This window comes from Myotis daubentonii, chromosome 14 (genome assembly GCF_963259705.1).
Source record: "Myotis daubentonii chromosome 14, mMyoDau2.1, whole genome shotgun sequence".
Classification (NCBI taxonomy): Eukaryota; Metazoa; Chordata; class Mammalia; order Chiroptera; family Vespertilionidae; genus Myotis; species Myotis daubentonii.
This window is the reverse complement of record NC_081853.1, coordinates 402,317-474,405: the sequence shown is the minus strand read 5'-3', so window position 1 is coordinate 474,405 and position 72,089 is coordinate 402,317.

The following is a 72,089-nucleotide window of genomic DNA, read 5'->3' as shown; positions in this document are numbered from 1 at the left end:
TACGTCTCCGGGTACTTCCGGTGGCGTTTTCACGGGACAGTGCTTTGAAATATTAAGAGTTCATGCTTACAGAGCTCAGAATTGGTGTCTAAAGCCTTGGAATGACGAGAATAGTGTTTCTGTTTACAATTAAGGAGGATTGGCTTTGGCGTTTTCTTGTGTGAATCAGTTAAAATGGTGACGATTCTGGGACATTCTTCTAAGCAAACTGTCTAATTTTGGTAAAACTGTTAAAATACACAATGATAGTTCCCAGAAATGATTAAGAACGTGTAAGAAACACCTCAAGTACACGTAAATAGATTCTTACTACATTTACTGTAGTATTCAATCACGGACGTTTCCATTGGAAAGCTGTGAAATGCCGAAAATACTGGTAATATTTTCATCTCCAGGTACTTCCGGTGGCGTTTTCACGGGACTGTACTTGGAAATATTAAGAGTTCATGCTTACAGGGCTCAGAATTGGTGTCTAAAGCCTTGGAATGACGAGAATAGTGTTGATGTTTAAAATTAAGGAGGATTGGCTTTGGCGTTTTTTTGTGTGAATCAGTTAAAATGGTGACGATTACGGGACATTCTTCTAAGCAAACTGTCTAATTTTGGTAAAACTGTTAAAATACACAATGATAGTTCCCAGAAATGGTTAAGAACGTGTAATAAACACCTCAAGGACAAGTAAATACATTCTTACTACATTTACTGTCGTATTCTATCACGGAGGTTTCCAGGGGAAAGCTGTGAAATGACGCAAATACCTGTAATATTTACGTCTCCGGGTACTTCCGGTTGCGTTTTCACGGCACTGTGCTTTGAAATATTAAGAGTTCATGCTTACAGAGCTCAGAATTGGTGTCTAAAGCCTTGGAATGACGAGAATAGTGTTTCTGTTTACAATTAAGGAGGATTTTCTTTGGCGTTTTCTTGTGTGAATCAGGTAAAATGGTGACGATTCCGGTAAATACTTCTAAGCAAACTGTCTAATTTTGGTAAAACTGTTAAAATACACAATGATAGTTCCCAGAAATGATTAAGAACGTGTAAGAAACACCTCAAGTACACGTAAATAGATTCTTACTACATTTACTGTAGTATTCAATCACGGAGGTTTCCATTGGAAAGCTGTGAAATGCCGAAAATACTGGTAATATTTACATCTCCAGGTACTTCCGGTGGCGTTTTCACGGGACTGTACTTTGAAATATTAAGAGTTCATGCTTACAGGGCTCAGAATTGGTGTCTAAAGCCTTGGAATGACGAGAATAGTGTTTCTGTTTACAATTAAGGAGGATTGGCTTTGGCGTTTTTTTGTGTGAATCAGTTAAAATGGTGACGATTCCGGTAAATTCTTCTAAGCAAACTGTCTAATTTTGGTAAAACTGTTAAAATACACAATGATAGTTCCCAGAAATGATTAAGAACGTGTAAGAAACACCTCAAGTACAAGTAAATACATTCTTACTACATTTACTGTCGTATTCTATCACGGAGGTTTACAGGGGAAAGCTGTGAAATGACGCAAATACCTGTAATATTTAAGTCTCCGGGTACTTCCGGTGGCGTTTTCACGGGACTGTGCTTTGAAATATTAAGACTTCATGCTTACAGGGCTCAGAATTGGTGTCTAAAGCCTTGGAATGACGAGAATAGTGTTGAGGTTTACAATTAAGGAGGATTGGCTTTGGCGTTTTTTTGTGTGAATCAGTTAAAATGGTGACGATTCAGGTAAATTCTTCTAAGCAAACTGTCTAATTTTGGTAAAACTGTTAAAATACACAATGATAGTTCCCAGAAATGGTTAAGAACGTGTAAGAAACACCTCAAGTACAAGTAAATACATTCTTACTACATTTACTGTCGTATTCTATCACGGAGGTTTCCAGGGGAAAGCTGTGAAATGACGCAAATACCTGTAATATTTACGTCTCCGGGTACTTCCAGTGGCGTTTTCACGGCACTGTGCTTTGAAATATTAAGAGTTCATGCTTACAGAGCTCAGAATTGGTGTCTAAAGCCTTGGAATGACGAGAATAGTGTTTCTGTTTACAATTAAGGAGGATTTTCTTTGGCGTTTTCTTGTGTGAATCACGTAAAATGGTGACGATTCCGGTAAATACTTCTAAGCAAACTGTCTAATTTTGGTAAAACTGTTAAAATACACAATGATAGTTCCCAGAAATGATTAAGAACGTGTAAGAAACACCTCAAGTACACGTAAATAGATTCTTACTACATTTACTGTAGTATTCAATCACGGAAGTTTCCATTGGAAAGCTGTGAAATGCCGAAAATACTGGTAATATTTACATCTCCAGGTACTTCCGGTGGCGTTTTCACGGGACTGTACTTTGAAATATTAAGAGTTCATGCTTACAGGGCTCAGAATTGGTGTCTAAAGCCTTGGAATGACGAGAATCGTGTTTCTGTTTACAATTAAGGAGGATTGGCTTTGGCGTTTTTTTGTGTGAATCAGTTAAAATGGTGACGATTCCGGTAAATTCTTCTAAGCAAACTGTCTAATTTTGGTAAAACTGTTAAAATACACAATGATAGTTCCCAGAAATGATTAAGAACGTGTAAGAAACACCTCAAGTACAAGTAAATACATTCTTACTAAATTTACTGTCGTATTCTATCACGGAGGTTTACAGGGGAAAGCTGTGAAATGACGCAAATACCTGTAATATTTACGTCTCCGGGTACTTCCGGTGGCGTTTTCACGGGACTGTGCTTTGAAATATTAAGACTTCATGCTTACAGGGCTCAGAATTGGTGTCTAAAGCCTTGGAATGACGAGAATAGTGTTGAGGTTTACAATTAAGGAGGATTGGCTTTGGCGTTTTTTTGTGTGAATCAGTTAAAATGGTGACGATTCCGGTAAATTCTTCTAAGCAAACTGTCTAATTTTGGTAAAACTGTTAAAATACACAATGATAGTTCCCAGAAATGGTTAAGAACGTGTAAGAAACACCTCAAGTACAAGTAAATACATTCTTACTACATTTACTGTCGTATTCTATCACGGAGGTTTCCAGGGGAAAGCTGTGAAATGACGCAAATACCTGTAATATTTACGTCTCCGGGTACTTCCGGTGGCGTTTTCACGGGACTGTACTTGGAAATATTAAGAGTTCATGCTTACAGGGCTCAGAATTGGTGTCTAAAGCCTTGGAATGACGAGAATAGTGTTGATGTTTACAATTAAGGAGGATTGGCTTTGGCGTTTTTTTGTGTGAATCAGTTAAAATGGTGACGATTCCGGTAAATTCTTCTAAGCAAACAGTCTAATTTTGGTAAAACTGTTAAAATACAGAATGATAGTTCTAGGAATGATTAAGAACGTGTAAGAAACACCTCAAGTACAAGTAAATACATTCTTACTACATTTACTGTCGTATTCTATCACGGAGGTTTCCAGGGGAATGCTGTGAAATGACGCAAATACCTGTAATATTTACGTCTCCGGGTACTTCCAGTGGCGTTTTCACGGCACTGTGCTTTGAAATATTAAGAGTTCATGCTTACAGAGCTCAGAATTGGTGTCTAAAGCCTTGGAATGATGAGAATAGTGTTTCTGTTTACAATTAAGGAGGATTTTCTTTGGCGTTTTCTTGTGTGAATCAGGTAAAATGGTGACGATTCCGGTAAATACTTCTAAGCAAACTGTCTAATTTTGGTAAAACTGTTAAAATACACAATGATAGTTCCCAGAAATGATTAAGAACGTGTAAGAAACACCTCAAGTACACGTAAATAGATTCTTACTACATTTACTGTAGTATTCAATCACGGAGGTTTCCATTGGAAAGCTGTGAAATGCCGAAAATACTGGTAATATTTACATCTCCAGGTACTTCCGGTGGCGTTTTCACGGGACTGTACTTTGAAATATTAAGAGTTCATGCTTACAGGGCTCAGAATTGGTGTCTAAAGCCTTGGAATGACGAGAATAGTGTTTCTGTTTACAATTAAGGAGGATTGGCTTTGGCGTTTTTTTGTGTGAATCAGTTAAAATGGTGATGATTCCGGTAAATTCTTCTAAGCAAACTGTCTAATTTTGGTAAAACTGTTAAAATACACAATGATAGTTCCCAGAAATGATTAAGAACGTGTAAGAAACACCTCAAGTACAAGTAAATACATTCTTACTACATTTACTGTCGTATTCTATCACGGAGGTTTACAGGGGAAAGCTGTGAAATGACGCAAATACCTGTAATATTTAAGTCTCCGGGTACTTCCGGTGGCGTTTTCACGGGACTGTGCTTTGAAATATTAAGACTTCATGCTTACAGGGCTCAGAATTGGTGTCTAAAGCCTTGGAATGACGAGAATAGTGTTGAGGTTTACAATTAAGGAGGATTGGCTTTGGCGTTTTTTTGTGTGAATCAGTTAAAATGGTGACGATTCCGGTAAATTCTTCTAAGCAAACTGTCTAATTTTGGTAAAACTGTTAAAATACACAATGATAGTTCCCAGAAATGGTTAAGAACGTGTAAGAAACACCTCAAGGACAAGCAAATAGATTCTTACTACATTTACTGTCGTATTCTATCACGGAGGTTTACAGGGGAAAGCTGTGAAATGACGCAAATACCTGTAATATTTACGTCTCCGGGTACTTCCGGTGGCGTTTTCACGGGACTGTGCTTTGAAATATTAAGCGTTCATGCTTACAGAGCTCAGAATTGGTGTCTAAAGCCTTGGAATGACGAGAATAGTGTTTCTGTTTACAATTAAGGAGGATTGGCTTTGGCGTTTTTTTGTGTGAATCAGTTAAAATGGTGACGATTCCGGGACATTCTTCTAAGCAAACTGTCTAATTTTGGTAAAACTGTTAAAATACACAATGATAGTTCCCAGAAATGATTAAGAACGTGTAAGAAACACCTCAAGTACACGTAAATAGATTCTTACTACATTTACTGTAGTATTCAATCACGGAAGTTTCCATTGGAAAGCTGTGAAATGCTGAAAATACTGGTAATATTTTCATCTCCAGGTACTTCCGGTGGCGTTTTCACGGGACTGTACTTGGAAATATTAAGAGTTCATGCTTACAGGGCTCAGAATTGGTGTCTAAAGCCTTGGAATGACGAGAATAGTGTTTCTGTTTACAATTAAGGAGGATTGGCTTTGGCGTTTTTTTGTGTGAATCAGTTAAAATGGTGACGATTCCGGTAAATTCTTCTAAGCAAACTGTCTAATTTTGGTAAAACTGTTAAAATACAGAATGATAGTTCCCAGAAATGATTAAGAACGTGTAAGAAACACCTCAAGTACAAGTAAAAACATTCTTACTACATTTACTGTCGTATTCTATCACGGAGGTTTCCAGGGGAAAGCTGTGAAATGACGCAAATACCTGTAATATTTACGTCTCCGGGTACTTCCAGTGGCGTTTTCACGGCACTGTGCTTTGAAATATTAAGAGTTCATGCTTACAGAGCTCAGAATTGGTGTCTAAAGCCTTGGAATGACGAGAATAGTGTTTCTGTTTACAATTAAGGAGGATTTTCTTTGGCGTTTTCTTGTGTGAATCACGTAAAATGGTGACGATTCCGGTAAATACTTCTAAGCAAACTGTCTAATTTTGGTAAAACTGTTAAAATACACAATGATAGTTCCCAGAAATGATTAAGAACGTGTAAGAAACACCTCAAGTACACGTAAATAGATTCTTACTACATTTACTGTAGTATTCAATCACGGAGGTTTCCATTGGAAAGCTGTGAAATGCCGAAAATACTGGTAATATTTACATCTCCAGGTACTTCCGGTGGCGTTTTCACGGGACTGTACTTTAAATATTAAGAGTTCATGCATACAGGGCTCAGAATTGGTGTCTAAAGCCTTGGAATGACGAGAATAGTGTTTCTGTTTACAATTAAGGAGGATTGGCTTTGGCGTTTTTTTGTGTGAATCAGTTAAAATGGTGACGATTCCGGTAAATTCTTCTAAGCAAACTGTCTAATTTTGGTAAAACTGTTAAAATACACAATGATAGTTCCCAGAAATGATTAAGAACGTGTAAGAAACACCTCAAGTACAAGTAAATACATTCTTACTACATTTACTGTCGTATTCTATCACGGAGGTTTACAGGGGAAAGCTGTGAAATGACGCAAATACCTGTAATATTTACGTCTCCGGGTACTTCCGGTGGCGTTTTCACGGGACTGTGCTTTGAAATATTAAGACTTCATGCTTACAGGGCTCAGAATTGGTGTCTAAAGCCTTGGAATGACGAGAATAGTGTTGAGGTTTACAATTAAGGAGGATTGGCTTTGGCGTTTTTTTGTGTGAATCAGTTAAAATGGTGACGATTCCGGTAAATTCTTCTAAGCAAACTGTCTAATTTTGGTAAAACTGTTAAAATACACAATGATAGTTCCCAGAAATGGTTAAGAACGTGTAAGAAACACCTCAAGTACAAGTAAATACATTCTTACTACATTTACTGTCGTATTCTATCACGGAGGTTTCCAGGGGAAAGCTGTGAAATGACGCAAATACCTGTAATATTTACGTCTCCGGGTACTTCCGGTGGCGTTTTCACGGGACTGTACTTGGAAATATTAAGAGTTCATGCTTACAGGGCTCAGAATTGGTGTCTAAAGCCTTGGAATGACGAGAATAGTGTTGATGTTTACAATTAAGGAGGATTGGCTTTGGCGTTTTTTTGTGTGAATCAGTTAAAATGGTGACGATTCCGGTAAATTCTTCTAAGCAAACAGTCTAATTTTGGTAAAACTGTTAAAATACAGAATGATAGTTCTAGGAATGATTAAGAACGTGTAAGAAACACCTCAAGTACAAGTAAATACATTCTTACTACATTTACTGTCGTATTCTATCACGGAGGTTTCCAGGGGAATGCTGTGAAATGACGCAAATACCTGTAATATTTACGTCTCCGGGTACTTCCAGTGGCGTTTTCACGGCACTGTGCTTTGAAATATTAAGAGTTCATGCTTACAGAGCTCAGAATTGGTGTCTAAAGCCTTGGAATGATGAGAATAGTGTTTCTGTTTACAATTAAGGAGGATTTTCTTTGGCGTTTTCTTGTGTGAATCAGGTAAAATGGTGACGATTCCGGTAAATACTTCTAAGCAAACTGTCTAATTTTGGTAAAACTGTTAAAATACACAATGATAGTTCCCAGAAATGATTAAGAACGTGTAAGAAACACCTCAAGTACACGTAAATAGATTCTTACTACATTTACTGTAGTATTCAATCACGGAGGTTTCCATTGGAAAGCTGTGAAATGCCGAAAATACTGTTAATATTTACATCTCCAGGTACTTCCGGTGGCGTTTTCACGGGACTGTACTTTGAAATATTAAGAGTTCATGCTTACAGGGCTCAGAATTGGTGTCTAAAGCCTTGGAATGACGAGAATAGTGTTTCTGTTTACAATTAAGGAGGATTGGCTTTGGCGTTTTTTTGTGTGAATCAGTTAAAATGGTGATGATTCCGGTAAATTCTTCTAAGCAAACTGTCTAATTTTGGTAAAACTGTTAAAATACACAATGATAGTTCCCAGAAATGATTAAGAACGTGTAAGAAACACCTCAAGTACAAGTAAATACATTCTTACTACATTTACTGTCGTATTCTATCACGGAGGTTTACAGGGGAAAGCTGTGAAATGACGCAAATACCTGTAATATTTAAGTCTCCGGGTACTTCCGGTGGCGTTTTCACGGGACTGTGCTTTGAAATATTAAGACTTCATGCTTACAGGGCTCAGAATTGGTGTCTAAAGCCTTGGAATGACGAGAATAGTGTTGAGGTTTACAATTAAGGAGGATTGGCTTTGGCGTTTTTTTGTGTGAATCAGTTAAAATGGTGACGATTCCGGTAAATTCTTCTAAGCAAACTGTCTAATTTTGGTAAAACTGTTAAAATACACAATGATAGTTCCCAGAAATGGTTAAGAACGTGTAAGAAACACCTCAAGGACAAGCAAATAGATTCTTACTACATTTACTGTCGTATTCTATCACGGAGGTTTACAGGGGAAAGCTGTGAAATGACGCAAATACCTGTAATATTTACGTCTCCGGGTACTTCCGGTGGCGTTTTCACGGGACTGTGCTTTGAAATATTAAGCGTTCATGCTTACAGAGCTCAGAATTGGTGTCTAAAGCCTTGGAATGACGAGAATAGTGTTTCTGTTTACAATTAAGGAGGATTGGCTTTGGCGTTTTTTTGTGTGAATCAGTTAAAATGGTGACGATTCCGGGACATTCTTCTAAGCAAACTGTCTAATTTTGGTAAAACTGTTAAAATACACAATGATAGTTCCCAGAAATGATTAAGAACGTGTAAGAAACACCTCAAGTACACGTAAATAGATTCTTACTACATTTACTGTAGTATTCAATCACGGAAGTTTCCATTGGAAAGCTGTGAAATGCTGAAAATACTGGTAATATTTTCATCTCCAGGTACTTCCGGTGGCGTTTTCACGGGACTGTACTTGGAAATATTAAGAGTTCATGCTTACAGGGCTCAGAATTGGTGTCTAAAGCCTTGGAATGACGAGAATAGTGTTTCTGTTTACAATTAAGGAGGATTGGCTTTGGCGTTTTTTTGTGTGAATCAGTTAAAATGGTGACGATTCCGGTAAATTCTTCTAAGCAAACTGTCTAATTTTGGTAAAACTGTTAAAATACAGAATGATAGTTCCCAGAAATGATTAAGAACGTGTAAGAAACACCTCAAGTACAAGTAAAAACATTCTTACTACATTTACTGTCGTATTCTATCACGGAGGTTTCCAGGGGAAAGCTGTGAAATGACGCAAATACCTGTAATATTTACGTCTCCGGGTACTTCCAGTGGCGTTTTCACGGCACTGTGCTTTGAAATATTAAGAGTTCATGCTTACAGAGCTCAGAATTGGTGTCTAAAGCCTTGGAATGACGAGAATAGTGTTTCTGTTTACAATTAAGGAGGATTTTCTTTGGCGTTTTCTTGTGTGAATCACGTAAAATGGTGACGATTCCGGTAAATACTTCTAAGCAAACTGTCTAATTTTGGTAAAACTGTTAAAATACACAATGATAGTTCCCAGAAATGATTAAGAACGTGTAAGAAACACCTCAAGTACACGTAAATAGATTCTTACTACATTTACTGTAGTATTCAATCACGGAGGTTTCCATTGGAAAGCTGTGAAATGCCGAAAATACTGGTAATATTTACATCTCCAGGTACTTCCGGTGGCGTTTTCACGGGACTGTACTTTAAATATTAAGAGTTCATGCATACAGGGCTCAGAATTGGTGTCTAAAGCCTTGGAATGACGAGAATAGTGTTTCTGTTTACAATTAAGGAGGATTGGCTTTGGCGTTTTTTTGTGTGAATCAGTTAAAATGGTGACGATTCCGGTAAATTCTTCTAAGCAAACTGTCTAATTTTGGTAAAACTGTTAAAATACACAATGATAGTTCCCAGAAATGATTAAGAACGTGTAAGAAACACCTCAAGTACAAGTAAATACATTCTTACTACATTTACTGTCGTATTCTATCACGGAGGTTTACAGGGGAAAGCTGTGAAATGACGCAAATACCTGTAATATTTAAGTCTCCGGGTACTTCCGGTGGCGTTTTCACGGGACTGTGCTTTGAAATATTAAGACTTCATGCTTACAGGGCTCAGAATTGGTGTCTAAAGCCTTGGAATGACGAGAATAGTGTTGAGGTTTACAATTAAGGAGGATTGGCTTTGGCGTTTTTTTGTGTGAATCAGTTAAAATGGTGACGATTCCGGTAAATTCTTCTAAGCAAACTGTCTAATTTTGGTAAAACTGTTAAAATACACAATGATAGTTCCCAGAAATGATTAAGAACGTGTAAGAAACACCTCAAGTACAAGTAAATACATTCTTACTACATTTACTGTCGTATTCTATCACGGAGGTTTACAGGGGAAAGCTGTGAAATGACGCAAATACCTGTAATATTTACGTCTCCGGGTACTTCCGGTGGCGTTTTCACGGGACAGTGCTTTGAAATATTAAGAGTTCATGCTTACAGAGCTCAGAATTGGTGTCTAAAGCCTTGGAATGACGAGAATAGTGTTTCTGTTTACAATTAAGGAGGATTGGCTTTGGCGTTTTCTTGTGTGAATCAGTTAAAATGGTGACGATTCTGGGACATTCTTCTAAGCAAACTGTCTAATTTTGGTAAAACTGTTAAAATACACAATGATAGTTCCCAGAAATGATTAAGAACGTGTAAGAAACACCTCAAGTACACGTAAATAGATTCTTACTACATTTACTGTAGTATTCAATCACGGACGTTTCCATTGGAAAGCTGTGAAATGCCGAAAATACTGGTAATATTTTCATCTCCAGGTACTTCCGGTGGCGTTTTCACGGGACTGTACTTGGAAATATTAAGAGTTCATGCTTACAGGGCTCAGAATTGGTGTCTAAAGCCTTGGAATGACGAGAATAGTGTTGATGTTTAAAATTAAGGAGGATTGGCTTTGGCGTTTTTTTGTGTGAATCAGTTAAAATGGTGACGATTACGGGACATTCTTCTAAGCAAACTGTCTAATTTTGGTAAAACTGTTAAAATACACAATGATAGTTCCCAGAAATGGTTAAGAACGTGTAATAAACACCTCAAGGACAAGTAAATACATTCTTACTACATTTACTGTCGTATTCTATCACGGAGGTTTCCAGGGGAAAGCTGTGAAATGACGCAAATACCTGTAATATTTACGTCTCCGGGTACTTCCGGTTGCGTTTTCACGGCACTGTGCTTTGAAATATTAAGAGTTCATGCTTACAGAGCTCAGAATTGGTGTCTAAAGCCTTGGAATGACGAGAATAGTGTTTCTGTTTACAATTAAGGAGGATTTTCTTTGGCGTTTTCTTGTGTGAATCAGGTAAAATGGTGACGATTCCGGTAAATACTTCTAAGCAAACTGTCTAATTTTGGTAAAACTGTTAAAATACACAATGATAGTTCCCAGAAATGATTAAGAACGTGTAAGAAACACCTCAAGTACACGTAAATAGATTCTTACTACATTTACTGTAGTATTCAATCACGGAGGTTTCCATTGGAAAGCTGTGAAATGCCGAAAATACTGGTAATATTTACATCTCCAGGTACTTCCGGTGGCGTTTTCACGGGACTGTACTTTGAAATATTAAGAGTTCATGCTTACAGGGCTCAGAATTGGTGTCTAAAGCCTTGGAATGACGAGAATAGTGTTTCTGTTTACAATTAAGGAGGATTGGCTTTGGCGTTTTTTTGTGTGAATCAGTTAAAATGGTGACGATTCCGGTAAATTCTTCTAAGCAAACTGTCTAATTTTGGTAAAACTGTTAAAATACACAATGATAGTTCCCAGAAATGATTAAGAACGTGTAAGAAACACCTCAAGTACAAGTAAATACATTCTTACTACATTTACTGTCGTATTCTATCACGGAGGTTTACAGGGGAAAGCTGTGAAATGACGCAAATACCTGTAATATTTAAGTCTCCGGGTACTTCCGGTGGCGTTTTCACGGGACTGTGCTTTGAAATATTAAGACTTCATGCTTACAGGGCTCAGAATTGGTGTCTAAAGCCTTGGAATGACGAGAATAGTGTTGAGGTTTACAATTAAGGAGGATTGGCTTTGGCGTTTTTTTGTGTGAATCAGTTAAAATGGTGACGATTCCGGTAAATTCTTCTAAGCAAACTGTCTAATTTTGGTAAAACTGTTAAAATACACAATGATAGTTCCCAGAAATGATTAAGAACGTGTAAGAAACACCTCAAGTACAAGTAAATACATTCTTACTACATTTACTGTCGTATTCTATCACGGAGGTTTACAGGGGAAAGCTGTGAAATGACGCAAATACCTGTAATATTTACGTCTCCGGGTACTTCCGGTGGCGTTTTCACGGGACAGTGCTTTGAAATATTAAGAGTTCATGCTTACAGAGCTCAGAATTGGTGTCTAAAGCCTTGGAATGACGAGAATAGTGTTTCTGTTTACAATTAAGGAGGATTGGCTTTGGCGTTTTCTTGTGTGAATCAGTTAAAATGGTGACGATTCTGGGACATTCTTCTAAGCAAACTGTCTAATTTTGGTAAAACTGTTAAAATACACAATGATAGTTCCCAGAAATGATTAAGAACGTGTAAGAAACACCTCAAGTACACGTAAATAGATTCTTACTACATTTACTGTAGTATTCAATCACGGACGTTTCCATTGGAAAGCTGTGAAATGCCGAAAATACTGGTAATATTTTCATCTCCAGGTACTTCCGGTGGCGTTTTCACGGGACTGTACTTGGAAATATTAAGAGTTCATGCTTACAGGGCTCAGAATTGGTGTCTAAAGCCTTGGAATGACGAGAATAGTGTTGATGTTTAAAATTAAGGAGGATTGGCTTTGGCGTTTTTTTGTGTGAATCAGTTAAAATGGTGACGATTACGGGACATTCTTCTAAGCAAACTGTCTAATTTTGGTAAAACTGTTAAAATACACAATGATAGTTCCCAGAAATGGTTAAGAACGTGTAATAAACACCTCAAGGACAAGTAAATACATTCTTACTACATTTACTGTCGTATTCTATCACGGAGGTTTCCAGGGGAAAGCTGTGAAATGACGCAAATACCTGTAATATTTACGTCTCCGGGTACTTCCGGTTGCGTTTTCACGGCACTGTGCTTTGAAATATTAAGAGTTCATGCTTACAGAGCTCAGAATTGGTGTCTAAAGCCTTGGAATGACGAGAATAGTGTTTCTGTTTACAATTAAGGAGGATTTTCTTTGGCGTTTTCTTGTGTGAATCAGGTAAAATGGTGACGATTCCGGTAAATACTTCTAAGCAAACTGTCTAATTTTGGTAAAACTGTTAAAATACACAATGATAGTTCCCAGAAATGATTAAGAACGTGTAAGAAACACCTCAAGTACACGTAAATAGATTCTTACTACATTTACTGTAGTATTCAATCACGGAGGTTTCCATTGGAAAGCTGTGAAATGCCGAAAATACTGGTAATATTTACATCTCCAGGTACTTCCGGTGGCGTTTTCACGGGACTGTACTTTGAAATATTAAGAGTTCATGCTTACAGGGCTCAGAATTGGTGTCTAAAGCCTTGGAATGACGAGAATAGTGTTTCTGTTTACAATTAAGGAGGATTGGCTTTGGCGTTTTTTTGTGTGAATCAGTTAAAATGGTGACGATTCCGGTAAATTCTTCTAAGCAAACTGTCTAATTTTGGTAAAACTGTTAAAATACACAATGATAGTTCCCAGAAATGATTAAGAACGTGTAAGAAACACCTCAAGTACAAGTAAATACATTCTTACTACATTTACTGTCGTATTCTATCACGGAGGTTTACAGGGGAAAGCTGTGAAATGACGCAAATACCTGTAATATTTAAGTCTCCGGGTACTTCCGGTGGCGTTTTCACGGGACTGTGCTTTGAAATATTAAGACTTCATGCTTACAGGGCTCAGAATTGGTGTCTAAAGCCTTGGAATGACGAGAATAGTGTTGAGGTTTACAATTAAGGAGGATTGGCTTTGGCGTTTTTTTGTGTGAATCAGTTAAAATGGTGACGATTCCGGTAAATTCTTCTAAGCAAACTGTCTAATTTTGGTAAAACTGTTAAAATACACAATGATAGTTCCCAGAAATGGTTAAGAACGTGTAAGAAACACCTCAAGTACAAGTAAATACATTCTTACTACATTTACTGTCGTATTCTATCACGGAGGTTTCCAGGGGAAAGCTGTGAAATGACGCAAATACCTGTAATATTTACGTCTCCGGGTACTTCCAGTGGCGTTTTCACGGCACTGTGCTTTGAAATATTAAGAGTTCATGCTTACAGAGCTCAGAATTGGTGTCTAAAGCCTTGGAATGACGAGAATAGTGTTTCTGTTTACAATTAAGGAGGATTTTCTTTGGCGTTTTCTTGTGTGAATCACGTAAAATGGTGACGATTCCGGTAAATACTTCTAAGCAAACTGTCTAATTTTGGTAAAACTGTTAAAATACACAATGATAGTTCCCAGAAATGATTAAGAACGTGTAAGAAACACCTCAAGTACACGTAAATAGATTCTTACTACATTTACTGTAGTATTCAATCACGGAAGTTTCCATTGGAAAGCTGTGAAATGCCGAAAATACTGGTAATATTTACATCTCCAGGTACTTCCGGTGGCGTTTTCACGGGACTGTACTTTGAAATATTAAGAGTTCATGCTTACAGGGCTCAGAATTGGTGTCTAAAGCCTTGGAATGACGAGAATAGTGTTTCTGTTTACAATTAAGGAGGATTGGCTTTGGCGTTTTTTTGTGTGAATCAGTTAAAATGGTGACGATTCCGGTAAATTCTTCTAAGCAAACTGTCTAATTTTGGTAAAACTGTTAAAATACACAATGATAGTTCCCAGAAATGATTAAGAACGTGTAAGAAACACCTCAAGTACAAGTAAATACATTCTTACTAAATTTACTGTCGTATTCTATCACGGAGGTTTACAGGGGAAAGCTGTGAAATGACGCAAATACCTGTAATATTTACGTCTCCGGGTACTTCCGGTGGCGTTTTCACGGGACTGTGCTTTGAAATATTAAGACTTCATGCTTACAGGGCTCAGAATTGGTGTCTAAAGCCTTGGAATGACGAGAATAGTGTTGAGGTTTACAATTAAGGAGGATTGGCTTTGGCGTTTTTTTGTGTGAATCAGTTAAAATGGTGACGATTCCGGTAAATTCTTCTAAGCAAACTGTCTAATTTTGGTAAAACTGTTAAAATACACAATGATAGTTCCCAGAAATGGTTAAGAACGTGTAAGAAACACCTCAAGTACAAGTAAATACATTCTTACTACATTTACTGTCGTATTCTATCACGGAGGTTTCCAGGGGAAAGCTGTGAAATGACGCAAATACCTGTAATATTTACGTCTCCGGGTACTTCCGGTGGCGTTTTCACGGGACTGTACTTGGAAATATTAAGAGTTCATGCTTACAGGGCTCAGAATTGGTGTCTAAAGCCTTGGAATGACGAGAATAGTGTTGATGTTTACAATTAAGGAGGATTGGCTTTGGCGTTTTTTTGTGTGAATCAGTTAAAATGGTGACGATTCCGGTAAATTCTTCTAAGCAAACAGTCTAATTTTGGTAAAACTGTTAAAATACAGAATGATAGTTCTAGGAATGATTAAGAACGTGTAAGAAACACCTCAAGTACAAGTAAATACATTCTTACTACATTTACTGTCGTATTCTATCACGGAGGTTTCCAGGGGAATGCTGTGAAATGACGCAAATACCTGTAATATTTACGTCTCCGGGTACTTCCAGTGGCGTTTTCACGGCACTGTGCTTTGAAATATTAAGAGTTCATGCTTACAGAGCTCAGAATTGGTGTCTAAAGCCTTGGAATGATGAGAATAGTGTTTCTGTTTACAATTAAGGAGGATTTTCTTTGGCGTTTTCTTGTGTGAATCAGGTAAAATGGTGACGATTCCGGTAAATACTTCTAAGCAAACTGTCTAATTTTGGTAAAACTGTTAAAATACACAATGATAGTTCCCAGAAATGATTAAGAACGTGTAAGAAACACCTCAAGTACACGTAAATAGATTCTTACTACATTTACTGTAGTATTCAATCACGGAGGTTTCCATTGGAAAGCTGTGAAATGCCGAAAATACTGGTAATATTTACATCTCCAGGTACTTCCGGTGGCGTTTTCACGGGACTGTACTTTGAAATATTAAGAGTTCATGCTTACAGGGCTCAGAATTGGTGTCTAAAGCCTTGGAATGACGAGAATAGTGTTTCTGTTTACAATTAAGGAGGATTGGCTTTGGCGTTTTTTTGTGTGAATCAGTTAAAATGGTGATGATTCCGGTAAATTCTTCTAAGCAAACTGTCTAATTTTGGTAAAACTGTTAAAATACACAATGATAGTTCCCAGAAATGATTAAGAACGTGTAAGAAACACCTCAAGTACAAGTAAATACATTCTTACTACATTTACTGTCGTATTCTATCACGGAGGTTTACAGGGGAAAGCTGTGAAATGACGCAAATACCTGTAATATTTAAGTCTCCGGGTACTTCCGGTGGCGTTTTCACGGGACTGTGCTTTGAAATATTAAGACTTCATGCTTACAGGGCTCAGAATTGGTGTCTAAAGCCTTGGAATGACGAGAATAGTGTTGAGGTTTACAATTAAGGAGGATTGGCTTTGGCGTTTTTTTGTGTGAATCAGTTAAAATGGTGACGATTCCGGTAAATTCTTCTAAGCAAACTGTCTAATTTTGGTAAAACTGTTAAAATACACAATGATAGTTCCCAGAAATGGTTAAGAACGTGTAAGAAACACCTCAAGGACAAGTAAATAGATTCTTACTACATTTACTGTCGTATTCTATCACGGAGGTTTACAGGGGAAAGCTGTGAAATGACGCAAATACCTGTAATATTTACGTCTCCGGGTACTTCCGGTGGCGTTTTCACGGGACTGTGCTTTGAAATATTAAGCGTTCATGCTTACAGAGGTCAGAATTGGTGTCTAAAGCCTTGGAATGACGAGAATAGTGTTTCTGTTTACAATTAAGGAGGATTGGCTTTGGCGTTTTTTTGTGTGAATCAGTTAAAATGGTGACGATTCCGGGACATTCTTCTAAGCAAACTGTCTAATTTTGGTAAAACTGTTAAAATACACAATGATAGTTCCCAGAAATGATTAAGAACGTGTAAGAAACACCTCAAGTACACGTAAATAGATTCTTACTACATTTACTGTAGTATTCAATCACGGAAGTTTCCATTGGAAAGCTGTGAAATGCTGAAAATACTGGTAATATTTTCATCTCCAGGTACTTCCGGTGGCGTTTTCACGGGACTGTACTTGGAAATATTAAGAGTTCATGCTTACAGGGCTCAGAATTGGTGTCTAAAGCCTTGGAATGACGAGAATAGTGTTGATGTTTACAATTAAGGAGGATTGGCTTTGGCGTTTTTTTGTGTGAATCAGTTAAAATGGTGACGATTCCGGTAAATTCTTCTAAGCAAACTGTCTAATTTTGGTAAAACTGTTAAAATACAGAATGATAGTTCCCAGAAATGATTAAGAACGTGTAAGAAACACCTCAAGTACAAGTAAAAACATTCTTACTACATTTACTGTCGTATTCTATCACGGAGGTTTCCAGGGGAAAGCTGTGAAATGACGCAAATACCTGTAATATTTACGTCTCCGGGTACTTCCAGTGGCGTTTTCACGGCACTGTGCTTTGAAATATTAAGAGTTCATGCTTACAGAGCTCAGAATTGGTGTCTAAAGCCTTGGAATGACGAGAATAGTGTTTCTGTTTACAATTAAGGAGGATTTTCTTTGGCGTTTTCTTGTGTGAATCACGTAAAATGGTGACGATTCCGGTAAATACTTCTAAGCAAACTGTCTAATTTTGGTAAAACTGTTAAAATACACAATGATAGTTCCCAGAAATGATTAAGAACGTGTAAGAAACACCTCAAGTACAAGTAAATACATTCTTACTACATTTACTGTCGTATTCTATCACGGAGGTTTACAGGGGAAAGCTGTGAAATGACGCAAATACCTGTAATATTTAAGTCTCCGGGTACTTCCGGTGGCGTTTTCACGGGACTGTGCTTTGAAATATTAAGACTTCATGCTTACAGGGCTCAGAATTGGTGTCTAAAGCCTTGGAATGACGAGAATAGTGTTGAGGTTTACAATTAAGGAGGATTGGCTTTGGCGTTTTTTTGTGTGAATCAGTTAAAATGGTGACGATTCCGGTAAATTCTTCTAAGCAAACTGTCTAATTTTGGTAAAACTGTTAAAATACACAATGATAGTTCCCAGAAATGATTAAGAACGTGTAAGAAACACCTCAAGTACAAGTAAATACATTCTTACTACATTTACTGTCGTATTCTATCACGGAGGTTTACAGGGGAAAGCTGTGAAATGACGCAAATACCTGTAATATTTACGTCTCCGGGTACTTCCGGTGGCGTTTTCACGGGACAGTGCTTTGAAATATTAAGAGTTCATGCTTACAGAGCTCAGAATTGGTGTCTAAAGCCTTGGAATGACGAGAATAGTGTTTCTGTTTACAATTAAGGAGGATTGGCTTTGGCGTTTTCTTGTGTGAATCAGTTAAAATGGTGACGATTCTGGGACATTCTTCTAAGCAAACTGTCTAATTTTGGTAAAACTGTTAAAATACACAATGATAGTTCCCAGAAATGATTAAGAACGTGTAAGAAACACCTCAAGTACACGTAAATAGATTCTTACTACATTTACTGTAGTATTCAATCACGGACGTTTCCATTGGAAAGCTGTGAAATGCCGAAAATACTGGTAATATTTTCATCTCCAGGTACTTCCGGTGGCGTTTTCACGGGACTGTACTTGGAAATATTAAGAGTTCATGCTTACAGGGCTCAGAATTGGTGTCTAAAGCCTTGGAATGACGAGAATAGTGTTGATGTTTAAAATTAAGGAGGATTGGCTTTGGCGTTTTTTTGTGTGAATCAGTTAAAATGGTGACGATTACGGGACATTCTTCTAAGCAAACTGTCTAATTTTGGTAAAACTGTTAAAATACACAATGATAGTTCCCAGAAATGGTTAAGAACGTGTAAGAAACACCTCAAGGACAAGTAAATACATTCTTACTACATTTACTGTCGTATTCTATCACGGAGGTTTCCAGGGGAAAGCTGTGAAATGACGCAAATACCTGTAATATTTACGTCTCCGGGTACTTCCGGTTGCGTTTTCACGGCACTGTGCTTTGAAATATTAAGAGTTCATGCTTACAGAGCTCAGAATTGGTGTCTAAAGCCTTGGAATGACGAGAATAGTGTTTCTGTTTACAATTAAGGAGGATTTTCTTTGGCGTTTTCTTGTGTGAATCAGGTAAAATGGTGACGATTCCGGTAAATACTTCTAAGCAAACTGTCTAATTTTGGTAAAACTGTTAAAATACACAATGATAGTTCCCAGAAATGATTAAGAACGTGTAAGAAACACCTCAAGTACAAGTAAATACATTCTTACTACATTTACTGTCGTATTCTATCACGGAGGTTTACAGGGGAAAGCTGTGAAATGACGCAAATACCTGTAATATTTAAGTCTCCGGGTACTTCCGGTGGCGTTTTCACGGGACTGTGCTTTGAAATATTAAGACTTCATGCTTACAGGGCTCAGAATTGGTGTCTAAAGCCTTGGAATGACGAGAATAGTGTTGAGGTTTACAATTAAGGAGGATTGGCTTTGGCGTTTTTTTGTGTGAATCAGTTAAAATGGTGACGATTCCGGTAAATTCTTCTAAGCAAACTGTCTAATTTTGGTAAAACTGTTAAAATACACAATGATAGTTCCCAGAAATGATTAAGAACGTGTAAGAAACACCTCAAGTACAAGTAAATACATTCTTACTACATTTACTGTCGTATTCTATCACGGAGGTTTACAGGGGAAAGCTGTGAAATGACGCAAATACCTGTAATATTTACGTCTCCGGGTACTTCCGGTGGCGTTTTCACGGGACAGTGCTTTGAAATATTAAGAGTTCATGCTTACAGAGCTCAGAATTGGTGTCTAAAGCCTTGGAATGACGAGAATAGTGTTTCTGTTTACAATTAAGGAGGATTGGCTTTGGCGTTTTCTTGTGTGAATCAGTTAAAATGGTGACGATTCTGGGACATTCTTCTAAGCAAACTGTCTAATTTTGGTAAAACTGTTAAAATACACAATGATAGTTCCCAGAAATGATTAAGAACGTGTAAGAAACACCTCAAGTACACGTAAATAGATTCTTACTACATTTACTGTAGTATTCAATCACGGACGTTTCCATTGGAAAGCTGTGAAATGCCGAAAATACTGGTAATATTTTCATCTCCAGGTACTTCCGGTGGCGTTTTCACGGGACTGTACTTGGAAATATTAAGAGTTCATGCTTACAGGGCTCAGAATTGGTGTCTAAAGCCTTGGAATGACGAGAATAGTGTTGATGTTTAAAATTAAGGAGGATTGGCTTTGGCGTTTTTTTGTGTGAATCAGTTAAAATGGTGACGATTACGGGACATTCTTCTAAGCAAACTGTCTAATTTTGGTAAAACTGTTAAAATACACAATGATAGTTCCCAGAAATGGTTAAGAACGTGTAAGAAACACCTCAAGGACAAGTAAATACATTCTTACTACATTTACTGTCGTATTCTATCACGGAGGTTTCCAGGGGAAAGCTGTGAAATGACGCAAATACCTGTAATATTTACGTCTCCGGGTACTTCCGGTTGCGTTTTCACGGCACTGTGCTTTGAAATATTAAGAGTTCATGCTTACAGAGCTCAGAATTGGTGTCTAAAGCCTTGGAATGACGAGAATAGTGTTTCTGTTTACAATTAAGGAGGATTTTCTTTGGCGTTTTCTTGTGTGAATCAGGTAAAATGGTGACGATTCCGGTAAATACTTCTAAGCAAACTGTCTAATTTTGGTAAAACTGTTAAAATACACAATGATAGTTCCCAGAAATGATTAAGAACGTGTAAGAAACACCTCAAGTACACGTAAATAGATTCTTACTACATTTACTGTAGTATTCAATCACGGAGGTTTCCATTGGAAAGCTGTGAAATGCCGAAAATACTGGTAATATTTACATCTCCAGGTACTTCCGGTGGCGTTTTCACGGGACTGTACTTTGAAATATTAAGAGTTCATGCTTACAGGGCTCAGAATTGGTGTCTAAAGCCTTGGAATGACGAGAATAGTGTTTCTGTTTACAATTAAGGAGGATTGGCTTTGGCGTTTTTTTGTGTGAATCAGTTAAAATGGTGACGATTCCGGTAAATTCTTCTAAGCAAACTGTCTAATTTTGGTAAAACTGTTAAAATACACAATGATAGTTCCCAGAAATGATTAAGAACGTGTAAGAAACACCTCAAGTACAAGTAAATACATTCTTACTACATTTACTGTCGTATTCTATCACGGAGGTTTACAGGGGAAAGCTGTGAAATGACGCAAATACCTGTAATATTTAAGTCTCCGGGTACTTCCGGTGGCGTTTTCACGGGACTGTGCTTTGAAATATTAAGACTTCATGCTTACAGGGCTCAGAATTGGTGTCTAAAGCCTTGGAATGACGAGAATAGTGTTGAGGTTTACAATTAAGGAGGATTGGCTTTGGCGTTTTTTTGTGTGAATCAGTTAAAATGGTGACGATTCAGGTAAATTCTTCTAAGCAAACTGTCTAATTTTGGTAAAACTGTTAAAATACACAATGATAGTTCCCAGAAATGGTTAAGAACGTGTAAGAAACACCTCAAGTACAAGTAAATACATTCTTACTACATTTACTGTCGTATTCTATCACGGAGGTTTCCAGGGGAAAGCTGTGAAATGACGCAAATACCTGTAATATTTACGTCTCCGGGTACTTCCAGTGGCGTTTTCACGGCACTGTGCTTTGAAATATTAAGAGTTCATGCTTACAGAGCTCAGAATTGGTGTCTAAAGCCTTGGAATGACGAGAATAGTGTTTCTGTTTACAATTAAGGAGGATTTTCTTTGGCGTTTTCTTGTGTGAATCACGTAAAATGGTGACGATTCCGGTAAATACTTCTAAGCAAACTGTCTAATTTTGGTAAAACTGTTAAAATACACAATGATAGTTCCCAGAAATGATTAAGAACGTGTAAGAAACACCTCAAGTACACGTAAATAGATTCTTACTACATTTACTGTAGTATTCAATCACGGAGGTTTCCATTGGAAAGCTGTGAAATGCCGAAAATACTGGTAATATTTACATCTCCAGGTACTTCCGGTGGCGTTTTCACGGGACTGTACTTTAAATATTAAGAGTTCATGCATACAGGGCTCAGAATTGGTGTCTAAAGCCTTGGAATGACGAGAATAGTGTTTCTGTTTACAATTAAGGAGGATTGGCTTTGGCGTTTTTTTGTGTGAATCAGTTAAAATGGTGACGATTCCGGTAAATTCTTCTAAGCAAACTGTCTAATTTTGGTAAAACTGTTAAAATACACAATGATAGTTCCCAGAAATGATTAAGAACGTGTAAGAAACACCTCAAGTACAAGTAAATACATTCTTACTACATTTACTGTCGTATTCTATCACGGAGGTTTACAGGGGAAAGCTGTGAAATGACGCAAATACCTGTAATATTTACGTCTCCGGGTACTTCCGGTGGCGTTTTCACGGGACTGTGCTTTGAAATATTAAGACTTCATGCTTACAGGGCTCAGAATTGGTGTCTAAAGCCTTGGAATGACGAGAATAGTGTTGAGGTTTACAATTAAGGAGGATTGGCTTTGGCGTTTTTTTGTGTGAATCAGTTAAAATGGTGACGATTCCGGTAAATTCTTCTAAGCAAACTGTCTAATTTTGGTAAAACTGTTAAAATACACAATGATAGTTCCCAGAAATGGTTAAGAACGTGTAAGAAACACCTCAAGTACAAGTAAATACATTCTTACTACATTTACTGTCGTATTCTATCACGGAGGTTTCCAGGGGAAAGCTGTGAAATGACGCAAATACCTGTAATATTTACGTCTCCGGGTACTTCCGGTGGCGTTTTCACGGGACTGTACTTGGAAATATTAAGAGTTCATGCTTACAGGGCTCAGAATTGGTGTCTAAAGCCTTGGAATGACGAGAATAGTGTTGATGTTTACAATTAAGGAGGATTGGCTTTGGCGTTTTTTTGTGTGAATCAGTTAAAATGGTGACGATTCCGGTAAATTCTTCTAAGCAAACAGTCTAATTTTGGTAAAACTGTTAAAATACAGAATGATAGTTCTAGGAATGATTAAGAACGTGTAAGAAACACCTCAAGTACAAGTAAATACATTCTTACTACATTTACTGTCGTATTCTATCACGGAGGTTTCCAGGGGAATGCTGTGAAATGACGCAAATACCTGTAATATTTACGTCTCCGGGTACTTCCAGTGGCGTTTTCACGGCACTGTGCTTTGAAATATTAAGAGTTCATGCTTACAGAGCTCAGAATTGGTGTCTAAAGCCTTGGAATGATGAGAATAGTGTTTCTGTTTACAATTAAGGAGGATTTTCTTTGGCGTTTTCTTGTGTGAATCAGGTAAAATGGTGACGATTCCGGTAAATACTTCTAAGCAAACTGTCTAATTTTGGTAAAACTGTTAAAATACACAATGATAGTTCCCAGAAATGATTAAGAACGTGTAAGAAACACCTCAAGTACACGTAAATAGATTCTTACTACATTTACTGTAGTATTCAATCACGGAGGTTTCCATTGGAAAGCTGTGAAATGCCGAAAATACTGTTAATATTTACATCTCCAGGTACTTCCGGTGGCGTTTTCACGGGACTGTACTTTGAAATATTAAGAGTTCATGCTTACAGGGCTCAGAATTGGTGTCTAAAGCCTTGGAATGACGAGAATAGTGTTTCTGTTTACAATTAAGGAGGATTGGCTTTGGCGTTTTTTTGTGTGAATCAGTTAAAATGGTGATGATTCCGGTAAATTCTTCTAAGCAAACTGTCTAATTTTGGTAAAACTGTTAAAATACACAATGATAGTTCCCAGAAATGATTAAGAACGTGTAAGAAACACCTCAAGTACAAGTAAATACATTCTTACTACATTTACTGTCGTATTCTATCACGGAGGTTTACAGGGGAAAGCTGTGAAATGACGCAAATACCTGTAATATTTAAGTCTCCGGGTACTTCCGGTGGCGTTTTCACGGGACTGTGCTTTGAAATATTAAGACTTCATGCTTACAGGGCTCAGAATTGGTGTCTAAAGCCTTGGAATGACGAGAATAGTGTTGAGGTTTACAATTAAGGAGGATTGGCTTTGGCGTTTTTTTGTGTGAATCAGTTAAAATGGTGACGATTCCGGTAAATTCTTCTAAGCAAACTGTCTAATTTTGGTAAAACTGTTAAAATACACAATGATAGTTCCCAGAAATGGTTAAGAACGTGTAAGAAACACCTCAAGGACAAGCAAATAGATTCTTACTACATTTACTGTCGTATTCTATCACGGAGGTTTACAGGGGAAAGCTGTGAAATGACGCAAATACCTGTAATATTTACGTCTCCGGGTACTTCCGGTGGCGTTTTCACGGGACTGTGCTTTGAAATATTAAGCGTTCATGCTTACAGAGCTCAGAATTGGTGTCTAAAGCCTTGGAATGACGAGAATAGTGTTTCTGTTTACAATTAAGGAGGATTGGCTTTGGCGTTTTTTTGTGTGAATCAGTTAAAATGGTGACGATTCCGGGACATTCTTCTAAGCAAACTGTCTAATTTTGGTAAAACTGTTAAAATACACAATGATAGTTCCCAGAAATGATTAAGAACGTGTAAGAAACACCTCAAGTACACGTAAATAGATTCTTACTACATTTACTGTAGTATTCAATCACGGAAGTTTCCATTGGAAAGCTGTGAAATGCTGAAAATACTGGTAATATTTTCATCTCCAGGTACTTCCGGTGGCGTTTTCACGGGACTGTACTTGGAAATATTAAGAGTTCATGCTTACAGGGCTCAGAATTGGTGTCTAAAGCCTTGGAATGACGAGAATAGTGTTTCTGTTTACAATTAAGGAGGATTGGCTTTGGCGTTTTTTTGTGTGAATCAGTTAAAATGGTGACGATTCCGGTAAATTCTTCTAAGCAAACTGTCTAATTTTGGTAAAACTGTTAAAATACAGAATGATAGTTCCCAGAAATGATTAAGAACGTGTAAGAAACACCTCAAGTACAAGTAAAAACATTCTTACTACATTTACTGTCGTATTCTATCACGGAGGTTTCCAGGGGAAAGCTGTGAAATGACGCAAATACCTGTAATATTTACGTCTCCGGGTACTTCCAGTGGCGTTTTCACGGCACTGTGCTTTGAAATATTAAGAGTTCATGCTTACAGAGCTCAGAATTGGTGTCTAAAGCCTTGGAATGACGAGAATAGTGTTTCTGTTTACAATTAAGGAGGATTTTCTTTGGCGTTTTCTTGTGTGAATCACGTAAAATGGTGACGATTCCGGTAAATACTTCTAAGCAAACTGTCTAATTTTGGTAAAACTGTTAAAATACACAATGATAGTTCCCAGAAATGATTAAGAACGTGTAAGAAACACCTCAAGTACACGTAAATAGATTCTTACTACATTTACTGTAGTATTCAATCACGGAGGTTTCCATTGGAAAGCTGTGAAATGCCGAAAATACTGGTAATATTTACATCTCCAGGTACTTCCGGTGGCGTTTTCACGGGACTGTACTTTAAATATTAAGAGTTCATGCATACAGGGCTCAGAATTGGTGTCTAAAGCCTTGGAATGACGAGAATAGTGTTTCTGTTTACAATTAAGGAGGATTGGCTTTGGCGTTTTTTTGTGTGAATCAGTTAAAATGGTGACGATTCCGGTAAATTCTTCTAAGCAAACTGTCTAATTTTGGTAAAACTGTTAAAATACACAATGATAGTTCCCAGAAATGATTAAGAACGTGTAAGAAACACCTCAAGTACAAGTAAATACATTCTTACTACATTTACTGTCGTATTCTATCACGGAGGTTTACAGGGGAAAGCTGTGAAATGACGCAAATACCTGTAATATTTAAGTCTCCGGGTACTTCCGGTGGCGTTTTCACGGGACTGTGCTTTGAAATATTAAGACTTCATGCTTACAGGGCTCAGAATTGGTGTCTAAAGCCTTGGAATGACGAGAATAGTGTTGAGGTTTACAATTAAGGAGGATTGGCTTTGGCGTTTTTTTGTGTGAATCAGTTAAAATGGTGACGATTCCGGTAAATTCTTCTAAGCAAACTGTCTAATTTTGGTAAAACTGTTAAAATACACAATGATAGTTCCCAGAAATGATTAAGAACGTGTAAGAAACACCTCAAGTACAAGTAAATACATTCTTACTACATTTACTGTCGTATTCTATCACGGAGGTTTACAGGGGAAAGCTGTGAAATGACGCAAATACCTGTAATATTTACGTCTCCGGGTACTTCCGGTGGCGTTTTCACGGGACAGTGCTTTGAAATATTAAGAGTTCATGCTTACAGAGCTCAGAATTGGTGTCTAAAGCCTTGGAATGACGAGAATAGTGTTTCTGTTTACAATTAAGGAGGATTGGCTTTGGCGTTTTCTTGTGTGAATCAGTTAAAATGGTGACGATTCTGGGACATTCTTCTAAGCAAACTGTCTAATTTTGGTAAAACTGTTAAAATACACAATGATAGTTCCCAGAAATGATTAAGAACGTGTAAGAAACACCTCAAGTACACGTAAATAGATTCTTACTACATTTACTGTAGTATTCAATCACGGACGTTTCCATTGGAAAGCTGTGAAATGCCGAAAATACTGGTAATATTTTCATCTCCAGGTACTTCCGGTGGCGTTTTCACGGGACTGTACTTGGAAATATTAAGAGTTCATGCTTACAGGGCTCAGAATTGGTGTCTAAAGCCTTGGAATGACGAGAATAGTGTTGATGTTTAAAATTAAGGAGGATTGGCTTTGGCGTTTTTTTGTGTGAATCAGTTAAAATGGTGACGATTACGGGACATTCTTCTAAGCAAACTGTCTAATTTTGGTAAAACTGTTAAAATACACAATGATAGTTCCCAGAAATGGTTAAGAACGTGTAATAAACACCTCAAGGACAAGTAAATACATTCTTACTACATTTACTGTCGTATTCTATCACGGAGGTTTCCAGGGGAAAGCTGTGAAATGACGCAAATACCTGTAATATTTACGTCTCCGGGTACTTCCGGTTGCGTTTTCACGGCACTGTGCTTTGAAATATTAAGAGTTCATGCTTACAGAGCTCAGAATTGGTGTCTAAAGCCTTGGAATGACGAGAATAGTGTTTCTGTTTACAATTAAGGAGGATTTTCTTTGGCGTTTTCTTGTGTGAATCAGGTAAAATGGTGACGATTCCGGTAAATACTTCTAAGCAAACTGTCTAATTTTGGTAAAACTGTTAAAATACACAATGATAGTTCCCAGAAATGATTAAGAACGTGTAAGAAACACCTCAAGTACACGTAAATAGATTCTTACTACATTTACTGTAGTATTCAATCACGGAGGTTTCCATTGGAAAGCTGTGAAATGCCGAAAATACTGGTAATATTTACATCTCCAGGTACTTCCGGTGGCGTTTTCACGGGACTGTACTTTGAAATATTAAGAGTTCATGCTTACAGGGCTCAGAATTGGTGTCTAAAGCCTTGGAATGACGAGAATAGTGTTTCTGTTTACAATTAAGGAGGATTGGCTTTGGCGTTTTTTTGTGTGAATCAGTTAAAATGGTGACGATTCCGGTAAATTCTTCTAAGCAAACTGTCTAATTTTGGTAAAACTGTTAAAATACACAATGATAGTTCCCAGAAATGATTAAGAACGTGTAAGAAACACCTCAAGTACAAGTAAATACATTCTTACTACATTTACTGTCGTATTCTATCACGGAGGTTTACAGGGGAAAGCTGTGAAATGACGCAAATACCTGTAATATTTAAGTCTCCGGGTACTTCCGGTGGCGTTTTCACGGGACTGTGCTTTGAAATATTAAGACTTCATGCTTACAGGGCTCAGAATTGGTGTCTAAAGCCTTGGAATGACGAGAATAGTGTTGAGGTTTACAATTAAGGAGGATTGGCTTTGGCGTTTTTTTGTGTGAATCAGTTAAAATGGTGACGATTCCGGTAAATTCTTCTAAGCAAACTGTCTAATTTTGGTAAAACTGTTAAAATACACAATGATAGTTCCCAGAAATGATTAAGAACGTGTAAGAAACACCTCAAGTACAAGTAAATACATTCTTACTACATTTACTGTCGTATTCTATCACGGAGGTTTACAGGGGAAAGCTGTGAAATGACGCAAATACCTGTAATATTTACGTCTCCGGGTACTTCCGGTGGCGTTTTCACGGGACAGTGCTTTGAAATATTAAGAGTTCATGCTTACAGAGCTCAGAATTGGTGTCTAAAGCCTTGGAATGACGAGAATAGTGTTTCTGTTTACAATTAAGGAGGATTGGCTTTGGCGTTTTCTTGTGTGAATCAGTTAAAATGGTGACGATTCTGGGACATTCTTCTAAGCAAACTGTCTAATTTTGGTAAAACTGTTAAAATACACAATGATAGTTCCCAGAAATGATTAAGAACGTGTAAGAAACACCTCAAGTACACGTAAATAGATTCTTACTACATTTACTGTAGTATTCAATCACGGACGTTTCCATTGGAAAGCTGTGAAATGCCGAAAATACTGGTAATATTTTCATCTCCAGGTACTTCCGGTGGCGTTTTCACGGGACTGTACTTGGAAATATTAAGAGTTCATGCTTACAGGGCTCAGAATTGGTGTCTAAAGCCTTGGAATGACGAGAATAGTGTTGATGTTTAAAATTAAGGAGGATTGGCTTTGGCGTTTTTTTGTGTGAATCAGTTAAAATGGTGACGATTACGGGACATTCTTCTAAGCAAACTGTCTAATTTTGGTAAAACTGTTAAAATACACAATGATAGTTCCCAGAAATGGTTAAGAACGTGTAATAAACACCTCAAGGACAAGTAAATACATTCTTACTACATTTACTGTCGTATTCTATCACGGAGGTTTCCAGGGGAAAGCTGTGAAATGACGCAAATACCTGTAATATTTACGTCTCCGGGTACTTCCGGTTGCGTTTTCACGGCACTGTGCTTTGAAATATTAAGAGTTCATGCTTACAGAGCTCAGAATTGGTGTCTAAAGCCTTGGAATGACGAGAATAGTGTTTCTGTTTACAATTAAGGAGGATTTTCTTTGGCGTTTTCTTGTGTGAATCAGGTAAAATGGTGACGATTCCGGTAAATACTTCTAAGCAAACTGTCTAATTTTGGTAAAACTGTTAAAATACACAATGATAGTTCCCAGAAATGATTAAGAACGTGTAAGAAACACCTCAAGTACACGTAAATAGATTCTTACTACATTTACTGTAGTATTCAATCACGGAGGTTTCCATTGGAAAGCTGTGAAATGCCGAAAATACTGGTAATATTTACATCTCCAGGTACTTCCGGTGGCGTTTTCACGGGACTGTACTTTGAAATATTAAGAGTTCATGCTTACAGGGCTCAGAATTGGTGTCTAAAGCCTTGGAATGACGAGAATAGTGTTTCTGTTTACAATTAAGGAGGATTGGCTTTGGCGTTTTTTTGTGTGAATCAGTTAAAATGGTGACGATTCCGGTAAATTCTTCTAAGCAAACTGTCTAATTTTGGTAAAACTGTTAAAATACACAATGATAGTTCCCAGAAATGATTAAGAACGTGTAAGAAACACCTCAAGTACAAGTAAATACATTCTTACTACATTTACTGTCGTATTCTATCACGGAGGTTTACAGGGGAAAGCTGTGAAATGACGCAAATACCTGTAATATTTAAGTCTCCGGGTACTTCCGGTGGCGTTTTCACGGGACTGTGCTTTGAAATATTAAGACTTCATGCTTACAGGGCTCAGAATTGGTGTCTAAAGCCTTGGAATGACGAGAATAGTGTTGAGGTTTACAATTAAGGAGGATTGGCTTTGGCGTTTTTTTGTGTGAATCAGTTAAAATGGTGACGATTCAGGTAAATTCTTCTAAGCAAACTGTCTAATTTTGGTAAAACTGTTAAAATACACAATGATAGTTCCCAGAAATGGTTAAGAACGTGTAAGAAACACCTCAAGTACAAGTAAATACATTCTTACTACATTTACTGTCGTATTCTATCACGGAGGTTTCCAGGGGAAAGCTGTGAAATGACGCAAATACCTGTAATATTTACGTCTCCGGGTACTTCCAGTGGCGTTTTCACGGCACTGTGCTTTGAAATATTAAGAGTTCATGCTTACAGAGCTCAGAATTGGTGTCTAAAGCCTTGGAATGACGAGAATAGTGTTTCTGTTTACAATTAAGGAGGATTTTCTTTGGCGTTTTCTTGTGTGAATCACGTAAAATGGTGACGATTCCGGTAAATACTTCTAAGCAAACTGTCTAATTTTGGTAAAACTGTTAAAATACACAATGATAGTTCCCAGAAATGATTAAGAACGTGTAAGAAACACCTCAAGTACACGTAAATAGATTCTTACTACATTTACTGTAGTATTCAATCACGGAAGTTTCCATTGGAAAGCTGTGAAATGCCGAAAATACTGGTAATATTTACATCTCCAGGTACTTCCGGTGGCGTTTTCACGGGACTGTACTTTGAAATATTAAGAGTTCATGCTTACAGGGCTCAGAATTGGTGTCTAAAGCCTTGGAATGACGAGAATAGTGTTTCTGTTTACAATTAAGGAGGATTGGCTTTGGCGTTTTTTTGTGTGAATCAGTTAAAATGGTGACGATTCCGGTAAATTCTTCTAAGCAAACTGTCTAATTTTGGTAAAACTGTTAAAATACACAATGATAGTTCCCAGAAATGATTAAGAACGTGTAAGAAACACCTCAAGTACAAGTAAATACATTCTTACTAAATTTACTGTCGTATTCTATCACGGAGGTTTACAGGGGAAAGCTGTGAAATGACGCAAATACCTGTAATATTTACGTCTCCGGGTACTTCCGGTGGCGTTTTCACGGGACTGTGCTTTGAAATATTAAGACTTCATGCTTACAGGGCTCAGAATTGGTGTCTAAAGCCTTGGAATGACGAGAATAGTGTTGAGGTTTACAATTAAGGAGGATTGGCTTTGGCGTTTTTTTGTGTGAATCAGTTAAAATGGTGACGATTCCGGTAAATTCTTCTAAGCAAACTGTCTAATTTTGGTAAAACTGTTAAAATACACAATGATAGTTCCCAGAAATGGTTAAGAACGTGTAAGAAACACCTCAAGTACAAGTAAATACATTCTTACTACATTTACTGTCGTATTCTATCACGGAGGTTTCCAGGGGAAAGCTGTGAAATGACGCAAATACCTGTAATATTTACGTCTCCGGGTACTTCCGGTGGCGTTTTCACGGGACTGTACTTGGAAATATTAAGAGTTCATGCTTACAGGGCTCAGAATTGGTGTCTAAAGCCTTGGAATGACGAGAATAGTGTTGATGTTTACAATTAAGGAGGATTGGCTTTGGCGTTTTTTTGTGTGAATCAGTTAAAATGGTGACGATTCCGGTAAATTCTTCTAAGCAAACAGTCTAATTTTGGTAAAACTGTTAAAATACAGAATGATAGTTCTAGGAATGATTAAGAACGTGTAAGAAACACCTCAAGTACAAGTAAATACATTCTTACTACATTTACTGTCGTATTCTATCACGGAGGTTTCCAGGGGAATGCTGTGAAATGACGCAAATACCTGTAATATTTACGTCTCCGGGTACTTCCAGTGGCGTTTTCACGGCACTGTGCTTTGAAATATTAAGAGTTCATGCTTACAGAGCTCAGAATTGGTGTCTAAAGCCTTGGAATGATGAGAATAGTGTTTCTGTTTACAATTAAGGAGGATTTTCTTTGGCGTTTTCTTGTGTGAATCAGGTAAAATGGTGACGATTCCGGTAAATACTTCTAAGCAAACTGTCTAATTTTGGTAAAACTGTTAAAATACACAATGATAGTTCCCAGAAATGATTAAGAACGTGTAAGAAACACCTCAAGTACACGTAAATAGATTCTTACTACATTTACTGTAGTATTCAATCACGGAGGTTTCCATTGGAAAGCTGTGAAATGCCGAAAATACTGGTAATATTTACATCTCCAGGTACTTCCGGTGGCGTTTTCACGGGACTGTACTTTGAAATATTAAGAGTTCATGCTTACAGGGCTCAGAATTGGTGTCTAAAGCCTTGGAATGACGAGAATAGTGTTTCTGTTTACAATTAAGGAGGATTGGCTTTGGCGTTTTTTTGTGTGAATCAGTTAAAATGGTGATGATTCCGGTAAATTCTTCTAAGCAAACTGTCTAATTTTGGTAAAACTGTTAAAATACACAATGATAGTTCCCAGAAATGATTAAGAACGTGTAAGAAACACCTCAAGTACAAGTAAATACATTCTTACTACATTTACTGTCGTATTCTATCACGGAGGTTTACAGGGGAAAGCTGTGAAATGACGCAAATACCTGTAATATTTAAGTCTCCGGGTACTTCCGGTGGCGTTTTCACGGGACTGTGCTTTGAAATATTAAGACTTCATGCTTACAGGGCTCAGAATTGGTGTCTAAAGCCTTGGAATGACGAGAATAGTGTTGAGGTTTACAATTAAGGAGGATTGGCTTTGGCGTTTTTTTGTGTGAATCAGTTAAAATGGTGACGATTCCGGTAAATTCTTCTAAGCAAACTGTCTAATTTTGGTAAAACTGTTAAAATACACAATGATAGTTCCCAGAAATGGTTAAGAACGTGTAAGAAACACCTCAAGGACAAGTAAATAGATTCTTACTACATTTACTGTCGTATTCTATCACGGAGGTTTACAGGGGAAAGCTGTGAAATGACGCAAATACCTGTAATATTTACGTCTCCGGGTACTTCCGGTGGCGTTTTCACGGGACTGTGCTTTGAAATATTAAGCGTTCATGCTTACAGAGGTCAGAATTGGTGTCTAAAGCCTTGGAATGACGAGAATAGTGTTTCTGTTTACAATTAAGGAGGATTGGCTTTGGCGTTTTTTTGTGTGAATCAGTTAAAATGGTGACGATTCCGGGACATTCTTCTAAGCAAACTGTCTAATTTTGGTAAAACTGTTAAAATACACAATGATAGTTCCCAGAAATGATTAAGAACGTGTAAGAAACACCTCAAGTACACGTAAATAGATTCTTACTACATTTACTGTAGTATTCAATCACGGAAGTTTCCATTGGAAAGCTGTGAAATGCTGAAAATACTGGTAATATTTTCATCTCCAGGTACTTCCGGTGGCGTTTTCACGGGACTGTACTTGGAAATATTAAGAGTTCATGCTTACAGGGCTCAGAATTGGTGTCTAAAGCCTTGGAATGACGAGAATAGTGTTGATGTTTACAATTAAGGAGGATTGGCTTTGGCGTTTTTTTGTGTGAATCAGTTAAAATGGTGACGATTCCGGTAAATTCTTCTAAGCAAACTGTCTAATTTTGGTAAAACTGTTAAAATACAGAATGATAGTTCCCAGAAATGATTAAGAACGTGTAAGAAACACCTCAAGTACAAGTAAAAACATTCTTACTACATTTACTGTCGTATTCTATCACGGAGGTTTCCAGGGGAAAGCTGTGAAATGACGCAAATACCTGTAATATTTACGTCTCCGGGTACTTCCAGTGGCGTTTTCACGGCACTGTGCTTTGAAATATTAAGAGTTCATGCTTACAGAGCTCAGAATTGGTGTCTAAAGCCTTGGAATGACGAGAATAGTGTTTCTGTTTACAATTAAGGAGGATTTTCTTTGGCGTTTTCTTGTGTGAATCACGTAAAATGGTGACGATTCCGGTAAATACTTCTAAGCAAACTGTCTAATTTTGGTAAAACTGTTAAAATACACAATGATAGTTCCCAGAAATGATTAAGAACGTGTAAGAAACACCTCAAGTACAAGTAAATACATTCTTACTACATTTACTGTCGTATTCTATCACGGAGGTTTACAGGGGAAAGCTGTGAAATGACGCAAATACCTGTAATATTTAAGTCTCCGGGTACTTCCGGTGGCGTTTTCACGGGACTGTGCTTTGAAATATTAAGACTTCATGCTTACAGGGCTCAGAATTGGTGTCTAAAGCCTTGGAATGACGAGAATAGTGTTGAGGTTTACAATTAAGGAGGATTGGCTTTGGCGTTTTTTTGTGTGAATCAGTTAAAATGGTGACGATTCCGGTAAATTCTTCTAAGCAAACTGTCTAATTTTGGTAAAACTGTTAAAATACACAATGATAGTTCCCAGAAATGATTAAGAACGTGTAAGAAACACCTCAAGTACAAGTAAATACATTCTTACTACATTTACTGTCGTATTCTATCACGGAGGTTTACAGGGGAAAGCTGTGAAATGACGCAAATACCTGTAATATTTACGTCTCCGGGTACTTCCGGTGGCGTTTTCACGGGACAGTGCTTTGAAATATTAAGAGTTCATGCTTACAGAGCTCAGAATTGGTGTCTAAAGCCTTGGAATGACGAGAATAGTGTTTCTGTTTACAATTAAGGAGGATTGGCTTTGGCGTTTTCTTGTGTGAATCAGTTAAAATGGTGACGATTCTGGGACATTCTTCTAAGCAAACTGTCTAATTTTGGTAAAACTGTTAAAATACACAATGATAGTTCCCAGAAATGATTAAGAACGTGTAAGAAACACCTCAAGTACACGTAAATAGATTCTTACTACATTTACTGTAGTATTCAATCACGGACGTTTCCATTGGAAAGCTGTGAAATGCCGAAAATACTGGTAATATTTTCATCTCCAGGTACTTCCGGTGGCGTTTTCACGGGACTGTACTTGGAAATATTAAGAGTTCATGCTTACAGGGCTCAGAATTGGTGTCTAAAGCCTTGGAATGACGAGAATAGTGTTGATGTTTAAAATTAAGGAGGATTGGCTTTGGCGTTTTTTTGTGTGAATCAGTTAAAATGGTGACGATTACGGGACATTCTTCTAAGCAAACTGTCTAATTTTGGTAAAACTGTTAAAATACACAATGATAGTTCCCAGAAATGGTTAAGAACGTGTAAGAAACACCTCAAGGACAAGTAAATACATTCTTACTACATTTACTGTCGTATTCTATCACGGAGGTTTCCAGGGGAAAGCTGTGAAATGACGCAAATACCTGTAATATTTACGTCTCCGGGTACTTCCGGTTGCGTTTTCACGGCACTGTGCTTTGAAATATTAAGAGTTCATGCTTACAGAGCTCAGAATTGGTGTCTAAAGCCTTGGAATGACGAGAATAGTGTTTCTGTTTACAATTAAGGAGGATTTTCTTTGGCGTTTTCTTGTGTGAATCAGGTAAAATGGTGACGATTCCGGTAAATACTTCTAAGCAAACTGTCTAATTTTGGTAAAACTGTTAAAATACACAATGATAGTTCCCAGAAATGATTAAGAACGTGTAAGAAACACCTCAAGTACAAGTAAATACATTCTTACTACATTTACTGTCGTATTCTATCACGGAGGTTTACAGGGGAAAGCTGTGAAATGACGCAAATACCTGTAATATTTAAGTCTCCGGGTACTTCCGGTGGCGTTTTCACGGGACTGTGCTTTGAAATATTAAGACTTCATGCTTACAGGGCTCAGAATTGGTGTCTAAAGCCTTGGAATGACGAGAATAGTGTTGAGGTTTACAATTAAGGAGGATTGGCTTTGGCGTTTTTTTGTGTGAATCAGTTAAAATGGTGACGATTCCGGTAAATTCTTCTAAGCAAACTGTCTAATTTTGGTAAAACTGTTAAAATACACAATGATAGTTCCCAGAAATGATTAAGAACGTGTAAGAAACACCTCAAGTACAAGTAAATACATTCTTACTACATTTACTGTCGTATTCTATCACGGAGGTTTACAGGGGAAAGCTGTGAAATGACGCAAATACCTGTAATATTTACGTCTCCGGGTACTTCCGGTGGCGTTTTCACGGGACAGTGCTTTGAAATATTAAGAGTTCATGCTTACAGAGCTCAGAATTGGTGTCTAAAGCCTTGGAATGACGAGAATAGTGTTTCTGTTTACAATTAAGGAGGATTGGCTTTGGCGTTTTCTTGTGTGAATCAGTTAAAATGGTGACGATTCTGGGACATTCTTCTAAGCAAACTGTCTAATTTTGGTAAAACTGTTAAAATACACAATGATAGTTCCCAGAAATGATTAAGAACGTGTAAGAAACACCTCAAGTACACGTAAATAGATTCTTACTACATTTACTGTAGTATTCAATCACGGACGTTTCCATTGGAAAGCTGTGAAATGCCGAAAATACTGGTAATATTTTCATCTCCAGGTACTTCCGGTGGCGTTTTCACGGGACTGTACTTGGAAATATTAAGAGTTCATGCTTACAGGGCTCAGAATTGGTGTCTAAAGCCTTGGAATGACGAGAATAGTGTTGATGTTTAAAATTAAGGAGGATTGGCTTTGGCGTTTTTTTGTGTGAATCAGTTAAAATGGTGACGATTACGGGACATTCTTCTAAGCAAACTGTCTAATTTTGGTAAAACTGTTAAAATACACAATGATAGTTCCCAGAAATGGTTAAGAACGTGTAAGAAACACCTCAAGGACAAGTAAATACATTCTTACTACATTTACTGTCGTATTCTATCACGGAGGTTTCCAGGGGAAAGCTGTGAAATGACGCAAATACCTGTAATATTTACGTCTCCGGGTACTTCCGGTTGCGTTTTCACGGCACTGTGCTTTGAAATATTAAGAGTTCATGCTTACAGAGCTCAGAATTGGTGTCTAAAGCCTTGGAATGACGAGAATAGTGTTTCTGTTTACAATTAAGGAGGATTTTCTTTGGCGTTTTCTTGTGTGAATCAGGTAAAATGGTGACGATTCCGGTAAATACTTCTAAGCAAACTGTCTAATTTTGGTAAAACTGTTAAAATACACAATGATAGTTCCCAGAAATGATTAAGAACGTGTAAGAAACACCTCAAGTACACGTAAATAGATTCTTACTACATTTACTGTAGTATTCAATCACGGAGGTTTCCATTGGAAAGCTGTGAAATGCCGAAAATACTGGTAATATTTACATCTCCAGGTACTTCCGGTGGCGTTTTCACGGGACTGTACTTTGAAATATTAAGAGTTCATGCTTACAGGGCTCAGAATTGGTGTCTAAAGCCTTGGAATGACGAGAATAGTGTTTCTGTTTACAATTAAGGAGGATTGGCTTTGGCGTTTTTTTGTGTGAATCAGTTAAAATGGTGACGATTCCGGTAAATTCTTCTAAGCAAACTGTCTAATTTTGGTAAAACTGTTAAAATACACAATGATAGTTCCCAGAAATGATTAAGAACGTGTAAGAAACACCTCAAGTACAAGTAAATACATTCTTACTACATTTACTGTCGTATTCTATCACGGAGGTTTACAGGGGAAAGCTGTGAAATGACGCAAATACCTGTAATATTTAAGTCTCCGGGTACTTCCGGTGGCGTTTTCACGGGACTGTGCTTTGAAATATTAAGACTTCATGCTTACAGGGCTCAGAATTGGTGTCTAAAGCCTTGGAATGACGAGAATAGTGTTGAGGTTTACAATTAAGGAGGATTGGCTTTGGCGTTTTTTTGTGTGAATCAGTTAAAATGGTGACGATTCAGGTAAATTCTTCTAAGCAAACTGTCTAATTTTGGTAAAACTGTTAAAATACACAATGATAGTTCCCAGAAATGGTTAAGAACGTGTAAGAAACACCTCAAGTACAAGTAAATACATTCTTACTACATTTACTGTCGTATTCTATCACGGAGGTTTCCAGGGGAAAGCTGTGAAATGACGCAAATACCTGTAATATTTACGTCTCCGGGTACTTCCAGTGGCGTTTTCACGGCACTGTGCTTTGAAATATTAAGAGTTCATGCTTACAGAGCTCAGAATTGGTGTCTAAAGCCTTGGAATGACGAGAATAGTGTTTCTGTTTACAATTAAGGAGGATTTTCTTTGGCGTTTTCTTGTGTGAATCACGTAAAATGGTGACGATTCCGGTAAATACTTCTAAGCAAACTGTCTAATTTTGGTAAAACTGTTAAAATACACAATGATAGTTCCCAGAAATGATTAAGAACGTGTAAGAAACACCTCAAGTACACGTAAATAGATTCTTACTACATTTACTGTAGTATTCAATCACGGAGGTTTCCATTGGAAAGCTGTGAAATGCCGAAAATACTGGTAATATTTACATCTCCAGGTACTTCCGGTGGCGTTTTCACGGGACTGTACTTTGAAATATTAAGAGTTCATGCTTACAGGGCTCAGAATTGGTGTCTAAAGCCTTGGAATGACGAGAATAGTGTTTCTGTTTACAATTAAGGAGGATTGGCTTTGGCGTTTTTTTGTGTGAATCAGTTAAAATGGTGACGATTCCGGTAAATTCTTCTAAGCAAACTGTCTAATTTTGGTAAAACTGTTAAAATACACAATGATAGTTCCCAGAAATGATTAAGAACGTGTAAGAAACACCTCAAGTACAAGTAAATACATTCTTACTACATTTACTGTCGTATTCTATCACGGAGGTTTACAGGGGAAAGCTGTGAAATGACGCAAATACCTGTAATATTTACGTCTCCGGGTACTTCCGGTGGCGTTTTCACGGGACTGTGCTTTGAAATATTAAGACTTCATGCTTACAGGGCTCAGAATTGGTGTCTAAAGCCTTGGAATGACGAGAATAGTGTTGAGGTTTACAATTAAGGAGGATTGGCTTTGGCGTTTTTTTGTGTGAATCAGTTAAAATGGTGACGATTCCGGTAAATTCTTCTAAGCAAACTGTCTAATTTTGGTAAAACTGTTAAAATACACAATGATAGTTCCCAGAAATGGTTAAGAACGTGTTAGAAACACCTCAAGTACAAGTAAATACATTCTTACTACATTTACTGTCGTATTCTATCACGGAGGTTTCCAGGGGAAAGCTGTGAAATGACGCAAATACCTGTAATATTTACGTCTCCGGGTACTTCCGGTGGCGTTTTCACGGGACTGTGCTTTGAAATATTAAGAGTTCATGCTTACAGAGCTCAGAATTGGTGTCTAAAGCCTTGGAATGACGAGAATAGTGTTTCTGTTTACAATTAAGGAGGATTTTCTTTGGCGTTTTCTTGTGTGAATCAAGTAAAATGGTGACGATTCCGGTAAATACTTCTAAGCAAACTGTCTAATTTTGGTAAATCTGTTAAAATACACAATGATAGTTCCCAGAAATGATTAAGAACGGGTAAGAAACACCTCAAGTACAAGTAAATAGATTCTTACTACATTTACTGTCGTATTCTATCACGGAGGTTTACAGGGGAAAGCTGTGAAATGACGCAAATACCTGTAATATTTACGTTTCCGGGTACTTCCGGTGGCGTTTTCACGGGACTGTGCTTTGAAATATTAAGCGTTCAGGCTTACAGAGTTCAAAATTTGTGTCTAAAGCCTTGGAATGACGAGAATAGTGTTTCTGTTTACAATTAAGGAGGATTGGCTTTGGCGTTTTTTTGTGTGAATCAGTTAAAATGGTGACGATTCCGGGACATTCTTCTAAGCAAACTGTCTAATTTTGGTAAAACTGTTAAAATACACAATGATAGTTCCCAGAAATGATTAAGAACGTGTAAGAAACACCTCAAGTACAAGTAAATACATTCTTACTACATTTACTGTCGTATTCTATCACGGAGGTTTACAGGGGAAAGCTGTGAAATGACGCAAATACCTGTAATATTTACGTCTCCGGGTACTTCCTGTGGCGTTTTCACGGGACTGTGCTTTGAAATAATTAGAGTTCATGCTTACAGTGCTCAGAATTGGTGTCTAAAGCCTTTGGAATGACGAGAATAGTGTTTATGTTTACAATTAAGGAGGATTGGCTTTGGCGTTTTTTTGTGTGAATCAGTTAAAATGGTGACGATTCCGGTAAATTCGTCTAAGCAAACTGCATAATTTTGGTAAAACTGTTGAAATACACAATGATAGTTCCCAGAAATGATTAAGAACGTGTAAGAAACACCTCAAGTACAAGTAAATACATTCTTACTACATTTACTGTCGTATTCTATCACGGAGGTTTCCAGGGGAAAGCTGTGAAATGACGCAAATACCTGTAATATTTACGTCTCCGGGTACTTCCGGTTGCGTTTTCACGGCACTGTGCTTTGAAATATTAAGAGTTCATGCTTACAGAGCTCAGAATTGGTGTCTAAAGCCTTGGAATGACGAGAATAGTGTTTCTGTTTACAATTAAGGTGGATTTTCTTTGGCGTTTTCTTGTGTGAATCAGGTAAAATGGTGACGATTCCGGTAAATACTTCTAAGCAAACTGTCTAATTTTGGTAAAACTGTTAAAATACACAATGATAGTTCCCAGAAATGATTAAGAACGTGTAAGAAACACCTCAAGTACACGTAAATAGATTCTTACTACATTTACTGTAGTATTCAATCACGGAGGTTTCCATTGGAAAGCTGTGAAATGCCGAAAATACTGGTAATATTTACATCTCCAGGTACTTCCGGTGGCGTTTTCACGGGACTGTACTTTGAAATATTAAGAGTTCATGCTTACAGGGCTCAGAATTGGTGTCTAAAGCCTTGGAATGACGAGAATAGTGTTTCTGTTTACAATTAAGGAGGATTGGCTTTGGCGTTTTTTTGTGTGAATCAGTTAAAATGGTGACGATTCCGGTAAATTCTTCTAAGCAAACTGTCTAATTTTGGTAAAACTGTTAAAATACACAATGATAGTTCCCAGAAATGATTAAGAACGTGTAAGAAACACCTCAAGTACAAGTAAATACATTCTTACTACATTTACTGTCGTATTCTATCACGGAGGTTTACAGGGGAAAGCTGTGAAATGACGCAAATACCTGTAATATTTAAGTGTCCGGGTACTTCCGGTGGCGTTTTCACGGGACTGTGCTTTGAAATATTAAGACTTCATGCTTACAGGGCTCAGAATTGGTGTCTAAAGCCTTGGAATGACGAGAATAGTGTTGAGGTTTACAATTAAGGAGGATTGGCTTTGGCGTTTTTTTGTGTGAATCAGTTAAAATGGTGACGATTCCGGTAAATTCTTCTAAGCAAACTGTCTAATTTTGGTAAAACTGTTAAAATACACAATGATAGTTCCCAGAAATGGTTAAGAACGTGTAAGAAACACCTCAAGTACAAGTAAATACATTCTTACTACATTTACTGTCGTATTCTATCACGGAGGTTTCCAGGGGAAAGCTGTGAAATGACGCAAATACCTGTAATATTTACGTCTCCGGGTACTTCCGGTGGCGTTTTCACGGGACTGTACTTGGAAATATTAAGAGTTCATGCTTACAGGGCTCAGAATTGGTGTCTAAAGCCTTGGAATGACGAGAATAGTGTTTCTGTTTACAATTAAGGAGGATTGGCTTTGGCGTTTTTTTGTGTGAATCAGTTAAAATGGTGACGATTCCGGTAAATTCTTCTAAGCAAACTGTCTAATTTTGGTAAAACTGTTAAAATACACAATGATAGTTCCCAGAAATGATTAAGAACGTGTAAGAAACACCTCAAGTACAAGGAAATACATTCTTACTACATTTACTGTCGTATTCTATCACGGAGGTTTACAGGGGAAAGCTGTGAAATGACGCAAATACCTGTAATATTTAAGTCTCCGGGTACTTCCGGTGGCGTTTTCACGGGACTGTGCTTTGAAATATTAAGACTTCATGCTTACAGGGCTCAGAATTGGTGTCTAAAGCCTTGGAATGACGAGAATAGTGTTGAGGTTTACAATTAAGGAGGATTGGCTTTGGCGTTTTTTTGTGTGAATCAGTTAAAATGGTGACGATTCCGGTAAATTCTTCTAAGCAAACTGTCTAATTTTGGTAAAACTGTTAAAATACACAATGATAGTTCCCAGAAATGGTTAAGAACGTGTAAGAAACACCTCAAGTACAAGTAAATACATTCTTACTACATTTACTGTCGTATTCTATCACGGAGGTTTCCAGGGGAAAGCTGTGAAATGACGCAAATACCTGTAATATTTACGTCTCCGGGTACTTCCAGTGGCGTTTTCACGGCACTGTGCTTTGAAATATTAAGAGTTCATGCTTACAGAGCTCAGAATTGGTGTCTAAAGCCTTGGAATGACGAGAATAGTGTTTCTGTTTACAATTAAGGAGGATTTTCTTTGGCGTTTTCTTGTGTGAATCACGTAAAATGGTGACGATTCCGGTAAATACTTCTAAGCAAACTGTCTAATTTTGGTAAAACTGTTAAAATACACAATGATAGTTCCCAGAAATGATTAAGAACGTGTAAGAAACACCTCAAGTACACGTAAATAGATTCTTACTACATTTACTGTAGTATTCAATCACGGAGGTTTCCATTGGAAAGCTGTGAAATGCCGAAAATACTGGTAATATTTACATCTCCAGGTACTTCCGGTGGCGTTTTCACGGGACTGTACTTTGAAATATTAAGAGTTCATGCTTACAGGGCTCAGAATTGGTGTCTAAAGCCTTGGAATGACGAGAATAGTGTTTCTGTTTACAATTAAGGAGGATTGGCTTTGGCGTTTTTTTGTGTGAATCAGTTAAAATGGTGACGATTCCGGTAAATTCTTCTAAGCAAACTGTCTAATTTTGGTAAAACTGTTAAAATACACAATGATAGTTCCCAGAAATGATTAAGAACGTGTAAGAAACACCTCAAGTACAAGTAAATACATTCTTACTACATTTACTGTCGTATTCTATCACGGAGGTTTACAGGGGAAAGCTGTGAAATGACGCAAATACCTGTAATATTTAAGTGTCCGGGTACTTCCGGTGGCGTTTTCACGGGACTGTGCTTTGAAATATTAAGACTTCATGCTTACAGGGCTCAGAATTGGTGTCTAAAGCCTTGGAATGACGAGAATAGTGTTGAGGTTTACAATTAAGGAGGATTGGCTTTGGCGTTTTTTTGTGTGAATCAGTTAAAATGGTGACGATTCCGGTAAATTCTTCTAAGCAAACTGTCTAATTTTGGTAAAACTGTTAAAATACACAATGATAGTTCCCAGAAATGGTTAAGAACGTGTAAGAAACACCTCAAGTACAAGTAAATACATTCTTACTACATTTACTGTCGTATTCTATCACGGAGGTTTCCAGGGGAAAGCTGTGAAATGACGCAAATACCTGTAATATTTACGTCTCCGGGTACTTCCGGTGGCGTTTTCACGGGACTGTGCTTTGAAATATTAAGAGTTCATGCTTACAGAGCTCAGAATTGGTGTCTAAAGCCTTGGAATGACGAGAATAGTGTTTCTGTTTACAATTAAGGAGGATTTTCTTTGGCGTTTTCTTGTGTGAATCAAGTAAAATGGTGACGATTCCGGTAAATACTTCTAAGCAAACTGTCTAATTTTGGTAAACCTGTTAAAATACACAATGATAGTTCCCAGAAATGATTAAGAACGGGTAAGAAACACCTCAAGTACAAGTAAATAGATTCTTACTACATTTACTGTCGTATTCTATCACGGAGGTTTACAGGGGAAAGCTGTGAAATGACGCAAATACCTGTAATATTTACGTTTCCGGGTATTTCCGGTGGCGTTTTCACGGGACTGTGCTTTGAAATATTAAGCGTTCAGGCTTACAGAGTTCAGAATTTGTGTCTAAAGCCTTGGAATGACGAGAATAGTGTTTCTGTTTACAATTAAGGAGGATTGGCTTTGGCGTTTTTTTGTGTGAATCAGTTAAAATGGTGACGATTCCGGGACATTCTTCTAAGCAAACTGTCTAATTTTGGTAAAACTGTTAAAATACACAATGATAGTTCCCAGAAATGATTAAGAACGTGTAAGAAACACCTCAAGTACAAGTAAATACATTCTTACTACATTTACTGTCGTATTCTATCACGGAGGTTTCCAGGGGAAAGCTGTGAAATGACGCAAATACCTGTAATATTTACGTCTCCGGGTACTTCCTGTGGCGTTTTCACGGGACTGTGCTTTGAAATAATTAGAGTTCATGCTTACAGAGCTCAGAATTGGTGTCTAAAGCCTTTGGAATGACGAGAATAGTGTTTATGTTTACAATTAAGGAGGATTGGCTTTGGCGTTTTTTTGTGTGAATCAGTTAAAATGGTGACGATTCCGGTAAATTCGTCTAAGCAAACTGCATAATTTTGGTAAAACTGTTGAAATACACAATGATAGTTCCCAGAAATGATTAAGAACGTGTAAGAAACACCTCAAGTACAAGTAAATACATTCTTACTACATTTACTGTCGTATTCTATCACGGAGGTTTACAGGGGAAAGCTGTGAAATGAAGCAAATACCTGTAATATTTACGTCTCCGGGAACTTCCGGTGGCGTTTTCACGGGACTGTGCTTTGAAATATTAAGCGTTCATGCTTACAGAGCTCAGAATTGGTGTCTAAAGCCTTGGAATGACGAGAATAGTGTTTCTCATTACAATTAAGGAGGATTGGCTTTGGCGTTTTTTTGTGTGAATCAGTTAAAATGGTGACGATTCCGGGACATTCTTCTAAGCAAACTGTCTAATTTTGGTAAAACTGTTAAAATACACAATGATAGTTCCCAGAAATGGTTAAGAACGTGTAAGAAACACCTCAAGGACAAGTAAATACATTCTTACTACATTTACTGTCGTATTCTATCACGGAGGTTTCCAGGGGAAAGCTGTGAAATGACGCAAATACCTGTAATATTTACGTCTCCGGGTACTTCCAGTGGCGTTTTCACGGCACTGTGCTTTGAAATATTAAGAGTTCATGCTTACAGAGCTCAGAATTGGTGTCTAAAGCCTTGGAATGACGAGAATAGTGTTTCTGTTTACAATTAAGGTGGATTTTCTTTGGCGTTTTCTTGTGTGAATCAGGTAAAATGGTGACGATTCCGGTAAATACTTCTAAGCAAACTGTCTAATTTTGGTAAAACTGTTAAAATACACAATGATAGTTCCCAGAAATGATTAAGAACGTGTAAGAAACACCTCAAGTACACGTAAATAGATTCTTACTACATTTACTGTAGTATTCAATCACGGAGGTTTCCATTGGAAAGCTGTGAAATGCCGAAAATACTGGTAATATTTACATCTCCAGGTACTTCCGGTGGCGTTTTCACGGGACTGTACTTTGAAATATTAAGAGTTCATGCTTACAGGGCTCAGAATTGGTGTCTAAAGCCTTGGAATGACGAGAATAGTGTTTCTGTTTACAATTAAGGAGGATTGGCTTTGGCGTTTTTTTGTGTGAATCAGTTAAAATGGTGACGATTCCGGTAAATTCTTCTAAGCAAACTGTCTAATTTTGGTAAAACTGTTAAAATACACAATGATAGTTCCCAGAAATGATTAAGAACGTGTAAGAAACACCTCAAGTACAAGTAAATACATTCTTACTACATTTACTGTCGTATTCTATCACGGAGGTTTACAGGGGAAAGCTGTGAAATGACGCAAATACCTGTAATATTTAAGTGTCCGGGTACTTCCGGTGGCGTTTTCACGGGACTGTGCTTTGAAATATTAAGACTTCATGCTTACAGGGCTCAGAATTGGTGTCTAAAGCCTTGGAATGACGAGAATAGTGTTGAGGTTTACAATTAAGGAGGATTGGCTTTGGCGTTTTTTTGTGTGAATCAGTTAAAATGGTGACGATTCCGGTAAATTCTTCTAAGCAAACTGTCTAATTTTGGTAAAACTGTTAAAATACACAATGATAGTTCCCAGAAATGGTTAAGAACGTGTAAGAAACACCTCAAGTACAAGTAAATACATTCTTACTACATTTACTGTCGTATTCTATCACGGAGGTTTCCAGGGGAAAGCTGTGAAATGACGCAAATACCTGTAATATTTACGTCTCCGGGTACTTCCGGTGGCGTTTTCACGGGACTGTACTTGGAAATATTAAGAGTTCATGCTTACAGGGCTCAGAATTGGTGTCTAAAGCCTTGGAATGACGAGAATAGTGTTGATGTTTACAATTAAGGAGGATTGGCTTTGGCGTTTTTTTGTGTGAATCAGTTAAAATGGTGACGATTACGGGACATTCTTCTAAGCAAACTGTCTAATTTTGGTAAAACTGTTAAAATACACAATGATAGTTCCCAGAAATGGTTAAGAACGTGTAAGAAACACCTCAAGGACAAGTAAATACATTCTTACTACATTTACTGTCGTATTCTATCACGGAGGTTTCCAGGGGAAAGCTGTGAAATGACGCAAATACCTGTAATATTTACGTCTCCGGGTACTTCCGGTTGCGTTTTCACGGCACTGTGCTTTGAAATATTAAGAGTTCATGCTTACAGAGCTCAGAATTGGTGTCTAAAGCCTTGGAATGACGAGAATAGTGTTTCTGTTTACAATTAAGGAGGATTTTCTTTGGCGTTTTCTTGTGTGAATCAGGTAAAATGGTGACGATTCCGGTAAATACTTCTAAGCAAACTGTCTAATTTTGGTAAAACTGTTAAAATACACAATGATAGTTCCCAGAAATGATTAAGAACGTGTAAGAAACACCTCAAGTACACGTAAATAGATTCTTACTACATTTACTGTAGTATTCAATCACGGAGGTTTCCATTGGAAAGCTGTGAAATGCCGAAAATACTGGTAATATTTACATCTCCAGGTACTTCCGGTGGCGTTTTCACGGGACTGTACTTTGAAATATTAAGAGTTCATGCTTACAGGGCTCAGAATTGGTGTCTAAAGCCTTGGAATGACGAGAATAGTGTTTCTGTTTACAATTAAGGAGGATTGGCTTTGGCGTTTTTTTGTGTGAATCAGTTAAAATCGTGACGATTCCGGTAAATTCTTCTAAGCAAACTGTCTAATTTTGGTAAAACTGTTAAAATACACAATGATAGTTCCCAGAAATGATTAAGAACGTGTAAGAAACACCTCAAGTACAAGTAAATACATTCTTACTACATTTACTGTCGTATTCTATCACGGAGGTTTACAGGGGAAAGCTGTGAAATGACGCAAATACCTGTAATATTTACGTCTCCGGGTACTTCCGGTGGCGTTTTCACGGGACTGTGCTTTGAAATATTAAGACTTCATGCTTACAGGGCTCAGAATTGGTGTCTAAAGCCTTGGAATGACGAGAATAGTGTTGAGGTTTACAATTAAGGAGGATTGGCTTTGGCGTTTTTTTGTGTGAATCAGTTAAAATGGTGACGATTCTGGTAAATTCTTCTAAGCAAACTGTCTAATTTTGGTAAAACTGTTAAAATACACAATGATAGTTCCCAGAAATGGTTAAGAACGTGTAAGAAACACCTCAAGTACAAGTAAATACATTCTTACTACATTTACTGTCGTATTCTATCACGGAGGTTTCCAGGGGAAAGCTGTGAAATGACGCAAATACCTGTAATATTTACGTCTCCGGGTACTTCCGGTGGCGTTTTCACGGGACTGTGCTTTGAAATATTAAGAGTTCATGCTTACAGAGCTCAGAATTGGTGTCGAAAGCCTTGGAATGACGAGAATAGTGTTTCTGTTTACAATTAAGGAGGATTTTCTTTGGCGTTTTCTTGTGTGAATCAAGTAAAATGGTGACGATTCCGGTAAATACTTCTAAGCAAACTGTCTAATTTTGGTAAACCTGTTAAAATACACAATGATAGTTCCCAGAAATGATTAAGAACGGGTAAGAAACACCTCAAGTACAAGTAAATAGATTCTTACTACATTTACTGTCGTATTCTATCACGGAGGTTTACAGGGGAAAGCTGTGAAATGACGCAAATACCTGTAATATTTACGTTTCCGGGTACTTCCGGTGGCGTTTTCACGGGACTGTGCTTTGAAATATTAAGCGTTCAGGCTTACAGAGTTCAGAATTTGTGTCTAAAGCCTTGGAATGACGAGAATAGTGTTTCTGTTTACAATTAAGGAGGATTGGCTTTGGCGTTTTTTGTGTGAATCAGTTAAAATGGTGACGATTCCGGGACATTCTTCTAAGCAAACTGTCTAATTTTGGTAAAACTGTTAAAATACACAATGATAGTTCCCAGAAATGATTAAGAACGTGTAAGAAACACCTCAAGTACAAGTAAATACATTCTTACTACATTTACTGTCGTATTCTATCACGGAGGTTTCCAGGGGAAAGCTGTGAAATGACGCAAATACCTGTAATATTTACGTCTCCGGGTACTTCCTGTGGCGTTTTCACGGGACTGTGCTTTGAAATAATTAGAGTTCATGCTTACAGAGCTCAGAATTGGTGTCTAAAGCCTTTGGAATGACGAGAATAGTGTTTATGTTTACAATTAAGGAGGATTGGCTTTGGCGTTTTTTTGTGTGAATCAGTTAAAATGGTGACGATTCCGGTAAATTCGTCTAAGCAAACTGCATAATTTTGGTAAAACTGTTGAAATACACAATGATAGTTCCCAGAAATGATTAAGAACGTGTAAGAAACACCTCAAGTACAAGTAAATACATTCTTACTACATTTACTGTCGTATTCTATCACGGAGGTTTACAGGGGAAAGCTGTGAAATGAAGCAAATACCTGTAATATTTACGTCTCCGGGAACTTCCGGTGGCGTTTTCACGGGACTGTGCTTTGAAATATTAAGCGTTCATGCTTACAGAGCTCAGAATTGGTGTCTAAAGCCTTGGAATGACGAGAATAGTGTTTCTCATTACAATTAAGGAGGATTGGCTTTGGCGTTTTTTTGTGTGAATCAGTTAAAATGGTGACGATTCCGGGACATTCTTCTAAGCAAACTGTCTAATTTTGGTAAAACTGTTAAAATACACAATGATAGTTCCCAGAAATGGTTAAGAACGTGTAAGAAACACCTCAAGGACAAGTAAATACATTCTTACTACATTTACTGTCGTATTCTATCACGGAGGTTTCCAGGGGAAAGCTGTGAAATGACGCAAATACCTGTAATATTTACGTCTCCGGGTACTTCCGGTTGCGTTTTCACGGCACTGTGCTTTGAAATATTAAGAGTTCATGCTTACAGAGCTCAGAATTGGTGTCTAAAGCCTTGGAATGACGAGAATAGTGTTTCTGTTTACAATTAAGGTGGATTTTCTTTGGCGTTTTCTTGTGTGAATCAGGTAAAATGGTGACGATTCCGGTAAATACTTCTAAGCAAACTGTCTAATTTTGGTAAAACTGTTAAAATACACAATGATAGTTCCCAGAAATGATTAAGAACGTGTAAGAAACACCTCAAGTACACGTAAATAGATTCTTCCTACATTTACTGTAGTATTCAATCACGGAGGTTTCCATTGGAAAGCTGTGAAATGCCGAAAATACTGGTAATATTTACATCTCCAGGTACTTCCGGTGGCGTTTTCACGGGACTGTACTTTGAAATATTAAGAGTTCATGCTTACAGGGCTCAGAATTGGTGTCTAAAGCCTTGGAATGACGAGAATAGTGTTTCTGTTTACAATTAAGGAGGATTGGCTTTGGCGTTTTTTTGTGTGAATCAGTTAAAATGGTGACGATTCCGGTAAATTCTTCTAAGCAAACTGTCTAATTTTGGTAAAACTGTTAAAATACACAATGATAGTTCCCAGAAATGATTAAGAACGTGTAAGAAACACCTCAAGTACAAGTAAATACATTCTTACTACATTTACTGTCGTATTCTATCACGGAGGTTTACAGGGGAAAGCTGTGAAATGACGCAAATACCTGTAATATTTAAGTGTCCGGGTACTTCCGGTGGCGTTTTCACGGGACTGTGCTTTGAAATATTAAGACTTCATGCTTACAGGGCTCAGAATTGGTGTCTAAAGCCTTGGAATGACGAGAATAGTGTTGAGGTTTACAATTAAGGAGGATTGGCTTTGGCGTTTTTTTGTGTGAATCAGTTAAAATGGTGACGATTCCGGTAAATTCTTCTAAGCAAACTGTCTAATTTTGGTAAAACTGTTAAAATACACAATGATAGTTCCCAGAAATGGTTAAGAACGTGTAAGAAACACCTCAAGTACAAGTAAATACATTCTTACTACATTTACTGTCGTATTCTATCACGGAGGTTTCCAGGGGAAAGCTGTGAAATGACGCAAATACCTGTAATATTTACGTCTCCGGGTACTTCCGGTGGCGTTTTCACGGGACTGTACTTGGAAATATTAAGAGTTCATGCTTACAGGGCTCAGAATTGGTGTCTAAAGCCTTGGAATGACGAGAATAGTGTTGATGTTTACAATTAAGGAGGATTGGCTTTGGCGTTTTTTTGTGTGAATCAGTTAAAATGGTGACGATTACGGGACATTCTTCTAAGCAAACTGTCTAATTTTGGTAAAACTGTTAAAATACACAATGATAGTTCCCAGAAATGGTTAAGAACGTGTAAGAAACACCTCAAGGACAAGTAAATACATTCTTACTACATTTACTGTCGTATTCTATCACGGAGGTTTCCAGGGGAAAGCTGTGAAATGACGCAAATACCTGTAATATTTACGTCTCCGGGTACTTCCGGTTGCGTTTTCACGGCACTGTGCTTTGAAATATTAAGAGTTCATGCTTACAGAGCTCAGAATTGGTGTCTAAAGCCTTGGAATGACGAGAATAGTGTTTCTGTTTACAATTAAGGAGGATTTTCTTTGGCGTTTTCTTGTGTGAATCAGGTAAAATGGTGACGATTCCGGTAAATACTTCTAAGCAAACTGTCTAATTTTGGTAAAACTGTTAAAATACACAATGATAGTTCCCAGAAATGATTAAGAACGTGTAAGAAACACCTCAAGTACACGTAAATAGATTCTTACTACATTTACTGTAGTATTCAATCACGGAGGTTTCCATTGGAAAGCTGTGAAATGCCGAAAATACTGGTAATATTTACATCTCCAGGTACTTCCGGTGGCGTTTTCACGGGACTGTACTTTGAAATATTAAGAGTTCATGCTTACAGGGCTCAGAATTGGTGTCTAAAGCCTTGGAATGACGAGAATAGTGTTTCTGTTTACAATTAAGGAGGATTGGCTTTGGCGTTTTTTTGTGTGAATCAGTTAAAATCGTGACGATTCCGGTAAATTCTTCTAAGCAAACTGTCTAATTTTGGTAAAACTGTTAAAATACACAATGATAGTTCCCAGAAATGATTAAGAACGTGTAAGAAACACCTCAAGTACAAGTAAATACATTCTTACTACATTTACTGTCGTATTCTATCACGGAGGTTTACAGGGGAAAGCTGTGAAATTACGCAAATACCTGTAATATTTAAGTCTCCGGGTACTTCCGGTGGCGTTTTCACGGGACTGTGCTTTGAAATATTAAGACTTCATGCTTACAGGGCTCAGAATTGGTGTCTAAAGCCTTGGAATGACGAGAATAGTGTTGAGGTTTACAATTAAGGAGGATTGGCTTTGGCGTTTTTTTGTGTGAATCAGTTAAAATGGTGACGATTCCGGTAAATTCTTCTAAGCAAACTGTCTAATTTTGGTAAAACTGTTAAAATACACAATGATAGTTCCCAGAAATGGTTAAGAACGTGTAAGAAACACCTCAAGTACAAGTAAATACATTCTTACTACATTTACTGTCGTATTCTATCACGGAGGTTTCCAGGGGAAAGCTGTGAAATGACGCAAATACCTGTAATATTTACGTCTCCGGGTACTTCCATTGGCGTTTTCACGGCACTGTGCTTTGAAATATTAAGAGTTCATGCTTACAGAGCTCAGAATTGGTGTCTAAAGCCTTGGAATGACGAGAATAGTGTTTCTGTTTACAATTAAGGAGGATTTTCTTTGGCGTTTTCTTGTGTGAATCACGTAAAATGGTGACGATTCCGGTAAATACTTCTAAGCAAACTGTCTAATTTTGGTAAAACTGTTAAAATACACAATGATAGTTCCCAGAAATGATTAAGAACGTGTAAGAAACACCTCAAGTACACGTAAATAGATTCTTACTACATTTACTGTAGTATTCAATCACGGAGGTTTCCATTGGAAAGCTGTGAAATGCCGAAAATACTGGTAATATTTACATCTCCAGGTACTTCCGGTGGCGTTTTCACGGGACTGTACTTTGAAATATTAAGAGTTCATGCTTACAGGGCTCAGAATTGGTGTCTAAAGCCTTGGAATGACGAGAATAGTGTTTCTGTTTACAATTAAGGAGGATTGGCTTTGGCGTTTTTTTGTGTGAATCAGTTAAAATGGTGACGATTCCGGTAAATTCTTCTAAGCAAACTGTCTAATTTTGGTAAAACTGTTAAAATACACAATGATAGTTCCCAGAAATGATTAAGAACGTGTAAGAAACACCTCAAGTACAAGTAAATACATTCTTACTACATTTACTGTCGTATTCTATCACGGAGGTTTACAGGGGAAAGCTGTGAAATGACGCAAATACCTGTAATATTTACGTCTCCGGGTACTTCCGGTGGCGTTTTCACGGGACTGTGCTTTGAAATATTAAGACTTCATGCTTACAGGGCTCAGAATTGGTGTCTAAAGCCTTGGAATGACGAGAATAGTGTTGAGGTTTACAATTAAGGAGGATTGGCTTTGGCGTTTTTTTGTGTGAATCAGTTAAAATGGTGACGATTCCGGTAAATTCTTCTAAGCAAACTGTCTAATTTTGGTAAAACTGTTAAAATACACAATGATAGTTCCCAGAAATGGTTAAGAACGTGTAAGAAACACCTCAAGTACAAGTAAATACATTCTTACTACATTTACTGTCGTATTCTATCACGGAGGTTTCCAGGGGAAAGCTGTGAAATGACGCAAATACCTGTAATATTTACGTCTCCGGGTACTTCCGGTGGCGTTTTCACGGGACTGTGCTTTGAAATATTAAGAGTTCATGCTTACAGAGCTCAGAATTGGTGTCTAAAGCCTTGGAATGACGAGAATAGTGTTTCTGTTTACAATTAAGGAGGATTTTCTTTGGCGTTTTCTTGTGTGAATCAAGTAAAATGGTGACGATTCCGGTAAATACTTCTAAGCAAACTGTCTAATTTTGGTAAACCTGTTAAAATACACAATGATAGTTCCCAGAAATGATTAAGAACGGGTAAGAAACACCTCAAGTACAAGTAAATAGATTCTTACTACATTTACTGTCGTATTCTATCACGGAGGTTTACAGGGGAAAGCTGTGAAATGACGCAAATACCTGTAATATTTACGCTTCCGGGTACTTCCGGTGGCGTTTTCACGGGACTGTGCTTTGAAATATTAAGCGTTCAGGCTTACAGAGTTCAGAATTTGTGTCTAAAGCCTTGGAATGACGAGAATAGTGTTTCTGTTTACAATTAAGGAGGATTGGCTTTGGCGTTTTTTTGTGTGAATCAGTTAAAATGGTGACGATTCCGGGACATTCTTCTAAGCAAACTGTCTAATTTTGGTAAAACTGTTAAAATACACAATGATAGTTCCCAGAAATGATTAAGAACGTGTAAGAAACACCTCAAGTACAAGTAAATACATTCTTACTACATTTACTGTCGTATTCTATCACGGAGGTTTCCAGGGGAAAGCTGTGAAATGACGCAAATACCTGTAATATTTACGTCTCCGGGTACTTCCTGTGGCGTTTTCACGGGACTGTGCTTTGAAATAATTAGAGTTCATGCTTACAGAGCTCAGAATTGGTGTCTAAAGCCTTTGGAATGACGAGAATAGTGTTTATGTTTACAATTAAGGAGGATTGGCTTTGGCGTTTTTTTGTGTGAATCAGTTAAAATGGTGACGATTCCGGTAAATTCGTCTAAGCAAACTGCATAATTTTGGTAAAACTGTTGAAATACACAATGATAGTTCCCAGAAATGATTAAGAACGTGTAAGAAACACCTCAAGTACAAGTAAATACATTCTTACTACATTTACTGTCGTATTCTATCACGGAGGTTTACAGGGGAAAGCTGTGAAATGAAGCAAATACCTGTAATATTTACGTCTCCGGGAACTTCCGGTGGCGTTTTCACGGGACTGTGCTTTGAAATATTAAGCGTTCATGCTTACAGAGCTCAGAATTGGTGTCTAAAGCCTTGGAATGACGAGAATAGTGTTTCTCATTACAATTAAGGAGGATTGGCTTTGGCGTTTTTTTGTGTGAATCAGTTAAAATGGTGACGATTCCGGGACATTCTTCTAAGCAAACTGTCTAATTTTGGTAAAACTGTTAAAATACACAATGATAGTTCCCAGAAATGGTTAAGAACGTGTAAGAAACACCTCAAGGACAAGTAAATACATTCTTACTACATTTACTGTCGTATTCTATCACGGAGGTTTCCAGGGGAAAGCTGTGAAATGACGCAAATACCTGTAATATTTACGTCTCCGGGTACTTCCGGTTGCGTTTTCACGGCACTGTGCTTTGAAATATTAAGAGTTCATGCTTACAGAGCTCAGAATTGGTGTCTAAAGCCTTGGAATGACGAGAATAGTGTTTCTGTTTACAATTAAGGTGGATTTTCTTTGGCGTTTTCTTGTGTGAATCAGGTAAAATGGTGACGATTCCGGTAAATACTTCTAAGCAAACTGTCTAATTTTGGTAAAACTGTTAAAATACACAATGATAGTTCCCAGAAATGATTAAGAACGTGTAAGAAACACCTCAAGTACACGTAAATAGATTCTTACTAGATTTACTGTAGTATTCAATCACGGAGGTTTCCATTGGAAAGCTGTGAAATGCCGAAAATAATGGTAATATTTACATCTCCAGGTACTTCCGGTGGCGTTTTCACGGGACTGTACTGTGAAATATTAAGAGTTCATGCTTACAGGGCTCAGAATTGGTGTCTAAAGCCTTGGAATGACGAGAATAGTGTTTCTGTTTACAATTAAGGAGGATTGGCTTTGGCGTTTTTTTGTGTGAATCAGTTAAAATGGTGACGATTCCGGTAAATTCTTCTAAGCAAACTGTCTAATTTTGGTAAAACTGTTAAAATACACAATGATAGTTCCCAGAAATGATTAAGAACGTGTAAGAAACACCTCAAGTACAAGTAAATACATTCTTACTACATTTACTGTCGTATTCTATCACGGAGGTTTACAGGGGAAAGCTGTGAAATGACGCAAATACCTGTAATATTTACGTCTCCGGGTACTTCCGGTGGCGTTTTCACGGGACTGTGCTTTGAAATATTAAGCGTTCATGCTTACAGAGCTCAGAATTGGTGTCTAAAGCCTTGGAATGACGAGAATAGTGTTTCTGTTTACAATTAAGGAGGATTGGCTTTGGCGTTGTTTTGTGTGAATCAGTTAAAATGGTGACGATTCCGGGACATTCTTCTAAGCAAACTGTCTAATTTTGGTAAAACTGTTAAAATACACAATGATAGTTCCCAGAAATGATTAAGAACGTGTAAGAAACACCTCAAGTACACGTAAATAGATTCTTACTACATTTACTGTAGTATTCAATCACGGAAGTTTCCATTGGAAAGCTGTGAAATGCTGAAAATACTGGTAATATTTTCATCTCCAGGTACTTCCGGTGGCGTTTTCACGGGACTGTACTTGGAAATATTAAGAGTTCATGCTTACAGGGCTCAGAATTGGTGTCTAAAGCCTTGGAATGACGAGAATAGTGTTGATGTTTACAATTAAGGAGGATTGGCTTTGGCGTTTTTTTGTGTGAATCAGTTAAAATGGTGACGATTCCGGTAAATTCTTCTAAGCAAACTGTCTAATTTTGGTAAAACTGTTAAAATACAGAATGATAGTTCCCAGAAATGATTAAGAACGTGTAAGAAACACCTCAAGTACAAGTAAATACATTCTAACTACATTTACTGTCATATTCTATCACGGAGGTTTCCAGGGGAAAGCTGTGAAATGACGCATATACCTGTAATATTTACGTCTCCGGGTACTTCCAGTGGCGTTTTCACGGCACTGTGCTTTGAAATATTAAGAGTTCATGCTTACAGAGCTCAGAATTGGTGTCTAAAGCCTTGGAATGACGAGAATAGTGTTTCTGTTTACAATTAAGGAGGATTTTCTTTGGCGTTTTCTTGTGTGAATCACGTAAAATGGTGACGATTCCGGTAAATACTTCTAAGCAAACTGTCTAATTTTGGTAAAACTGTTAAAATACACAATGATAGTTCCCAGAAATGATTAAGAACGTGTAAGAAACACCTCAAGTACACGTAAATAGATTCTTACTACATTTACTGTAGTATTCAATCACGGAGGTTTCCATTGGAAAGCTGTGAAATGCCGAAAATACTGGTAATATTTACATCTCCAGGTACTTCCGGGGCGTTTTCACGGGACTGTACTTTGAAATATTAAGAGTTCATGCATACAGGGCTCAGAATTGGTGTCTAAAGCCTTGGAATGACGAGAATAGTGTTTCTGTTTACAATTAAGGAGGATTGGCTTTGGCGTTTTTTTGTGTGAATCAGTTAAAATGGTGACGATTCCGGTAAATTCTTCTAAGCAAACTGTCTAATTTTGGTAAAACTGTTAAAATACACAATGATAGTTCCCAGAAATGATTAAGAACGTGTAAGAAACACCTCAAGTACAAGTAAATACATTCTTACTACATTTACTGAAGTATTCTATCACGGAGGTTTCCAGGGGAAAGCTGTGAAATGACGCAAATACCTGTAATATTTAAGTCTCCGGGTACTTCCGGTGGCGTTTTCACGGGACTGTGCTTTGAAATATTAAGACTTCATGCTTACAGGGCTCAGAATTGGTGTCTAAAGCCTTGGAATGACGAGAATAGTGTTGAGGTTTACAATTAAGGAGGATTGGCTTTGGCGTTTTTTTGTGTGAATCAGTTAAAATGGTGACGATTCCGGTAAATTCTTCTAAGCAAACTGTCTAATTTTGGTAAAACTGTTAAAATACACAGTGATAGTTCCCAGAAATGATTAAGAACGTGTAAGAAACACCTCAAGTACAAGTAAATACATTCTTACTACATTTACTGTCGTATTCTATCACGGAGGTTTACAGGGGAAAGCTGTGAAATGACGCAAATACCTGTAATATTTACGTCTCCGGGTACTTCCGGTGGCGTTTTCACGGGACTGTGCTTTGAAATATTAAGAGTTCATGCTTACAGAGCTCAGAATTGGTGTCTAAAGCCTTGGAATGACGAGAATAGTGTTTCTGTTTACAATTAAGGAGGATTGGCTTTGGCGTTTTCTTGTGTGAATCAGTTAAAATGGTGACGATTCCGGTAAATACTTCTAAGCAAACTGTCTAATTTTGGTAAACCTGTTAAAATACACAATGATAGTTCCCAGAAATGATTAAGAACGGGTAAGAAACACCTCAAGTACAAGTAAATACATTCTTACTACATGTACTGTCGTATTCTATCACGGAGGTTTCCAGGGGAAAGCTGTGAAATGACGCAAATACCTGTAATATTTACGTCTCCGGGTACTTCCGGTGGCGTTTTCACGGCACTGTGCTTTGAAATATTAAGAGTTCATGCTTACAGAGCTCAGAATTGGTGTCTCAAGCCTTGGAATGACGAGAATAGTGTTTCTGTTTACAATGAAGGAGGATTTTCTTTGGCGTTTTCTTGTGTGAATCAGGTAAAATGGTGACGATTCCGGTAAATACTTCTAAGCAAACTGTCTAATTTTGGTAAAACTGTTAAAATACACAATGATAGTTCCCAGAAATGATTAAGAACGTGTAAGAAACACCTCAAGTACACGTAAATAGATTCTTACTACATTTACTGTAGTATTCAATCACGGAGGTTTCCATTGGAAAGCTGTGAAATGCCGAAAATACTGGTAATATTTACATCTCCAGGTACTTCCGGTGGCGTTTTCACGGGACTGTACTTTGAAATATTAAGAGTTCATGCTTACAGGGCTCAGAATTGGTGTCTAAAGCCTTGGAATGACGAGAATAGTGTTTCTGTTTACAATTAAGGAGGATTGTCTTTGGCGTTTTTTTGTGTGAATCAGTTAAAATGGTGACGATTCCGGTAAATTCTTCTAAGCAAACTGTCTAATTTTGGTAAAACTGTTAAAATACACAATGATAGTTCCCAGAAATGATTAAGAACGTGTAAGAAACACCTCAAGTACAAGTAAATACATTCTTACTACATTTACTGTCGTATTCTATCACGGAGGTTTCCAGGGGAAAGCTGTGAAATGACGCAAATACCTGTAATATTTAAGTCTCCGGGTACTTCCGGTGGCGTTTTCACGGGACTGTGCTTTGAAATATTAAGACTTCATGCTTACAGGGCTCAGAATTGGTGTCTAAAGCCTTGGAATGACGAGAATAGTGTTGAGGTTTACAATTAAGGAGGATTGGCTTTGGCGTTTTTTTGTGTGAATCAGTTAAAATGGTGACGATTCCGGTAAATTCTTCTAAGCAAACTGTCTAATTTTGGTAAAACTGTTAAAATACACAATGATAGTTCCCAGAAATGATTAAGAACGTGTAAGAAACACCTCAAGTACACGTAAATAGATTCTTACTAGATTTACTGTAGTATTCAATCACGGAGGTTTCCATTGGAAAGCTGTGAAATGCCGAAAATAATGGTAATATTTACATCTCCAGGTACTTCCGGTGGCGTTTTCACGGGACTGTACTGTGAAATATTAAGAGTTCATGCTTACAGGGCTCAGAATTGGTGTCTAAAGCCTTGGAATGACGAGAATAGTGTTTCTGTTTACAATTAAGGAGGATTGGCTTTGGCGTTTTTTTGTGTGAATCAGTTAAAATGGTGACGATTCCGGTAAATTCTTCTAAGCAAACTGTCTAATTTTGGTAAAACTGTTAAAATACACAATGATAGTTCCCAGAAATGATTAAGAACGTGTAAGAAACACCTCAAGTACAAGTAAATACATTCTTACTACATTTACTGTCGTATTCTATCACGGAGGTTTCCAGGGGAAAGCTGTGAAATGACGCAAATACCTGTAATATTTACGTCTCCGGGTACTTCCGGTGGCGTTTTCACGGGACTGTGCTTTGAAATATTAAGACTTCATGCTTACAGGGCTCAGAATTGGTGTATAAAGCCTTGGAATGACGAGAATAGTGTTGAGGTTTACAATTAGGGAGGATTGGCTTTGGCGTTTTTTTGTGTGAATCAGTTAAAATGGTGACGATTCCGGTAAATACTTCTAAGCAAACTGTCTAATTTTGGTAAAACTGTTAAAATACACAATGATAGTTCCCAGAAATGATTAAGAACGTGTAAGAAACACCTCAAGTACAAGTAAATACATTCTTACTACATTTACTGTCGTATTCTATCACGGGGGTTTCCAGTGGAAAGCTTTGAAATGACGCAAATACCTGTAATATTTACGTCTCCGGATACTTCCTGTGGCGTTTTCACGGCACTGTGCTTTGAAATATTAAGAGTTCATGCTTACAGAGCTCAGAATTGGTGTCTAAAGCCTTGGAATGACGAGAATAGTGTTTCTGTTTACAATTAAGGAGGATTTTCTTTGGCGTTTTCTTGTGTGAATCAGTTAAAATGGTGACGATTCCGGGACATTCTTCTAAGCAAACTGTCTAATTTTGGTAAAACTGTTAAAATACACAATGATAGTTCCCAGAAATGATTAAGAACGTGTAAGAAACACCTCAAGTACACGTAAATAGATTCTTACTACATTTACTGTAGTATTCAATCACGGAGGTTTCCATTGGAAAGCTGTGAAATGCCGAAAATACTGGTAATATTTACATCTCCAGGTACTTCCGGTGGCGATTTCACGGGACTGTACTTTGAAATATTAAGAGTTCATGCTTACAGGGCTCAGAATTGGTGTCTAAAGCCTTGGAATGATGAGAATAGTGTTGATGTTTACAATTAAGGAGGATTGGCTTTGGCGTTTTTTTGTGTGAATCAGTTAAAATGGTGACGATTCCGGTAAATTCTTCTAAGCAAACTGTCTAATTTTGGTAAAACTGTTAAAATACACAATGATAGTTCCCAGAAATGATTAAGAACGTGTAAGAAACACCTCAAGTACAAGTAAATAGATTCTTACTGCATTTACTGTCGTATTCTATCACGGAGGTTTCCAGGGGAAAGCTGTGAAATGATGCAAATACCTGTAATATTTACGTCTCTGGGTACTTCCTGTGTCGTTTTCACGGGACTGTGCTTTGAAATATTAAGAGTTCATGCTTACAGAGCTCAGAATTTGTGTCTAAAGCCTTGGAATGACGAGAAGAGTGTTTCTGTTTACAATTAAGGAGGATTGGCTTTGGCGTTTTCTTGTGTGAATCAGTTAAAATGGTGACGATTCCGGTAAATACTTCTAAGCAAACTGTCTAATTTTGGTAAAACTGTTAAAATACACAATGATAGTTCCCAGAAATGATTAAGAACGTGTAAGAAACACCTCAAGTACAAGTAAATAGATTCTTACTACATTTACTGTCGTATTCTATCACGGAGGTTTCCAGGGGAAAGCTGTGAAATGACGCAAATACTGGTAATATTTACGTCTCCGGGTACTTCCGGTGGCGTTTTCACGGGACTGTGCTTTGAAATATTAAGACTTCATGCTTACAGAGCTCAGAATTGGTGTCTAAAGCCTTGGAATGACGAGAATAGTGTTGAGGTTTACAATTAGGGAGGATTGGCTTTGGCTTTTTTTTGTGTGAATCAGTTAAAATGGTGACGATTCCGGTAAATACTTCTAAGCAAACTGTCTAATTTTGGTAAAACTGTTAAAATACACAATGATAGTTCCCAGAAATGATTAAGAACGTGTAAGAAACACCTCAAGTACACGTAAATAGATTATTACTACATTTACTGTAGTATTCATTCACGGAGGTTTCCATTGGAAAGCTGTGAAATGCCGAAAATACTGGTAATATTTACATCTCCAGGTACTTCCGGTGGCGTTTTCACGGGACTGTACTTTGAAATATTAAGAGTTCATGCTTACACGGCTCAGAATTGGTGTCTAAAGCCTTGGAATGACGAGAATAGTGTTGATGTTTACAATTAAGGAGGATTGGCTTTGGCGTTTTTTTGTGTGAATGAGTTAAAATGGTGACGATTCCGGTAAATTCTTCTAAGCAAACTGTCTAATTTTGGTAAAACTGTTAAAATACACAATGATAGTTCCCAGAAATGATTAAGAACGTGTAAGAAACACCTCAAGTACAAGTAAATACATTCTTACTACATTTACTGTCGTATTCTATCACGGAGGTTTACAGGGGAAAGCTGTGAAATGACACAAATACCTGTAATATTTATATCTCCGGGTACTTCCGGTGGCGTTTTCACGGGACTGTGCTTTGAAATATTAAGACTTCATGCTTACAGGGCTCAGAATTGGTGTCTAAAGCCTTGGAATGACGAGAATAGTGTTGAGGTTTACAATTAAGGAGGATTGGCTTTGGCGTTTTTTTGTGTGAATCAGTTAAAATGGTGACGATTCCGGTAAATTCTTCTAAGCAAACTGTCTAATTTTGGTAAAACTGTTAAAATACACAATGATAGTTCCCAGAAATGATTAAGAACGTGTAAGAAACACCTCAAGTACAAGTAAATACATTCTTACTACATTTACTGTCGTATTCTATCACGGAGGTTTACAGGGGAAAGCTGTGAAATGACGCAAATACCTGTAATATTTACGTCTCCGGGTACTTCCGGTGGCGTTTTCACGGGACTGTGCTTTGAAATATTAAGAGTTCATGCTTACAGAGCTCAGAATTGGTGTCTAAAGCCTTGGAATGACGAGAATAGTGTTTCTGTTTACAATTAAGGAGGATTGGCTTTGGCGTTTTCTTGTGTGAATCAGTTAAAATGGTGACGTTTCCGGTAAATACTTCTAAGCAAACTGTCTAATTTTGGTAAACCTGTTAAAATACACAATGATAGTTCCCAGAAATGATTAAGAACGGGTAAGAAACACCTCAAGTACAAGTAAATAGATTCTTACTACATTTACTGTCGTATTCTATCACGGAGGTTTACAGGGGAAAGCTGTGAAATGACGCAAATACCTGTAATATTTACGTCTCCGGGTACTTCCGGTGGCGTTTTCACGGGACTGTACTTTGAAATATTAAGAGTTCATGCTTACAGGGCTCAGAATTGGTGTCTGAAGCCTTGGAATGACGAGAATAGTGTCGATGTTTACAATTAAGGAGGATTGGCTTTGGCGTTTTTTTGTGTGAATCAGTTAAAATGGTGACGATTCCGGTAAATTCTTCTAAGCAAACTGTCTAATTTTGGTAAAACTGTTAAAATACAGAATGATAGTTCCCAGAAATGATTAAGAACGTGTAAGAAACACCTCAAGTACAAGTAAATACATTCTTACTACATTTACTGTCGTATTCTATCACGGAGGTTTACAGGGGAAAGCTGTGAAATGACGCAAATACCTGTAATATTTACGTCTCCGGGTACTTCCGGTGGCGTTTTCACGGGACTGTGCTTTGAAATATTAAGCGTTCATGCTTACAGAGCTCAGAATTGGTGTCTAAAGCCTTGGAATGACGAGAATAGTGTTTCTCTTTACAATTAAGGAGGATTGGCTTTGGCGTTTTTTTGTGTGAATCAGTTAAAATGGTGACGATTCCGGTAAATTCTTCTAAGCAAACTGTCTAATTTTGGTAAAACTGTTAAAATACACAATGATAGTTCCCAGAAATGGTTAAGAACGTGTAAGAAACACCTCAAGGACAAGTAAATACATTCTTACTACATTTACTGTCGTATTCTATCACGGAGGTTTCCAGGGGAAAGCTGTGAAATGACGCAAATACCTGTAATATTTACGTCTCCGGGTACTTCCTGTGGCGTTTTCACGGGACTGTGCTTTGAAATATTAAGAGTTCATGCTTACAGAGCTCAGAATTGGTGTCTAAAGCCTTGGAATGACGAGAATAGTGTTTCCGTTTACAATTAAGGAGGATTGGCTTTGGCGTTTTCTTGTGTGAATCAGTTAAAATGGTGACGATTCCGGTAAATACTTCTAAGCAAACTGTCTAATTTTGGTAAAACTGTTAAAATACACAATGATAGTTCCCAGAAATGATTAAGAACGTGTAAGAAACACCTCAAGTACACGTAAATAGATTCTTACTACATTTACTGTAGTATTCAATCACGGAGGTTTCCATTGGAAAGCTGTGAAATGCCGAAAATACTGGTAATATTTACATCTCCAGGTACTTCCGGTGGCGTTTTCACGGGACTGTACTTTGAAATATTAAGAGTTCATGCTTACAGGGCTCAGAATTGGTGTCTAAAGCCTTGGAATGACGAGAATAGTGTTTCTGTTTACAATTAAGGAGGATTGTCTTTGGCGTTTTTTTGTGTGAATCAGTTAAAATGGTGACGATTCCGGTAAATTCTTCTAAGCAAACTGTCTAATTTTGGTAAAACTGTTAAAATACACAATGATAGTTCCCAGAAATGATTAAGAACGTGTAAGAAACACCTCAAGTACAAGTAAATACATTCTTACTACATTTACTGTCGTATTCTATCACGGAGGTTTCCAGGGGAAAGCTGTGAAATGACGCAAATACCTGTAATATTTAAGTCTCCGGGTACTTCCGGTGGCGTTTTCACGGGACTTTGCTTTGAAATATTAAGACTTCATGCTTACAGGGCTCAGAATTGGTGTCTAAAGCCTTGGAATGACGAGCATAGTGTTGAGGTTTAAAATTAAGGAGGATTGGCTTTGGCGTTTTTTTGTGTGAATCAGTTAAAATGGTGACGATTCCGGTAAATTCTTCTAAGCAAACTGTCTAATTTTGGTAAAACTGTTAAAATACACAATGATAGTTCCCAGAAATGGTTAAGAACGTGTAAGAAACACCTCAAGTACAAGTAAATACATTCTTACTACATTTACTGTCGTATTCTATCACGGATGTTTCCAGGGGAAAGCTGTGAAATGACGCAAATACCTGTAATATTTACGTCTCCGGGTACTTCCTGTGGCGTTTTCACGGGACTGTGCTTTGAAATATTAAGACTTCATGCTTACAGGGCTCAGAATTGGTGTCTAAAGCCTTGGAATGACGAGAATAGTGTTGAGGTTTACAATTAAGGAGGATTGGCTTTGGCGTTTTTTTGTGTGAATCAGTTAAAATGGTGACGATTCCGGTAAATTCTTCTAAGCAAACTGTCTAATTTTGGTAAAACTGTTAAAATACACAATGATAGTTCCCAGAAATGATTAAGAACGTGTAAGAAACACCTCAAGTACAAGTAAATACATTCTTACTACATTTACTGTCGTATTCTATCACGGAGGTTTACAGGGGAAAGCTGTGAAATGACGCAAATACCTGTAATATTTACGTCTCCGGGTACTTCCGGTGGCGTTTTCACGGGACTGTGCTTTGAAATATTAAGAGTTCATGCTTACAGAGCTCAGAATTGGTGTCTAAAGCCTTGGAATGACGAGAATAGTGTTTCTGTTTACAATTAAGGAGGATTGGCTTTGGCGTTTTCTTGTGTGAATCAGTTAAAATGGTGACGTTTCCGGTAAATACTTCTAAGCAAACTGTCTAATTTTGGTAAACCTGTTAAAATACACAATGATAGTTCCCAGAAATGATTAAGAACGGGTAAGAAACACCTCAAGTACAAGTAAATAGATTCTTACTACATTTACTGTCGTATTCTATCACGGAGGTTTACAGGGGAAAGCTGTGAAATGACGCAAATACCTGTAATATTTACGTCTCCGGGTACTTCCGGTGGCGTTTTCACGGGACTGTACTTTGAAATATTAAGCGTTCATGCTTACAGAGCTCAGAATTTGTGTCTAAAGCCTTGGAATGACGGGAATAGTGTTTCTGTTTACAATTAAGGAGGATTTTCTTTGGCGTTTTCTTGTGTGAATCAAGTAAAATGGTGACGATTCCGGTAAATACTTCTAAGCAAACTGTCTAATTTTGGTATAACTGTTAAAATACACAATGATAGTTCCCAGAAATGATTAAGAACGTGTAAGAAACACCTCAAGTACACGTAAATAGATTCTTACTACATTTACTGTAGTATTCAATCACGGAGGTTTCCATTGGAAAGCTGTGAAATGCCGAAAATACTGGTAATATTTACATCTCCAGGTACTTCCGGTGGCGTTTTCACGGGACTGTACTTTGAAATATTAAGAGTTCATGCTTACAGGGCTCAGAATTGGTGTCTGAAGCCTTGGAATGACGAGAATAGTGTCGATGTTTACAATTAAGGAGGATTGGCTTTGGCGTTTTTTTGTGTGAATCAGTTAAAATGGTGACGATTCCGGTAAATTCTTCTAAGCAAACTGTCTAATTTTGGTAAAACTGTTAAAATACAGAATGATAGTTCCCAGAAATGATTAAGAACGTGTGAGAAACACCTCAAGTACAAGTAAATACATTCTTACTACATTTACTGTCGTATTCTATCACGGAGGTTTACAGGGGAAAGCTGTGAAATGACGCAAATACCTGTAATATTTACGTCTCCGGGTACTTCCGGTGGCGTTTTCACGGCACTGTGCTTTGAAATATTAAGCGTTCATGCTTACAGAGCTCAGAATTGGTGTCTAAAGCCTTGGAATGACGAGAATAGTGTTTCTCTTTACAATTAAGGAGGATTGGCTTTGGCGTTTTCTTGTGTGAATCAGTTAAAATGGTGACGATTCCGGTAAATTCTTCTAAGCAAACTGTCTAATTTTGGTAAAACTGTTAAAATACACAATGATAGTTCCCAGAAATGGTTAAGAACGTGTAAGAAACACCTCAAGGACAAGTAAATACATTCTTACTACATTTACTGTCTTATTCTATCACGGAGGTTTCCAGGGGAAAGCTGTGAAATGACGCAAATACCTGTAATATTTACGTCTCCGGGTACTTCCGGTGGCGTTTTCACGGCACTGTGCTTTGAAATATTAAGAGTTCATGCTTACAGAGCTCAGAATTGGTGTCTCAAGCCTTGGAATGACGAGAATAGTGTTTCTGTTTACAATGAAGGAGGATTTTCTTTGGCGTTTTCTTGTGTGAATCAGGTAAAATGGTGACGATTCCGGTAAATACTTCTAAGCAAACTGTCTAATTTTGGTAAAACTGTTAAAATACACAATGATAGTTCCCAGAAATGATTAAGAACGTGTAAGAAACACCTCAAGTACACGTAAATAGATTCTTACTACATTTACTGTAGTATTCAATCACGGAGGTTTCCATTGGAAAGCTGTGAAATGCCGAAAATACTGGTAATATTTACATCTCCAGGTACTTCCGGTGGCGTTTTCACGGGACTGTACTTTGAAATATTAAGAGTTCATGCTTACAGGGCTCAGAATTGGTGTCTAAAGCCTTGGAATGACGAGAATAGTGTTTCTGTTTACAATTAAGGAGGATTGTCTTTGGCGTTTTTTTGTGTGAATCAGTTAAAATGGTGACGATTCCGGTAAATTCTTCTAAGCAAACTGTCTAATTTTGGTAAAACTGTTAAAATACACAATGATAGTTCCCAGAAATGATTAAGAACGTGTAAGAAACACCTCAAGTACAAGTAAATACATTCTTACTACATTTACTGTCGTATTCTATCACGGAGGTTTCCAGGGGAAAGCTGTGAAATGACGCAAATACCTGTAATATTTAAGTCTCCGGGTACTTCCGTTGGCGTTTTCACGGGACTGTGCTTTGAAATATTAAGACTTCATGCTTACAGGGCTCAGAATTGGTGTCTAAAGCCTTGGAATGACGAGAATAGTGTTGAGGTTTACAATTAAGGAGGATTGGCTTTGGCGTTTTTTTGTGTGAATCAGTTAAAATGGTGACGATTCCGGTAAATTCTTCTAAGCAAACTGTCTAATTTTGGTAAAACTGTTAAAATACACAATGATAGTTCCCAGAAATGGTTAAGAACGTGTAAGAAACACCTCAAGTACAAGTAAATACATTCTTACTACATTTACTGTCGTATTCTATCACGGATGTTTCCAGGGGAAAGCTGTGAAATGACGCAAATACCTGTAATATTTACGTCTCCGGGTACTTCCTGTGGCGTTTTCACGGGACTGTGCTTTGAAATATTAAGCGTTCATGCTTACAGAGCTCAGAATTGGTGTCTAAACCTTGGAATGACGAGAATAGTGTTTCCGTTTACAATTAAGGAGGATTGGCTTTGGCGTTTTCTTGTGTGAATCAGTTAAAATGGTGACGATTCCGGTAAATACTTCTAAGCAAACTGTCTAATTTTGGTAAACCTGTTAAAATACACAATGATAGTTCCCAGAAATGATTAAGAACGGGTAAGAAACACCTCAAGTACAAGTAAATAGATTCTTACTACATTTACTGTCGTATTCTATCACGGAGGTTTACAGGGGAAAGCTGTGAAATGACGCAAATACCTGTAATATTTACGTCTCCGGGTACTTCCGGTGGCGTTTTCACGGGACTGTGCTTTGAAATATTAAGCGTTCATGCTTACAGAGCTCAGAATTGGTGTCTAAAGCCTTGGAATGACGAGAATAGTGTTTCTCTTTACAATTAAGGAGGATTGGCTTTGGCGTTTTTTTGTGTGAATCAGTTAAAATGGTGACGATTCCGGTAAATACTTCTAAGCAAACTGTCTAATTTTGGTAAAACTGTTAAAATACACAATGATAGTTCCCAGAAATGATTAAGAACGTGTAAGAAACACCTCAAGTACAAGTAAATAGATTCTTACTACATTTACTGTCGTATTCTATCACGGAGGTTTCCAGGGGAAAGCTGTGAAATGACGCAAATACTGGTAATATTTACGTCTCCGGGTACTTCCGGTGGCGTTTTCACGGGACTGTGCTTTGAAATATTAAGACTTCATGCTTACAGGGCTCAGAATTGGTGTATAAAGCCTTGGAATGACGAGAATAGTGTTGAGGTTTACAATTAGGGAGGATTGGCTTTGGCGTTTTTTTGTGTGAATCAGTTAAAATGGTGACGATTCCGGTAAATACTTCTAAGCAAACTGTCTAATTTTGGTAAAACTGTTAAAATACACAATGATAGTTCCCAGAAATGATTAAGAACGTGTAAGAAACACCTCAAGTACAAGTAAATACATTCTTACTACATTTACTGTCGTATTCTATCACGGGGGTTTCCAGTGGAAAGCTTTGAAATGACGCAAATACCTGTAATATTTACGTCTCCGGATACTTCCTGTGGCGTTTTCACGGCACTGTGCTTTGAAATATTAAGAGTTCATGCTTACAGAGCTCAGAATTGGTGTCTAAAGCCTTGGAATGACGAGAATAGTGTTTCTGTTTACAATTAAGGAGGATTTTCTTTGGCGTTTTCTTGTGTGAATCAGTTAAAATGGTGACGATTCCGGTAAATACTTCTAAGCAAACTGTCTAATTTTGGTAAAACTGTTAAAATACACAATGATAGTTCCCAGAAATGATTAAGAACGTGTAAGAAACACCTCAAGTACACGTAAATAGATTCTTACTACATTTACTGTAGTATTCAATCACGGAGGTTTCCATTGGAAAGCTGTGAAATGCCGAAAATACTGGTAATATTTACATCTCCAGGTACTTCCGGTGGCGTTTTCACGGGACTGTACTTTGAAATATTAAGAGTTCATGCTTACAGGGCTCAGAATTGGTGTCTAAAGCCTTGGAATGATGAGAATAGTGTTGATGTTTACAATTAAGGAGGATTGGCTTTGGCGTTTTTTTGTGTGAATCTGTTAAAATGGTGACGATTCCGGTAAATTCTTCTAAGCAAACTGTCTAATTTTGGTAAAACTGTTAAAATACACAATGATAGTTCCCAGAAATGATTAAGAACGTGTAAGAAACACCTCAAGTACAAGTAAATAGATTCTTACTGCATTTACTGTCGTATTCTATCACGGAGGTTTCCAGGGGAAAGCTGTGAAATGATGCAAATACCTGTAATATTTACGTCTCTGGGTACTTCCTGTGTCGTTTTCACGGGACTGTGCTTTGAAATATTAAGAGTTCATGCTTACAGAGCTCAGAATTTGTGTCTAAAGCCTTGGAATGACGAGAAGAGTGTTTCTGTTTACAATTAAGGAGGATTGGCTTTGGCGTTTTCTTGTGTGAATCAGTTAAAATGGTGACGATTCCGGTAAATACTTCTAAGCAAACTGTCTAATTTTGGTAAAACTGTTAAAATACACAATGATAGTTCCCAGAAATGATTAAGAACGTGTAAGAAACACCTCAAGTACAAGTAAATAGATTCTTACTACATTTACTGTCGTATTCTATCACGGAGGTTTCCAGGGGAAAGCTGTGAAATGACGCAAATACTGGTAATATTTACGTCTCCGGGTACTTCCGGTGGCGTTTTCACGGGACTGTGCTTTGAAATATTAAGACTTCATGCTTACAGAGCTCAGAATTGGTGTCTAAAGCCTTGGAATGACGAGAATAGTGTTGAGGTTTACAATTAGGGAGGATTGGCTTTGGCTTTTTTTTGTGTGAATCAGTTAAAATGGTGACGATTCCGGTAAATACTTCTAAGCAAACTGTCTAATTTTGGTAAAACTGTTAAAATACACAATGATAGTTCCCAGAAATGATTAAGAACGTGTAAGAAACACCTCAAGTACACGTAAATAGATTATTACTACATTTACTGTAGTATTCAATCACGGAGGTTTCCATTGGAAAGCTGTGAAATGCCGAAAATACTGGTAATATTTACATCTCCAGGTACTTCCGGTGGCGTTTTCACGGGACTGTACTTTGAAATATTAAGAGTTCATGCTTACAGGGCTCAGAATTGGTGTCTAAAGCCTTGGAATGACGAGAATAGTGTTGATGTTTACAATTAAGGAGGATTGGCTTTGGCGTTTTTTTGTGTGAATGAGTTAAAATGGTGACGATTCCGGTAAATTCTTCTAAGCAAACTGTCTAATTTTGGTAAAACTGTTAAAATACACAATGATAGTTCCCAGAAATGATTAAGAACGTGTAAGAAACACCTCAAGTACAAGTAAATACATTCTTACTACATTTACTGTCGTATTCTATCACGGATGTTTCCAGGGGAAAGCTGTGAAATGACGCAAATACCTGTAATATTTACGTCTCCGGGTACTTCCTGTGGCGTTTTCACGGGACTGTGCTTTGAAATATTAAGAGTTCATGCTTACAGAGCTCAGAATTGGTGTCTAAAGCCTTGGAATGACGAGAATAGTGTTTCCGTTTACAATTAAGGAGGATTGGCTTTGGCGTTTTCTTGTGTGAATCAGTTAAAATGGTGACGATTCCGGTAAATACTTCTAAGCAAACTGTCTAATTTTGGTAAACCTGTTAAAATACACAATGATAGTTCCCAGAAATGATTAAGAACGGGTAAGAAACACCTCAAGTACAAGTAAATAGATTCTTACTACATTTACTGTCGTATTCTATCACGGAGGTTTACAGGGGAAAGCTGTGAAATGACGCAAATACCTGTAATATTTACGTCTCCGGGTACTTCCGGTGGCGTTTTCACGGGACTGTGCTTTGAAATATTAAGCGTTCATGCTTACAGAGCTCAGAATTGGTGTCTAAAGCCTTGGAATGACGAGAATAGTGTTTCTCTTTACAATTAAGGAGGATTGGCTTTGGCGTTTTTTTGTGTGAATCAGTTAAAATGGTGACGATTCCGGTAAATACTTCTAAGCAAACTGTCTAATTTTGGTAAAACTGTTAAAATACACAATGATAGTTCCCAGAAATGATTAAGAACGTGTAAGAAACACCTCAAGTACAAGTAAATAGATTCTTACTACATTTACTGTCGTATTCTATCACGGAGGTTTCCAGGGGAAAGCTGTGAAATGACGCAAATACTGGTAATATTTACGTCTCCGGGTACTTCCGGTGGCGTTTTCACGGGACTGTGCTTTGAAATATTAAGACTTCATGCTTACAGGGCTCAGAATTGGTGTATAAAGCCTTGGAATGACGAGAATAGTGTTGAGGTTTACAATTAGGGAGGATTGGCTTTGGCGTTTTTTTGTGTGAATCAGTTAAAATGGTGACGATTCCGGTAAATACTTCTAAGCAAACTGTCTAATTTTGGTAAAACTGTTAAAATACACAATGATAGTTCCCAGAAATGATTAAGAACGTGTAAGAAACACCTCAAGTACAAGTAAATACATTCTTACTACATTTACTGTCGTATTCTATCACGGGGGTTTCCAGTGGAAAGCTTTGAAATGACGCAAATACCTGTAATATTTACGTCTCCGGATACTTCCTGTGGCGTTTTCACGGCACTGTGCTTTGAAATATTAAGAGTTCATGCTTACAGAGCTCAGAATTGGTGTCTAAAGCCTTGGAATGACGAGAATAGTGTTTCTGTTTACAATTAAGGAGGATTTTCTTTGGCGTTTTCTTGTGTGAATCAGTTAAAATGGTGACGATTCCGGTAAATACTTCTAAGCAAACTGTCTAATTTTGGTAAAACTGTTAAAATACACAATGATAGTTCCCAGAAATGATTAAGAACGTGTAAGAAACACCTCAAGTACACGTAAATAGATTCTTACTACATTTACTGTAGTATTCAATCATGGAGGTTTCCATTGGAAAGCTGTGAAATGCCGAAAATACTGGTAATATTTACATCTCCAGGTACTTCCGGTGGCGTTTTCACGGGACTGTACTTTGAAATATTAAGAGTTCATGCTTACAGGGCTCAGAATTGGTGTCTAAAGCCTTGGAATGATGAGAATAGTGTTGATGTTTACAATTAAGGAGGATTGGCTTTGGCGTTTTTTTGTGTGAATCAGTTAAAATGGTGACGATTCCGGTAAATTCTTCTAAGCAAACTGTCTAATTTTGGTAAAACTGTTAAAATACACAATGATAGTTCCCAGAAATGATTAAGAACGTGTAAGAAACACCTCAAGTACAAGTAAATAGATTCTTACTGCATTTACTGTCGTATTCTATCACGGAGGTTTCCAGGGGAAAGCTGTGAAATGATGCAAATACCTGTAATATTTACGTCTCTGGGTACTTCCTGTGTCGTTTTCACGGGACTGTGCTTTGAAATATTAAGAGTTCATGCTTACAGAGCTCAGAATTTGTGTCTAAAGCCTTGGAATGACGAGAAGAGTGTTTCTGTTTACAATTAAGGAGGATTGGCTTTGGCGTTTTCTTGTGTGAATCAGTTAAAATGGTGACGATTCCGGTAAATACTTCTAAGCAAACTGTCTAATTTTGGTAAAACTGTTAAAATACACAATGATAGTTCCCAGAAATGATTAAGAACGTGTAAGAAACACCTCAAG